At 37.9% G+C, this 72,089-nt stretch overlaps 1 protein-coding gene across 1 annotated transcript; it reads left to right on the top strand.

Moving 5' to 3' along the window:
* Positions 1-22,106: 22,106 nt before the first annotated feature.
* Positions 22,107-70,129, top strand: LOC127834538 (ribosome biogenesis protein bop1-B-like). The gene is made up of 18 exons (XM_052360443.1): positions 22,107-22,250; positions 24,046-24,201; positions 28,653-28,817; positions 29,154-29,305; positions 30,358-30,478; positions 35,964-36,065; positions 38,460-38,585; positions 39,150-39,260; positions 42,653-42,814; positions 43,620-43,700; positions 44,443-44,645; positions 52,254-52,357; positions 52,729-52,811; positions 53,434-53,619; positions 54,878-54,980; positions 62,191-62,275; positions 65,486-65,593; positions 68,750-70,129. The coding sequence occupies exons 1-18, from the start codon at positions 22,188-22,190 to the stop codon at positions 68,901-68,903; spliced, it is 2,265 nt and encodes a 754-aa protein (XP_052216403.1). The 5' UTR covers positions 22,107-22,187; the 3' UTR covers positions 68,904-70,129.
* Positions 70,130-72,089: the final 1,960 nt, after the last annotated feature.

Below are 72,089 nucleotides of genomic sequence, written 5' to 3'. Positions count from 1 at the left end.
ATTTGAAGTCAATTCGTGAATATTAATGAAGAAGTTATGTTAAAACAAATTTTGGATAGGCGTAGTTTTCCTTTATCTCCTACAGTATAAGCACTAGAACCTTGAAACTTACACTCATGGTAGCTATGAGCATATGTGCAACGGTGCACTATTTGGAATTTGATCTGACCCCTGGGTCGAAAGTTATTATCATGAGTCGCATGTTGTTAGTAAAATGAGTGAAATGGCCTCATTTTACCCCCATAACTTTTGACCCAGTGGTGAGATCAAAATTCCAAATAGTGCACCGCCGCACATATGCCCATGTGTTTAAAAGCGTGAGGATAAAAATGTGTCTATTCGACGTATGAACAAATGTACAAAAATAGTTGGGATTTTCTTATGGTGTCCATCGTTTATGATATACGAGGAGAACGTTTTCTGTTTACGTATGTTAGGTATTTTAAACTAATACGAAAGTTTCAGTGAACAGGGGTTTGATTTTTCGGAGGATTTCCGCGGATCGTGTTGTCCTGGTGACATTTCCGCGATTCGCGTAAATTTGTAAAACAAGAAACCGTCGGAGACGGGTGATGCTCCCCAAAGTTTTTTGTCACAATATTGCACTATATATTCAGGTAAAAGGAAACGTTTTGAGGGGCAAAGCTTTGGACAAATTAAAACGATGGATGGTTTAGCAACTTAAAAATTTCAAAGGGCCATAACTCTAAATAAATCATCAAACCAGAACCCACAAATAGCATGCGCATCTCCTCAAGGTAGTTAAGCTTCCAATAAAGCTTCATTGAATTCCAGTCAGTAGTTGGGGAGAAATAGCCCGGACAAGAATTGCACTATATGTACAGTTTGTAGAAAATTTCAAAGGGCATAACTCTGTGAAAAATCACCCGACCATAGCCGGCTGATAATATGTACATCTCCTGTTGGTAGTGAAGCTTCCCATAAAGTTTCATTGAATTCCCGTAATAAGTTGCTGAGAAATAGCTCGGACAAGAATTGCACTATATGTACAATGGAAAATTTCAAAGGGCCATAACTATGTGAAAAATTATCCAACGAGAACCGGCTTATAATATGCACATCTCCTCTTGGTATTGAAGCTTCCCATAAAGTTTCATTGATTTCCGGTCATTAGTTGCTGAGAAATAGCCCGGACAAGAATTGCACTATATGTACAGTTAATGGAAAATTTCAATGGGCCATTACTCTGTGAAAAAATCATCCGACCAGAACCGGCTGATAATATGCACATCTCCTTTTGCTAGTGAAGCTTCCCATAATGTTTCATTGAATTCCGGTGATTAGTTGCTGCGAAATAGCATGGACAAGAATTGCACTATATGAACAGTAAATGGAAAATTTCAAAGGGCCATTATCTGTGAAAAATAATCCGACCAGAACCGGCTGATAATATGCACATGTCCTCTTGGTAGTGAAGCTTCTCATAAAGTTTCATTGAATTCCGTTCATTAGTTGCTCAGAAATAGCCCGGACAAGAATTGCACTATATGTATAGTTAATGGAAAATTTCAAAGGGCCATAACTCTGTGAAAAATCATCCAACCAGAACCGGCTGATAATATGCACATCTCCTTATGTTAGTGAAGCTTCCCATAAAGTTTCACTGAATTCCGGTCATTAGTTGCTGAGAAATAGCCCAGACAAAAATTGCACTATATGTACAGTTAATGGAAAATTTCAAAGGGCCATTACTTTGTGAAAAATCATCCGACCAGAACCGGCTGATAATATGCACATGTCTTCTTGGTAGTGAAGCTTCCCATAAAATTTCATTGAATTCCGGTCATTAGTTGCTGAGAAATAGCCCGGACAAGTATTGCATTATATGTACAGTTAATGGAAAAATTCAAAGGGCCATAACTCTGTGAAAAATCATCCGACCAGAACCCGCTGATAATATGCACATCTCTTGGTAGTGAAGCTTCCCATAAAATTTCATTAAATTCCGGTCATTAGTTGCTGAGAAATAGCCCGGACAAAAATTGTATACGGACAAACAGACAAACGCACACACACACACACGCACGGACAGACGAAGCGGCGACTATATGCCCCCCCCCCCCAAAAAAAAAAAAAAAAAAAAATTAATAATTTGGGGGCAGCATAAAAATGGGGAATGGGTACAACCGATTCCGCTATTATATCTTTCCCGCTACTGAAATTCACTTTTTGATACCCATTTATATACAAGAATGACATTTATCATACCCATTTTGATACTGAAACTTTCAAATCTATATGCATTTATATACAAGCAAATTTCTGATTTCAATACCCATATCTATACTTAGATGCTCAAAACCATACCCATATCTATAATTTTAGTCGAAAAACACATCCCATAAAATCGGCACACCCCTATATACACATAGGAAGTTATCCCCCCCCCCCCCCCTTATCTTAAATATTGCAAAAATTATCGCAAAACTTTAACTAAGGTTAAAGTTTTGGGACAGAATGACAGACAGACAGGCCAAAAACAATATGCCCCGATCATTCGATCCGGGGGCATACAAATGACAAGTGAACATAAACTAGTACCTGTGGAATGCATTTGCTAATAATAGGATCACAATAATGTAAAATATATAAAAGTATCCATAAAAATTATAACATAAACCAGTACATCTGGAATAAATTTGCTAAAGAAATGGAAAACAATACTAGATATCAAGTTACTTTCTTGGTAAATAACATAGTATGATAACATGTTACAACAAGAGCACCGCATAACGCGTGCCACGCTCGGCTGCAAAAGCTTGTCAGAAATATTTTTTTTAGAGTTCACAGTGACCTTGACCTTTGACCTAGTGACCCAAAATGGGTGTGGCGTGTATAACTCATCAAGGTGCATCTACATATGAAGTTTCAAAGTTGTACGTGGAAGCACTTTGATTTTAGAGCCAATGTAAAGGTTTTAGCACGACGCCGGCGGACGGGGAACGACGAGCAGGCTATGACAATACATCGGGGTTTCTCCGAAAACAGCCTCACTAATAATAGGATCACAATAATGTAAAATTAATGTAATAAAAGAATCCAAAAAATATAACATAAACCAGTACCTCTGGGATAAAAAATGGTAAAAAAATGTAAAACAATACTAGATATCAAGTTAAATTTTTGGTTAATAACATATTATGAAAATATTTAACAATAATAGGTGTTGATAGATATATGTTATATTGGAATGTAACCGAATGTAACCGGTAGCAAGTCTATTATATGTTATACAAGATTTATGTCCCTTTTGTAGTCTTCGTAATAAGGTAATCAACAATAGGATTACAATAATGTAAAAATATACAAAAGTATCCGCTTCAGCCTCTTTGCCAATGACTGTGCAGAGCACCCGTGGTTTTTAGGACCCATCCGTGAATACTTGACAATTATCTGAAATGCAAATCACAGCATAAATACACATTAAAAATAGGATAAATATTTATGCCCCCTTCGAAGAAGAGGGGGTGTATAATATTGTTTTGCACATGTTGGTCGGTCGGTCCGTCCACCAGATGGTTTCCGGATGATAACTCAAGAACGCCTGGGCCTAGGATCATGAAACTTCAAAGGTATATTGATCATGACTGGCAGATGACTCTTATTGATTTTCAGGTCACTACGTCAAAGGTCAAGATCACAGTGTCTCGAAATAGTAAAATGGTTTCCGGATGATAACTCAAGAATGCGTAGGCCTAGGATCATGAAACTTCATAGGTACATTGATCATGACTGGCAGATGACCCTAATGATTTTCAGGTCACTAGGTCAAAGGTCAAGGTCACAGTGACTCAAAATAGTAAAATGGTTTCCAGATGATAACTCAAGAATGCTTACGCCTAGGATCATGAAACTTCATAGGTACATTGATAATGACTGGCAGATGACCCCTATTGATTTTCAGGTCAAAGGTCAAGGTCACAGTGACTCGAAATAATAAAATGGTTTCCGGATGATTACTCAAGAATGCTTACGCCTAGGATCATGAAACTTCATAGGTACATTGGTCATGACTGGCAAATTAACCCTATAAATTTTCAGGTCACTAGGTCAAAGGTCAAGGTCACAGTGACTCGAAACAGTAAAATTGTTTCCTGGTGATTACTCAAGAAAAATTAGGCCTAGGATCATGAAACTTCATAAGTACGTTGATCATGACTGGCGGATGACCCCTATTGATTTTCAGGTCACTAGGTCAAAGGTCAAGGTCACAGTGACAAAAAACGTATTCAAACAATGGCTTTCACTACAAATGACAGACCATATGGGGGGCATGCATTTTTTACAAACAGCACTTGTTACATCTTATATGAACGAAAATGAACAAATTATTTATTTATTTTGTTGTTTTTTTTCGGCGCCAATTCGGGAGACACGGTCGGGAGACCCGAAACGGAGCTCCTTTTTTGCCCAAGTGTATCGACGAATTTCAGTAGTTGAATGTATCTCCTTCAGCCAATCAAATAGCGCAGTTTATCACTTACAGTCAATGAAGAATGCAGTTTAGCTGGGGAAGGTTAGATTGTCTGTACACATGCCTGGGGGTTTATCACACAAATCGACAGCTGTTTATCATAGGCGCTCGATGGCAATGTTTTATTTATTTTTTGTTTTAGTTACCCGTTGTTTATTATAATGCATACATATACGTAATCAATAAAAATCTTCCGACAAAACGTCTTCTTAAAAAAAGACGGGATTTTTTAAGGGGGGTGGTGGGAGGGTACTAGAATCAAAGGCTACTAAGGATTAAAATAAGAAATACATGTATAAATATGCTTTGTTTGCTTGATATTATATCTTATATGAACAAAAATGAACGAATTTTTATTGGCATATAACACATGCATGTTTTTGTATTTGTTCACTTCCGAAATGTGTATGTATTCATTAAGAGGGCCGAAACTACTTATAGACATGCTCATACAGATGGCTTTGCATAATAATATTAAACTACTATAAATACTATGTTAAATGTGAATGTTAAAGGTTTTCATTCATACATCTTGTTAATAAGTTAAAGATTGTGATTATTTGAATATCTGTTTTAAGGTTTGTCATTGCGTTATGCACGCAATTCGCGTGTAAGTCAAAAATATTCTTCAAAATTTTCCTCCCCTCAGACTTCACCTCAATTACACCCCAGGCACTGATTCATTCGCCCCTACTGGCATGAAATTTATGCAATATTTAATTGCCGACAAAGGTAAATTCAGGTAAAGAACTGGGTAAGACAGCTGTGCCTGAGACATATAAGGAATGCAATACACTTTTGTATTGATTTTACATAATTAATTTGTCCTTTGAATAAAGTGCACAAGTTTGAACTTGAAGTTGTTGTTCAAGCCGATTGTCTTTTAAATTGTATCTATACAAAAATGTGGTGATTCATGAATAACTACTGATACATGTACTTGATGGGTAGTTTGCTTTCCATTGGGGTCTTAAAACTCAAAGCTGTTTTGAAAAAATGCTTTGAAAGTAATTTTAGTGATCATGAGTCACAACGTAACCAAGACAAGAGTGTTCAAAACGCTATAGCTTCATTAATAATCGTTTCAAAAGCTATATTTGTTAGTTTATTAGTTATTTTTTTATTTCAGGAAGGACGTCATCAGATACATTAGATATAACCAATGCGGAGATCTGCAGGTCTAACCTCTGGGACAACAGACAGCCGAAAGATGTGGACAAGTTCACTTAAAATCTGGGGCTCTTTACTTGCACAAACAAGGAGCTCTCTCATACTCTTTCCATACAACCAACTCCACAGCGATTCAAATCTGGGCTGTCCAGTCACAGTACCACTGTTGAAAAACCTAAAAGGGGCACCATACGTCCCTCTCAGAAAGTAAGGACGTCTGAAATAGAAAGATGTCCGTATGTCAGACATGAACAGGACAAAGACAGTTCCTACAAGAAAGTAAGGACGCATGGAAAGGAAAGGGATATGGCACGTCCTTCACACAAAATACAGATGTCTGAAAGTGACAGAATGCGTCCTTACAAAAAGGCAAGTATGCCAAAATCGAGGACGTCAGAAAGAGACCGAATACGTCCCTACGCAAAGCAAAGTATGCCTGAACCAAGATATGCAGAAAGAGACAGAAAACGTTCCTACTCAGAGGTATTTAAGACCAGAACGGATAAGAAACGTCCCACTGACAGAGCCCGGATACAAGAAAAGGAAAGGGCATGCCCCTATGTCAAGGTCAGGACACAAAGAAGGGACAGGAAGCCTTCATAAGCCAGAGATACGACGAAAGATATGGACATAGAAAGTCCCTCCAAAATTTAAAGCAGCTGAATAGGACCTAGAACGTCCCTTTCAAATAAATGTTGATGCTGCTGCAAGGGACATAGAGAGTCCCTATCAAAAACCCGTTAAAGCAGCTGAATGGGACAAAGCACGTCCCTATGAAAAACTAGATTAAGAAGCTGAAAGGGACAAAGCAGATCCCTATCATAGATCAGTTGAAGCAGATGCAAGGGACATAACATATTACAATTCAATACCAGTTGAAGCAGCTGAAAGGTACATAGCAGGTCCCTATCATAGATCAGTTGAAGCAGGTTCAAGGGACATAACATATTATAATCCAATACCAGTTTAAGCAGCTGCAAAGGACATTACACGTCCTTATCAAAGATCTGTTGAAGCTGCTGCAAGGGACATAGCATGGCCTTATCAAAGACCAGTTGAAGCAGCTGAATGGGACAATGGACATCCCTATCAAAGACCAATTGAAGCAGCTGAATGGGACAATGGACATCCCTATCAAAGACCAGTTGAAACAGATGCAAGAGACATAACACATCCCAATCAAAGACCAGTTGAAGCAGCTGAAAAGGACATAGCACGCCCCTATCAAAGGCCAGTTGAAGCAGCTGAAAAGGACATAGCACGTCACTATCAAAGACCAGTTGAAGCAGCTGAAAGAGATATGGTGTCTCCCTATCAAAGACTAGTTGATAAAGCTCAATGGGACATCCCTATCAAAGACCTGTTAATGAAAATGCACGAGACATAGCTCGTCCCTATCAAAGATCAGATGAAGCAGCTGAAAGGGACAAAGCAGGTTCCTATCATAGATCAGTTGAAACAGGTGCAAGGGACATAGCAAATCCCTATCAAAGACAAGTTGAAGCAGCTGAATGTGACATGGCTAATCCCCATCAAAGACTAGTTGAAGTAGCTGAATGGAACATAGCTCATCCCTATCAAAGACCAGTTGAAACAGATGCAAGAGACATTACACATCCCAATCCAAGACCAGTTGAAGCAGCTAAAAGAGACATGGTACCTCCCTATCAAAGACTAGCTGAAGCAGCTGAACGGGATGTAGCACGTCCCTATCAAAGACCATTTGAAGAAAATGCAAGGGACATTCCTATCGAAGATATGTTGAAGCTGCTGTAAAGGATATAACCCATCCCTATCAAAGACCAGTTGAAGCAGATGCAAGAAACATAAAACATCCCAATCAAAGACCAGTTGAAGCAGCTGCAAAGGACATATCACGTCCCTATCAAAGATCTGTTGAAGCTGCTGTAAAGGAGATAGCACGTCCCTATCAAAGCCCTGTTGTAGCAGCTGAAAGAGACATGGCACCTCCCTATCAAAGACTAATTGAAGCAGCTGAATGGGACGTAGCACGTCCCTATCAAGGACCAGTTGAAGAAAATGCAAGGGACATAACACATTACAATCAAAGACAGTTGAAGCAGCTGCAAAGGACATAGCATGGCCCTATCAAAGATCTGTTGAAGCAGCTAAATGGGGAATAGCTCATCCCTATCAAAGACCAGTTGAAACAGATGCAAGAGACATAACACATCCCAATCAAAGACCAGTTAAAGCTGCTGCAAGGGTCATAACACGTCACTATCAAAGACCAGTTGAAGCAGCTGAAAGAGACATGGTACCTCCCTGTCAAAGACTAGTTGATGAAGTTGAATGGGACATAGCACGTCCCTATCAAAGACCAGTTAAAGAAAATGCAAGAGACATAGCACGTCCCAATCAAAGACCATATGAAGCAGCTGAAAGGGAAATAGCAGGGCCCTTACATAGATCAGTTGAAGCAGGTGCAAGGGACATAACACACAACAATCCAATACAAGTTGAAGCAGCTGCAAAAAACATAACACGTCCTTATCAAAGATCTGTTGAAGCTGCTGCAATGGACGTAGCACGTCCCTATCAAAGAACAGTTGAAGCAGTTGAATGTGACATTGCACCTCCCTATCAAAGACTATTTGAAGTAGCTGAATGGAACCTAGCTCATACCTCTAAAAGACTTTTTGAAACAGTTGCAAGAGACATAACATATCCCAATCAAAGGCCAGTTGAAGCAGCTGAAAGAGACATGGTACCTCCCTATCAAAGACTAGTTGAAGCAGCTGAATGGGACGTAGCACGTCCTTATCGAAGACCAGTTGAAGAAATTGCAAGGGACATACCACGTCACTATCAAAGACCAGTAGAAGCAGCTGAAAGAAACATGGTACCTCCCTATCACAGACTAGTGGAGGCTGCTGAAAACTACATAGAACGTCCCTACCAAAGATCTGTTGGAGCTGCTGTAAGGGAGATAGCACGTCCTTATCAAAGACCAGTTGAAGCAGCTGAATGTAACATGGTACCTCCCTATCAAAGACCAGTTGAACAGTGATTTTTTTACCTCTGCCTCCTGCTTCCTAGACGCAAAACAATTGCCGTAGACGCAAAGTTTAAGAATAGGTGCATCCAAAGGATGCATGCTTTTTTCAAGTAACGAGTCCGTCCGAAATCGTTTTTGTTATTATTGCACTTTCCGTTCGGGGTAAAATGTAGGTAAACACGGTGTTCCGTCAAAATTGCACCGCTCGTAATAATCGGATAATCAGCTGCTTTGAACCAATGAAATTTGTCGTTAGTTAACTGTCTAGGGGTAAGCGGTGTAGTAGTAAAAATTTACATTGTAAGTGACGTAGCGAATATCGTCTGCAAAAATGGGTCCAAAGCGAAAACACAATAGCGAAGGCCAGCGGATTTTATTCCTTTTTTTTCAAAGCGATTCAAACGCATCTACAACGACAACAGTACGACCGTTTCCAGCGAAGACCACATAATGAAAATCGTTCTAAAAAAGCTAGAAAATAACAGACGGAATGGTAAAAACTGTTAAGCTGGCTTGCCTTTGACGAGTGCACAAATATTTATGTATTGTAAATCATGCACTGATGCTAAAAAGTTAAATGGCATGACAAAAAGTGCACCATGCACAAATTTTCAGCAATCAACTCTAACAAGACATGCTTCTTTACCCGAGCACAAAATGTTTATCGAAGCACCCGTCTTGCAAAAAGACCTAAGTGTATGTTTAAATGCCTTGTGCGTGATAACTAGTCAGCATATTTGTAATTGCCAACATTACATGTATGTGTTATGCTCTTCCTTAGCTAATAGACCATTTAAAACCTGGTTACTGCTTCTCATTTGTTATGTTTGTGTTTTTTGTTGCTAAATTCATCAATGGACAATACTTGGGACTCACACTTTCAGTTTGGGACTCACACATTTTTAGTCCAGCGAGTCCCAGGACATATATTAAATTGTAAAAAGATCACTGGTTGAAGCAGCTGATTGGGACAGAGCACGTCTCTATAATAGACAAGTTGAACCAGCTGCAAGGGCCATGGTGAGTCCCTATCACAGACCAGTTGAAGCAGCTGAAAGGGACATAGAACTCCCTTATCAAATACCAGTTGAAGCAGCAGAAATGGACATAGCACTTCCCTATCAAAGACCAGTTGAAGCAGCTGAAATGGACATAGCACGTCCCTATCAAAGACCAGTTAAAGCAGCTCGAAGGGACATAGCGCGTCGCTATCAAACACCAGTTGAAGCAGCTGCTATGAAATAGCACGTATCTATAAAAGACCCGTTGGTGTGCATGGAAGGGACAGAATACGTCGCTCAGATAAAGCAAAATCTCCTGAAAAAGACACTATACGTCCTGCCACGACTCCTAGAATGGCTACTGAGGTCAGGGATATTAAAGTAAGGCCAAACACTAGTGCCACTGGCAGAAAGTTGCCGCCTCTTAAGACGACTGTGAGTGCGTCAAAGTGGCAACCAACTCGCAAGTCCAGAAGATTGACACTCATTTGCTAACTAGGAATCAAAGGAGAAAAGTTGTTAAATGTATCGTTCCTGGATGTCCTGTGGAACACAAGTATGCCAAACTACATGCATATCGGAATCATATTCCTGAAATATTCAGCGAAAATCTTCCAGAAGATGATTAAGTGATAATCCAAACCCGCATCAAGGCGTTGGAACAGGTGATCGCATGGTTTAAGGGGTGTCCCGGTACTTTGGATGATTTGCTGGAGTTTGTGAAAACGCAAAATTGTCTTGGAAACACTGAAGTATCGCCAAGGCTGTCAGTGGTGATGAACAAGTTCCGTGGCTGTACGTACTGCTCCACTGGAGAGTGTTATACGGCCTGTGCGCTCGCCTTAACGAAAGTGAGCGGGAGTTTTGGAAAGGGTTTTAGTCTAATTCTCCAAAAAGAACACCAGAGTCCGAAAAACAGTGTTAACGCACTACAACTTTCAATTTGTATGTGAGTTATTATCCGTGAAATATTACTTCCCTCCTACGACCAAACCGGAGAGCTGCGCGAGATGGGGTAGGCAGACAATTATCACGAAACGAAGAGGAAATATCTGAATTCTACCTGTATTTAACGAGATTAAACAGTGTTTTTGTAATTGACAAAGGACTTAAGTTGTTCTCTCATAAGAAATACTTTATTTTAGTTTAGTACAATACGGTCACTTCCTAGGCGTAGGGCTTGCTCTTTTGCGACGCGGTTTGAGCGTCTGGTTACCACTTGGGAAACCGTAGTTCAATCCCCCTTTGGAGCTCAAGATTTTTCACTTAATATATATATATATATAATGAAACATTGTTTACATTCTTAAAGTAACATTTTATTTTGATATTGACATTGAAAAAATAGTTCCGGTGTGTTGGAAAAAAAGACCGCAATTGGGCGGGGAAATTTTCCTTTAATAGCTTTAGTAAAACCTTGTTAACACTCTAGAAGTTACATTAATTGTTCAATCTTCATAAAATTTGGCCAGAACATTTCTTCAAACTGTATCTGAGCTTAGTTTGTAAATGGTTCTGTTCTGGTAAAAAAAACATGTCCGCCGGGTTATTTGGCAGATTCACTTTTTTCATAAGCAACAGCTTTTTCGGCGTAGCTGTCTAAGCCAGCTTTTCACCTTACCTGACCTTTGTAAGTGTCCAATAAAATTTTCCGCGGCTAGATACGAATGAATACACTTCATTTATATCATTGGCTGATATGAGCATAATCCCCCACCATTGGAAACATGACCGCGTCTTTTCAATAAAGCGTGTAACAATGTTTTACTGCGTGTTCAGCATGAACAGTTTTATCTAATGAAAAGGCTTGATGGATAGAACGGTTTTACACTCAACTCTTGACATCATTACAGTATTGTGTGCCCCTTTATATTCAGAGGATTGTCAGCGCAAGAGAGTTCTTACTTAAAGGCTATGTTCTCATATTGAGTAATTACTACCATATTGCTGCCTGTGTGCTAGTATATTTTAGTTCATTAAAGTATCGTTTTTCTTATCCTGATATTCGTTTTGGCCTAACCATTTGTAATTATTTTCGAAACTTAACATAATACATGTAAAAGTATAACGTTTGAAACAAGCCGTCGTTCCAGCAGTGGAATCTTGACCTCACTTTAATGCATTGCATTCCAACCCGCAAGGTATTAGGGTCAGTTCGCGGCCAGTAAACTAGTCGTTATATAATATAGGCGCCTAGGTGAACTGTATTTAGACCAGAAATATGTTAAATTAAGATATTCGACGACATAAGTTACCTATGATAGGTCAATCATAGATTCATAATGTGTTTTAAAGAATTGTAAGCATGAGCGCGATGATTCACGATACTGTTAATAATCAAATCACATAGCAATACCCGACACACCACTAAAACAAGTTTGTTCGAAGAACGCGCATAGGAATATTTAAAATATGTACGGATACTTTTCCTGTAGCCGGTTGACATGTATGTTTTAATTTCGCATCCATTATTTTGTTTTTCTGTTTTGTATCTATATAGATATATGATAAGCAATATATAATAATGTAAAATAAGCCGCAAAATCTCAGCATAACATCCCGTTCTCCGTGTGATGCAGCTAAAAACTGCATGGAAAAAGACATTCGCTCTTTGATCTCATTTATTAAACTCTTTCACCAAGTCCAACCACAATCAACGCCGTATATCTTTTTAGCTCACCTGATTGCTCAGGTGAGCTTTTGAGACCGGTCTTTGTCCGTCGTCCGTCCGTCCGTTAACATTTGTTCGTAAACACTCTAGAGGGCACATTTCTTTTCCGATCTTCATGAAACTTGGTCAGAAGCTTTGTCCCAATGATATCTCGGTCGAAACTGGGTCATGCCGGGTTAAAAACTAGGTCACTTGGTCATAAAAAAGAAAAAAAAAACTTGTAAACACTGTAACATTTCATGCCCAATCTTCATGAATCTTTGTCAAAATGTTTGTCTTAATGATATGTTGGTCGAGTTCAAAAGTGGTTCTGGTCCGTTGAAAAACATGGCCGCCAGTGGGCGGGGCAGTTTTCCTTATTTGACTATAGAGAAACCTTGTAAACACACTAGAAGTCACAAATTTTGCCCAATCATCATGAAATGTGGTCAAAACATTGGTTTTATTGATATCTCGGACGAGTTCGAAAATGGTCCAGATCGGTGAAAAAACATGGCCGCCAGTGGGCGGGGCATTTTTCTCTAAATGTATATAATGAAAACATGTGAACACTCTAGAAGTCACATTTTTGGCCCAATTTTCATGAAATTTTGTCAGCACATTTGTTTCTTTGATACGAGAGTTGAGTTCAAAGTTTTGCAAAATCATGAAACTTGGTGAAAAGATTGGTTATATATATATTTATATCTTAGATGAGTTCGCAAATGGTCCCGATCGGTAAAAAAAACATGGCCGCCAGGGGGGTGGGGCAGTTTTCCTTATGTTACTAGAGAGAAATCTGGAGATGGAACACTATAGTATTCACATGTTTGCCTAATCATCGTGAAACTTAGTAAATACATTGGTTTTATTGATTTCTCGGACAAGTTGGAAAATGGCTCAGATCGGTGAAACACTTTTTAGGTCACCTTATTGCTCAGGTGAGGTTTTAGGATTGGTCTTTGTCCGCCGTCCGCCCGTCCACATTTGGTTTGTAAACACTCTAGCATTCACAATTCTCAAGCATTCTTTATGAAAGTTGCTGAAAGATCTCAGTCAAGTTTGATAATGAGCAAAATCACATAATTAATGCCATAATGATTGCCCTTAGATTGTCCAAATTTTCATTGTATTATACAAAATTCTTGTAAACATTCTAGAGGTCACACTTTTGTTTCAGATTTTATTAATCTTGGTCAAAATATTTATTTTTGTAAGCAAAGTTTGGTGTTTGATAAGGGGGTCAACTCATAATTTAGGTCACCAGGTCAAATCTTACAAAAACAAAAACACTCCATACGCCAGAGTTTTGGTTCAATAATGATGAAACTTGACCAGGATGTTTGTCTGGACAATATCTAGGTCAAGTTTGACGTTAGGTAAAGATTGAATGAACCAACTCCTCTCAGGTGAGCGAAATAGGGCCATCTTGGCCCTTTTGTTTAAAGATATTTCTTGTTAACACTAAAAGTCACACTTTTAGTCCTTCTTCTTGACACTTGGTCAGAACCTTGTTTTTATGATATTTGGGCTGAGTTTCGAAATCGTTCCTGGATAATGGGCAGTGTTCCTTACATGGCCAAAGTGAAACCTTGTTAACACTAGAATTCACATTTACTCCAATCCTCATGGATGTTGTTAAGTAATTTGTTCAAATGAAATCGATGCCGAGTTTGAAACTGGGTCATTTGGAAAAAAATATCATATGGGCAATTAAAGAAAAAGCTTGTTTAATCTAGAAGTCATATTTTTAGTCATGAAAGATTATTATCTTTGTTTCTCGTGTGAACTACTTGGGCCCTCTTGTTAAATTAGTGTTTTGACATGAATTTCGTTTTCTGTCAGAACAATACCTTTCTTATCTTCTTTTGTTTCGAAGAGGTAAACCTTGATTTATACAATATGATATTGAAAATCCCAGTCTCATTCAAATTTGACTTTTAATACAAATTTGATAATTGTAAGTAGTGTTTCTTATTTTACTAAAGAAATATTGTTAAGTGGCATCAACCGAAATTTCCAAATCAAAACTTATGCCATTTCAGCACGGATTGGATTATTTGTGTTGGACATGGAATACCTGTCTAAGGCATATCCGCCATGTAATGTTTGCCCATTACATTACTTAGAATTCTATTCAGTACTTTCTTTCACTTGACTAAGTATTAAACTAAGCCTGTAACGCAACAAAACAGTCAGCTTCTACAAAATATTTCTTAAGAACTGTCGCAGTAGATTTTAGTCTAATACATACAGTATTTATATGTAATGATACGGTATATAATTACTTAAAGGAAGAAAGATCTTTTACAAAAGATATTCAGCGCATATAAGGAAATTTACGTTTCTTAATATTATATTTAAAACAACTGCCTACTTGGTGTTGTAGATTGTATCACTTGTTAGTGTTATATCCACACCGTGAAATGTTTGTTATGAAGTGCACACAATAGTGTTCGCCCTTACCGAAAAATAGGCCTCCTGCAAACTGTTCTTTCTAATTTGCAGCAAAGTTGCCGAAAAAAATGCTTTCTTGCAAACTTTTACCATGCAAATGAGTTTGCGGCAACTTTATATGGTAAAAGTTTGCTGCAAATTTGCCGCAAAGTTCTTGCCATGTTCCTGCAAACTTCATTTGAATATGGGAGTTTGCGGTAACTTTGCTGCAAAGCTCTTGCAGAGTTGCCTCAAAGTTCTTGAAAACTTCATTTGCATACGAGACTTTGCGGTAACCTTGCCGCAAAGTTCTTGCAAAGTTGCTGCAAAGTTCTTGCAAAGTTGCCGCAAAGTTCTTGCAAAGTTGTCACATGGTGAAATTATATGTTCTGTAAATAGAATTTCAAGGATACAAATACATAGCTTTGTTTTGTAAATGTTAGAAATGTCATATGAATGCTTCACCAAACATAAAACATAAACAGAAAAGTTTTATGGTTGATTGACTATTATATAATTTTGATTAAGTTACAAACTATATTATATAAAGTTTTTGCTTCACACATTTAAACGATAGCAATAGCTTTCTTATACATGTCAGTGAAAAAAAGGTTTAATATTTCGTGGCAGAGTAGTTATTCATAGATAAATCTAAGTATTGGTTACGATGCCATTTCATTTGATCACTGATTGAGCAATTGATTGTTACAACTATGTTGGTTTTGTAAGATAGAGATACGTTTGACTGACTTTATATGTCTTTTATGTGACTTTTGGGCAATCGGTCACTTGCCTTAAATAAAGGACCAACTAATTGTTTTTAATGAAAATTCAATACTGCTCCAGCAGCTGGAGTTTCACTTCTTTATATTACTGCAAAGATAAATTGTTTCATCATTTATTTATTATTTTAAATGTAAATCACCCACCAAAACAGGTATTTAAAACTGTTAAACAATATCATTATATTAAACTTAACATTATAAGAAAAATAATATAAACCTGTTTAATAGTTCAAAGCTTTTTCAAAAGGGCCACTTCATAACTCACTGAATTCCTCCTTAACACTTGTTGACACACAAAATGTTGATTTCCACATTCTACCTAATTGTGTAAGAATGTTCATCAAAGTCGATCAGTATTTTAGGATATTGTTAAAACTTTAACTTTAAAAAGTCCAAACTTTGCTATCAAACTACATTTCAACCTAGTAACAGGCCCTGTGTGGGTCTATTCATGTTTACACATCCAAATTTGGCTCACAATCTGCAATGAACCTCAGAAGAGATCCCTTCCAGAAACGGAATGTTTGCTGCAACTTTGCGGCAAACTTTTTTTGCGGGAAGGTTTGCAAGAAAAAAAGTGCAGCTATTGTCTTCAATCTGCCATCTGAGTCGGCGTGAATTGTTAAGATTCTTGACTAAAGAGGAAACTTTAAAATCTGGGATAACGATAGAAAATTGTAGTATTATATACTAGTATATTATTTACTGTTACAAGTTGAAATATACAGTGACACGTGTGAGGTCAAAATTTAGATGAATTATTTTTTTAAGTCAATTTTGTATTAAAAACTATTCTAGAAATCCACTTCAAACTTGGACCCAGGACATCTGTCCACTTCATATTGGCAAGGCTGGCAACCCTATGACCTGTATTCATAAAGTAATCTACCCTTGTTTTGACGTAGTACTTAACTATAATGGCCATTTTCAACTAAAATGGATTCTCAAAAACTATCAAATCTTTCAACTAGAAACTTTCTGCACATTATAATTCGATGATCTATACTTCTATTGACTTGAGACGACAACTCAATACATACGGAATATTACGCTAGTCAATTGTTCCAAGACTTTGTATCACTCGAGTGGCTTGTGTGATGACGTATCACACGAGAGGCGAAGCCTCGAGTGTGATGCGAAATAGCACAAGCCACGAGAGTGATACAAACTCTTGGAACAATTGACAAGCGTAATATTCCTTTTATTTTATACAACAACCAACGAAAACAGTTAACAAATGTATTTTTTACTTTAACAAAACTGACAAAACAATTACTAAAACGGTACGCCATAGTTTATTTAAGACGCGTATGAATACAGTTTATGTAAATTAACGTGTAAACATTCGAACCGGGAAAACACAGGTTTCCGACACGCTTACCTTAATGCCATCGTTAATCCAATTTCTATAACAATTAAGTTGACAACTTTAATGCGATGTTTATAACAAAAACGATTAAACGATATGCACTTCCACTTCTATCTTCCATGTCTTTATCGAAACTTAGTGTAAACTACACTATTTTATTGTATTCCTATCGAAATATACATTTATCCATGATGAACACACACTCCAAAATACGGTTTTTTACACATAGTTTACTGTTAAAAAACACCACGTCCGACATGTCCTTACAGAGTTTAGATAAAACTATTGTGTTTTGTCACAGAAATTACGTCACACGATGTACTACGTAATATATTTCGCAATATAAAATATTTCTATTTTCGGTGCGTGTAATGTGACGTCATTAAATGGGTCTAAGTAGTCCGGCTAGTATGGTAATACGAAATTGGAAACAGCGAGTAGCGTAATACGGGAATTTTTATTTCAACGATTGATACAACCTGTATTTTGTTAAAAGCATTAAACAGGTATATTATAAATTCATGTATGGTGAGGAACGAACGACAACTCTGCTAGGAGAATGTTTTTAAATGTGAGCAAATTTTACAAAATAAACGATCATGTTCGGGTAATTCTTTAAATAAATCAGGAATAAACCAATATATACGTTAAATGTATTTATTTTGAATGTTTCATCAAATTTGATAGAGAAATCACGCTTTGAGTAATGACGATAAATTCGGACGTTCACGTTTGTTTACAACGTACACGTTGCGATTTCGGATATTTTCTAAATGATGACTTGTGTTTGTTTTATGTAACAAACTGGATACTGGTAAATTACTTGTGCTGCTTTATGCTTTAAAAAATATTTTGCCATTTTTAATCATGTTTTTCGAAAAATCATCCATTTATATTAACATTTAATCCAAAATAAATCTTTAATTATGATGCTTTTATTTAAAAAAAAAACTCTAGGAGGTTGTTGTACTGATTTGCAGTGATAGAAAATGTCAGTTGCATATAAAAACAAATGCATTGTTTGCGAACATTAAATGAGTGACGTTACAGGGGCGGATCCAGGATTTTTAAAATTTGAATCCTGCACACTTTTTTGGTACCCGATTAGTTATTCAAATATTAGTTGAACTAATCTGACAAACATAGTTTGTTTTTATATTTTGACATTTCAAACTGTATTGGGATGGCGGCTTATGTAAGAATCGTAAAGCATCCGTCCCAGCGACGGCAAGTTTATTGAAATAAACATGATCTTAAAGTGATATTATGGGCATTTTTCACCGTTGAATTGAGCTGAAAAGTATGGCGCACCAAAGGGGTCGAAACTTTAACTTCTGCTCGAGCAGTAATTTGTTGGTCGAGCAGCATTTAAATGCTGGTCGAGCAGCATTTTTTTCTGCTGCAGCAGAAGTATTGACCCCTTTGGTGCGCCACAGAAAAGAATTAACAGGTCAAAAGAGTAAGTTAAAATGTGGTTACTGGCCAATTATCTGAAACTAATCTTGCTACCAGTTGTTAATAAAAAAAAATATTTTATATTCGATATTTTACGTGACTCACCCAGTCCTGTAAGCCGAAATGATCCGTAAAACATAATTGTGTCTTTGTGTCTTATAAACGAATCTGCACTAAAACTAAATTTAGGTTCACATTGTACATGCATGATCAGTTGTCAAACGAAAGTACGGTTGATATTCAAATGCATTATTTTTCTCTTTCCGGAATTGTTTTAGTATGTTGATGCTGCATTAACAAATATAATTGTATATGTATTGAAAACACTAAAAATAAACAACGGTTGCGATATACACCTATAAACTGTTAGATGCACCTTAACATTGCTCGGGTTAATGTATTATTAAGCAACAAGGTGAGCAAGATTTATCCACACTGGTTTTTGCCGAGTCAACTTTGATTGTTGAGGAATTATGGGGGCATATGCAACTTCAGCCCCCTCAGGATCTGCGCTTGATGTAATGCTTATTCACTTTGAGTACGTCCAAAATCTAGCCACAATGAGTTGGATAAAATCCAATGATACCTCTGCCTAAGAGCAGATAATACTCCATGCTTTATTAATATTTATATGGACCTGATAATGTTGCTATCCAAAATAATAAAGAACATGGAGGAGGACTAGAAATCCTGGACATGTTTTGGAAAAAAATTATTATCAAGAATTGTGAAATCATTAATTAATGTTTGTTGTGGTATAATTAGCCGCACCAAGCTAGATTGAGCTAAAGCCTTTGAGACCAGTTATTTCAAATGATTTGGTTTAGGTAGCATGCCAATATCAAATAAGTAGGGTATATGTCGGCTATCAGGTCTTCTTATTTTATTTTTATATTGAAATATACTTATAATAGACATCCTCCTTTAAGTCCTTACAATTTACAATTTGTTTCCATTAAGTATTAAGTAGGTCAGGTTACCCAAACCATACCATTTATGTTTAGGCCTAACAAATGGCTGTTTTATTTTTATTTTTTAGGACACAAAATATTCGCAAGCTTTGCTAAATTACAATCAAACACACAATACTGAAATTCTTACTCTTAAACCTCTGCATGAAAAGGCTTAAGATGTGTTGCTATCTGGAAAGGACTGTTTATGCTCTCTTCCAACAGGATATGGGAAATCCTTGATATTTGAGCTTCTTCCTTTTATTGATCCAAACTGTTAGGTAGTGATATAAATTGAACCATTGAATGTTATCATGGCACAGGAAGCACAAAAGCTTGGTACTTAATCAATGTGTCTTACAAGTAAGAGTGACCTGACTGGTATTAAAAAGGATCAGTTAAGTACATTTTCTGCCATCCAGAAGACATTTTAGATAACAAAAAAATCATGGAAATGTTTAGGAATGAGGACTTTAAAAATGAAACAGATATTCCTAGTTGTAGATGAAGCCCATTCCATTTAAGAGAGGGGAGATGACTTCAGACGAGACTTTAAAAGGCTTGGTAATTTAAGATCTGTCTTCTGTTGTCGGGTGTTAGCTTTAACTGCCACAGTTACTTGTGTAGGCCAAAAGGAAATCATGAAAAATTTACTCATGAAAAACTGGGCAACTGTTTGTGCTGCTCCAACTATGCCAAATATTGTTCTCGCTGTCTTGAAAAGGCCCAGTGCAACATCCAAAGGGAACACTTCTACCTCACCCTATGACTTAATATTTGAAAAAAATATTGAATGAATTGAAAAATAAAGGGAAGGATTTCCCCCTCACGATCGTCTACTGTAAATCAATACAATGGATTGGCTACGGATATGAACTGGCCAGAGAGATACTGGGGGACCAGTTTTATGAAGGCGAGCAGCAATCAGAGCATGCCAGGGTGGTTATGTTCCACTCTTCTAAGGAAGACAGTAAGGGAAAGGTTAGTATCTCTTCAGCACATATACAAAAGATAATGCTTTAGGTGTGGGTAAATTACCAGGCAAGCCACATAAATTGTTTTAGTTGATTTAAAATCCTCCATTCTTTTTTAAAGTATTTTAAAATGCTTTAATTAAAAAGAAAACATTTTAGTTTGTAACGAATTGCAAAAATGTCTAATTTGTTCAAACAAGACAACCTTCATTTCTAGAACATTTCCAAACCTTGTTTGAGTTGTGTCATGCAAAAACCAACCTTTTGACCAGTGTAGGCCAAGATCAGCATGCATGCAAATGTGTGGGCTTACCAGGGCCTACAATGTTAAGGCAAGGCACTAAAAGACCTGATCAGTATGCATGGTTGCGGCAGGATGATCTGGGTTACACTGGTTTCAAAAGACACGTGGCAGGTTTTTGAAACAAATAGCTCTATTTGTGAAATTTTCAGCTCAAAGCCATGATCCTTGCTGATCTCCAGAGGCCACCTAGTGAATGTTGCATAAGGCTTGTATTTGCATCTGTGGCACAAGGTATGGGGGGAGATTTAAGACATGTCAAGCGTGTGATACATGCAGGGCCACCTTCAACACTAGAGAGTAAGATTTTCAATCATTTACACTGTTACAGTGAAAACACAAGTTTTTGCCATAAAAACAATCTTTACTCTGTTTAATATAAAGGTAAAAAGTCTTGACAGCATAAAAGTACCATGCAATCACTTATGACTATTACCGCAAAAATTGAAGTCTGTATAAATCTTCTTAATGAATTAATGAGAAAAACATACAATCTTTAGGTTCAAAATTATGTATTGTTTGTATTTTTGTAATACATGTAAATACATATCCAGGCAAGATATTTTATAGAAGCACACGACTGACAATATCATATGACAATATGTCAAGTGTTTAATTAACCCAGTTTTTGATGGCAAGTGACCAATATCTAAACTTGATCTAGATATTTTAAAGAGAAGTACTCTGACAAGGAGCAAAAATGTATACTGTTTTGCGTACACAAGATACTCTTACTATTTTGTCCAAAATAAATGATCCAATAGTTTACAGACGACAGACAACTCTTAACAATGGAAATCCAGTCGCTTGCCATCCAAATAATGATAACGAGTATTATGCAAAAAATAAATGTGGTTTGGGTAACCCTACCTAGCCATTTTTTTCCTGCCTAGATCTACCCACGGACTCTAGATGAGATGGTCAATATACGCTCCGTGATCTACCTTACTTAACTGTTTACGTTGTGAAAGGGGAAGGAACTCCAGACAAAATTAGGGCAAGAATTAGTCGTTTAAAGGTTACGCATGCGCAATTAATTTCCTTCTATATTACATATAAAATAGTTGAAGTTCGATATCAATTTTTACCATGATCAAGCAATGACCCACTACATCATCATACATCATTGGAAAGATAAATGCATAATCTTTTGAAAAAATGGATGTCATTAAATTCTATACATTGTAACTCAAAATATTCACCTTAGAATATGCAAACCGGTTTTGACAGCTGTGCAGGCGACCATTTTGGGCTCAAATAATACGACCTACTTTCAAAGCCGGGAACCATCAACAGAAAAAGTAGAGCACAAAAATGGCTTTTTTTCTTATTGCTTACAAATATAACTTCAAATTGATACCAAAACATTCCATTTGCAATGTATTTTACAAATCCTATGCAGCATGCACTGAACAATGTGTGCTAAGTATCAAACCGATGTAACCCTAAAAACAGGAGTTCCGGTTTGGGGTTATGTGACCTCAATAAAACAGGTGCTTTCTAACCGTTGTGAATACTCTTCAATCTTCCCTTAGCACAATAACACGTTTTTACTTTTAAAAGCATATTATTTGTTAATGCAATGATTTCTTCAAAGAGGAAACTTGATGCAGTGAACAAAAATAATGACATACTTAATAGCGGCGTAAGGTTTTAGTTTATATTTCTGAAAACAGTAATGATTGTATTGACTTATTTTATATTGTCACAAGTTTTCGTGTTTCATCAATCGTGTCGTTTTTCTGTAAATTGTAATACACATAAATAAATATCTGTCTTCCAGTAATTGTATTTAACATGTTCGTTAATTTGCCAGTCATCACGTATATTGTCTTTATATATATGCACATTAATGTAAGATGCATACATGCCAGAATTGTTCAGGTCCAAATCAGGACATTGTCATTTCTTAAAATGTGGAGACATTTGACGAAAAAGCATGACACCTAAAACAAATAATCATGCCTCCTTTACTGTCGTCAGAAATCAGTATACTTCTTCTAGAACCTCAAAATGTCTGGCCAATGTTGACAATAAATGTGTCCAATAATTTTATGACCACAGCGTTCTCCATTTTCCGGAAGACACAGGCACTATGCAGATGTTTCCATAACATGAAATGTGGGGCATACCTCTATTTGACATCCATTTAGGACAGAGGCACTTGTAAATGGTGTTACATGATGTATGCCCTTCGAGCACTGTTTTTATTCAACCAGTTGTCAAATAAGTCTCAATTTAGATTGATGCATTATGTAGTCAATATAAATTGCCGCCTAAGAGTCTTTTGATGATTTTTGCTTTGGCAGACTCTTGGCGTCAATAGTCCACTCTATCTTTTCAATAGCGAGAGTTTTCCTTCTTTGTCTATATTGATGCGCAAGGAATTTGGTGCGCAACATTCAAGCCCCGATATCAGACAGTTAATATCAACGGATTGCAATAATATTTACATACCTGTGTAGATAATTCATTTCTCAATAATGTTCCGTAAGAATTATGTATTGACTCTTTCAATTTTGCACGCCTGACCAATTTAAATCAACACACTACTCATATTTTCAATTCCAATCGCTGTGCCCGCTGTATACGGCAGGTAGATTTTAATCGATAACGCAGCCTATTACACCGTAATGCCTTCTTCTGATTGGTTGATATTTAAATATTTCATAACATGGCGAGAGGTCAGTGATTGTATTTCGATTTAAGCAGAAGTTTAACTGAAACAAATTATGCCTTTTAACATCAAATTGACGCTATTTGAGGTAAAAATGGACTAATTAACTAAAACTTTATGAGTTGGTAATGTTATTTTGCAATTTTAAGCATATTGATATAATAGTATTGTATTTATTTTTCGTTATGGTTCTTGCAGACCGGAGTTTCAGCGTTCAGATTTATTCTGAACGCGAATTATTTCAGCTAATGCATTATGTACAATCTATTTTCTATAAATCAGTTGACTGAAAATAGTGTCTTTGGACTTGATATAAACCATTAAATACAATAGCAGTCTGCTTTTTATTCACTACAATGCATCTATTGCTAGCAATTAGCAACTATTTCATAAAAACACCATGGTGTGAATGCCCGATTAAATCAATAATTTGCCCATAGCTTTCTGATATAGTGTCAAAAACAACACTTGTGCACTCGACAAGTATGATAATGTATGGTTTGTTAAAAGGGTGCAATAAAGGGATTTGCCATGGTAATTTTAAGCAAGACAGAGCTTGAATAGTGAATTTTATTGTGACCTTATAGAATTTAGGTCATTTTTTACGAATGTTGGGACAAATTATGTCTCATAGGGACACCTGGAAAAACACCTCAAAAGCATGACTGTCCTGCCAAGATCGGGATGTCTGGCATGTATGTAAAGTTGGCATTATTGGTCATTACTTGACAATGAACTACTCTCAATTTTTATCAAAATAAAGGTGGACCTGTTTGTAAATGAGCCACCTGATGAGGAAGATGTATCAGATCAAGATGAAGACTCCAGTTCTTCTGACGATGACAATGTAAATGATGATGGAGATTCAGACTCAAGCCAGTACTCTGGGTTGGAAGAGGAGGTGGCATCGTCTTCCTTGGTAGGCTATTATATGAGTCGCGTTCTGAGAAAACTGGGTATAATACAAGTGCGTAAAGTTTCGTCCCTGTGCGGACTGCACAGGCTAATCAGGGATGACACTTTCCGCTTTTATAACATTTTTTCGTTTAAATGAAGTCAATTCTTGGCAAAAATCCAATTTAGTCAGAAAGTGTTGTCCCTGATTAGCCTGTGCTGACTGCACAGGCTAATCTGGGAAGACACTTTACGCACATGTATTATGCCCATTTTTCTCAGAACACAACACATATTATCTGTTTTTGTGGCATCTTTTATGATGGGGCACCATGGCGGAGGGCTAACAAATCTGTTGTTAAGTTCACTTAAAAGTAAAAGGCAGCTTTACAGGGTTTTCATTAGGAGGCGGCCGGCGGCCGATTTGACCGCCTCAAATGTTATTCAGGCCGGCTCAAATTCGGAAAGAAAATTTATAAAAAAAACATCGGCAAATTTTCACGACGATGACGAGATATGTATTTAGTATTTGTTAATATACTGTCTGAAACGGAAGTAAACAACCTTAACCGATATATGTTAACTGCTTTCTAATTGGTTGTATCGATATAATTGTCCAATTGCGGAGCGGGTAACGAGACTGTACGACTTTGAGGTCACAAACTGTGAAAAAGTCAACAATTGGATATGTCAAAAAAAAAGAAACGACTTTTTCGTTTGTGTTTCGAGTAAGAACGATAGTTCGCTGTTGAAGTTATCTTGTTCCAGTTTTCTTAACGTTTATCATTTACCGGCACCTCCGGATAAATGCACTTTCCTGCTACACTTTCATTTCGTTTTTTATTCGATTTTCGACAGATTTCGTTGATGTTTGGTTTCTCCGTGGAGGTTTGATCCTCCGAGCGGTAAGTGGATTTATTTGTTACCACATTTTACAGGAGGGTGAGTCTTTCATTAGGATAAATGAAACTCTCGAGCCCCAAACTTTCCTGATTTTTTCATGATTAAGGTCGGACTCGGTTGCCTTAAATGCTAAATATATTGAATTGGCACTGCAATGTAAAGCTATGTCCAAATTTGTATTTGAAAAAAATGGCCCAAAGAAGCTTCCTCAGCAAAATATTTAAATCCTATGATTGCATCAGCTGGGGCAACCTATGCCCGATTTTTTTTCCAAAAAAATGCCTAAGTTAATCAAATAAAAACAATTATTCTCATGTCAACAGGCACACAATCTTTATAAACTGAATAATCAATTATTTCAGAAAAAGACACTCATTGTGTACTCTTAACACAGTATTACTTATAAATGTTCAGGTATTTGCTCATAAAATGCTTCAGTATTATTGTTTTAATTATTGTGATGTTTATCAGACTTTATTTTTCTTAAGGTAACTTACTCCTTTGGTAATATTATTTGAATTGCTGGTCACATACTCTTCGTAAAATGGGATCGTGTTAAGTAGAGGTTAATTATATTGAATGTTATTGTTTGACAGGTGATAAAGATGTTTACAGTTTGTACTGTTTCTTCTTATTTGCAATATGAATAACTACTTGTGGACTAGTCATTTAAATTGCTTTAGTTATATATTTTGAAATGTCATTGTCATTATTGGAAGTTACAACTTATTAAAATGTTAAAATTTCCAGTGTTTGTTTAATTCAGATTTTCATTAATACTGTAAAGAATACATGTTATGTACTGCACAGAAATTATACATTAAGCTAGGGCCCGGGCCCTTCGCCCCCGACGGGGACATTCCACCTCAGACCCATGCATCTACATGAAAATTTAAAGAAATAGATTGTGATATTTGCTAGCCAAACTTTTTGTTTTTTCTGTTTTGAATCTGTTAAAAATACAGGTGTCTTAAAGCTCAGGAGAAGCGATTTCTTTGTTTCAAAGAAGCTAAATTGCAGGTGCTTCCGGGGGCCCTGAACTCGCCGTGGGCCCTATCGGCACCCAGATTTTATTTTCAGGATTTCAAATTCTGGACAATTGACACCCCTGAGAGTTGATGTAACCTGAGGACTTAACAATTCACATTTATATCCTCTATTTTAACTGAGGAAAATCATGTAAAATATGTGCCCAAAATCGCTCAGAAGCAACGATTTGGCATATTGGGGGGGGGCATGCCCCCGGACCCCCCCCCCCCCCCCCCCAGCAGGTTGGCCTCCTCGAATAACTAAAATGCCTGCTACAAAGAATCCTAATGAAAACCCTGGCTTTATTTTGACTGTGATTTTAATGTGAAAGATGCATCAAATAAAAACTATTTGGACCATTTTTGGAATGTACATGTAATACATGTTCAATATCTAGAATATAAGACCTGGCAAAATGTTTTAAAGGAAAGTGTGTGGGAGAGGCCTTTACTTTTTGTTTGATAGAACGCAAACATCAGGTCCCAATTTCGTCAATGATGCTAGTTTTAAGCAAGTATAGCATTTTCCATCAATGTGTCTGTATTTATTCTCTTCTTAACATTAAGAGACCGAATCATCAGCAGTGCTATCCACAATTTAATTTTTAGTTCAGACACCTTAGTGTTGTTCCCAGGCCGTTTTAGCATTGCGCGTCTCCATGCTCTTTTTTGTAGCGCCACCCTGCCTCCTTTCAAAGCCATTTAGCGCCACGCTGCCCTTTCCAAAGGCTGCCACTCTGCCCTTTCATGAGCAACCGCTGTTTTCCGCCCTTATTGATAACATCTTAATTGCCCCTTGACCAATTTTCTACGCCGACTAGTATCAGATTATAGCCCCAAGGCAGCGAAGATTCGTGCAGTTGTGAATTAGTTATGCGTGAATAACGCGGTGTCAATATCAATCAATAATGTCAGAGGCTATGTTATACCAAGCTCACTAATCAGTCATTGATGTGTACTCCTCCACGATTAAATCGTGGACTGTTACTTCGGAGACTTTTGATGAAAATCTGGATTTTATCCTCGTGGAAATTGTGCATTTCATGTGCATAATTCAATTATATCAAAACATATTTTTACGCATATTTACATTTAAAAACACAAACAAATTAATTCTTTATCATTATCGTCTTTAAGATAATTAATTATTGAAATAATTACTGAGACATATAATTAAACAAAATGCGAATTGCGTATTAGGTGGACGTATTATACGATTTTACGTTGCTATGCGCACCTGTCGCTAAATCATTTTATCAAGATGGAGGACATACAGAATAAAATTGTGACTCTGCAAAAATGGCAAATAACGTCGCAAACAATCAAATTTACGATGAAGATCATACATTTAGAAGGAATTAATGAAATGTCTGTGGTAATCAACAATGCATAAAAATGTTTTAGATAGCAACAACATATTTATTTGTAATTACTCAGTGGATGAATGTCACGGAAACGAGTGTTTGCGTATTGTTAACTTAGCGATCAATTTACTTGCAATGTTAAACATCTGACAAGAGTATCGTTAGAAAATGGGATAAGACAAACATGGTTTCATTTATATGTTAGTGCATCTGTGTATAATCAGATTCATATGCATATATTGCTTAATTATATTTGTCGTGCTGTACTGTGTATTGAAACAGCATGGTACTTAAATGTACATTGCAAGGTTAATATATTAATATAAATCAAAGTAAGTTTAATACATCAATTACCATTAAATGTGCTTGTTTATATTTTGTTTTTTTCCACCACTGCCTCTGATGTGATTACATGTTTCTTCCTAATTCAGGTATTCACGGAACATTTATGCTCTTTTTTGCCTAAACTGCGCGCTAAAATGCCCTTTTTGAAAGTAATGCGCCATGCCCTTTTGCCCTCCTGGGAAAAACACTACACCAAGGGACTATTGCAGGTGTGTTTGGGAGGGGTGCGCCCTCCATACTTAGATCGTTTTTTCACTTATCATGTCAAATGATGTTATTAGGTGTATTATTTCTCTTAAAGAAAAACAGCTATAAAGTGATTCATTGATAGCAATCAATTTTTACTTTGAGCTCTTTCCTGCATAGATATGTGAAATGGCAACTGGATTGATTTCTCAATACATCTGTTAAAACTTGATTCAATCTTTTATTGCATACTTATGAATACACCCTTCTCTGTCCTTTGCCCTAATAAAAATGCTAAAGAATTTCATTAACACAAATGTTTGCTGTTTTTCTTATATTTTCTTAAATATAAAGTGATTTTTGGCATATCATTATGTAAATACTAAAAGACTTAATGGATATATGTCAAACTTTTCATATAGGCCAGAATGGCTAGCTGCAGTTCCTGAAAAAGTACACTTACCCATACTGGAACATTTCTAGAGCTATGGGGACTGACACTCAAAATTCAAGGGCACCTGGGAGGGACTTTATGATGGCCTGTGGAAAGCAAGGTTGAGGTGTCAGGCTGCACAATTCTAGTACTTAAAAATTGCATGGCATGCTGCTTATTTATTTTAAAAAAACGTTTTTAAATGCCTTGTTTTTAGGATGACAGTTCTGACGAGGAAGAACAGGGGAGTGATAGTGATGATGATGATGATGATGGCGAGGACTTAATGCTGAGTGATTCAGTTGACAATATTGCTATAGGTACTAATGCAAAAGAACCAGCTGTTGTGGACGAATATGAACAGGATTCTTCAGATGAAGAGGTATTCAATGTGAATGCATTGATTCTATGAAACAATTGTCATGTTTTTAATCAGAATGCATATGAAAAATAGCTAGTTTTTTAATATACCCCATCAAAGTTTTAAGTGTAAAATTCCCTCGATAGAAGGGCATTTGCCCTCTTCCCCAAGGAGTGAGAATATTCCCTGATTTAAAGAACATGGTCAGACTTACATTCTCCATGCATTGCTCAAGCAACACATGTATAAACAATTGAACTGTTAAACTACTTTGCTTCAAAAGAGAGGTGATACATGTTAAATAAACAACTCTTGTTAAAAATACAATCTTTCTTACTTTTTTATCTTTGTGTGTAGGACATTCGCAACACAGTAGGCAACATCCCAATGGAGTGGTACAAGAACTACAAACACATCGGCTATGACATAGAGGGGAGGAAACTCATCAAACCCGAGCATGGAGACAATCTTGATGACTTCCTAAACAAGGCAGATGATCCTAACTACTGGTAGGAATTATTGGGTATTGGTTATGCAAAGGTTCAAATAAAACAAATCCCATAAACCATACACTGGTCTACAGAACTTTTGGATTTTGCTCATATTCTCAGTTTGCTTTGGTTATGAACGTTCAGGTCTGTTTGGTAAAAGCGCCATGTCTATGTTTGCTTATTATTGGTTAAGCCAAGGTTGACCTTAGCACAAGCCCAATAAATGTCAAACTTACATGAAAAAGGCAATAATAATTGAAGCTTTAAAAAAATACTTAATTTATTTAAAGTGGAATAAACCCTTTTGAATTTCTCTGATTTCAAATGCTGATTATCAATAAATGAACATATATTTGTAACATCAGGTCAGTAGAGGTATTTTGCCTCATTGAAAATAATTTTAACATTTTTATGCCCCTGAAGGAGGGCATATAGTGATCGCACTGTCCATCCGTCTGTCTGTCTGTCACACTTTGCATTTAGGTTTCAAAAAATGCTCATAACTTCTATTTCGCTTCGGATGTAACCTTCATATTTGGTGTGCATGTGTATATAGACAAGACCTTTGCATACGCACACAAATTTTGACCACTTTGACCTTGATCTTAAACCCCTATAGGATCCGCGATAATGTTTCAAAATCTGCGTTTAGGTTTAGAAAAAAGCTCATAACTTCTATGTCGCTTCAGATGTAACCTTCATATTTGGTATGCATGTGTATATGGACAAGGCCTTTCAATACGCATACAAATTTTGACCCCTTTGACCTTGAACTAAGGGTACGCATTTTCCCAATCTGTGTTTAGGTTTCTAAAACTGAACATAACTTCTATCAAAGCATTTTGGAGGGCATATGTCATCCTATGGAGACAGCTCTTGTTTGTAAATGTATGACAAATCCTTTTTAATTGTCATTTTGCCAAACTGTTAACGGCATATGTGAGCAAAAAGTTGACTGGACAGAACATATGGCTAAATGGGATTTTCATTCAATACAGAATTGGTACTCTTTTTAAACTACCAAATAGATTGCTGCAAGTTGTAATTTTTGGTGCCTTGTCCCATGTCAGGCGTACAGTGCACAACAGGCTGACAGGACAGAACATTGTGCTGAGTGAGGAGGATGTACAGCTGGTACAGAACCTGCTGGGTAAGACCCACCCCACCCAGTCCACCGAGGAACAGTATGCGGTATGTGGTCTCACAGGACTCTTTATTTTAATTCTTTAGTGCTGGAACCGAATTGTGAAGGCCTTTGCAAACAGTTTGGATCCAGATGAGACGCCACAAAACGTGGCATCTCATCAGTATTCAAACTGTTGCTATTCTTATAGTATTCTTTGAAAAAAAATATTTAAAAATGCTAATTTTAGAAATTCAGCAGACGCCATTTTAGGAGACAAAAAATGTCCCAGCATGCAAAGGGTTAACATCAGCCTTGCAGTAACAAGGCTCTCATCTTTGAACATTACGGTATTTTACAAACGTCCTTCAGACATCTTCAATTGTATATGAGTGCTTCATGTCCAGAAATACAGATATCACAATTTTTTAAAAATTTGAACTTATTTATTTATAATACTAAATATATGTGCAAACCTTGCCCCAGAATTATGCTTTGGCACAGGACGTCAGCCAGCACTTGAGCAGGGAACTTGGTAGATTGATCATCCTGCCTTGTTTTAAGCTCACCTGAGCACAACGTGCTCATGGTGAGCTTTTGTGATCGCCTTTTGTCTGTCGTGCTTCGTCAACATTTTGCCTTGTGAACACTCTAGAGGCCACATTTATTGTCTGATCTTCATTAAATTTGGTCAGAACATTTGTCCCATTGATACCTTAACTGAGTTCGAAACTGGGTCCATACTAGGTCACTAGGTCAAAAAAAAGAAAAACCTTGTGAACAATGTAGAAGTTACATTTGATGCCCAATCTTCATGTAACTTTGTCAAAATGTTTGTCTAAATTATATGTTTGTTGAGTTCAAAAATGGTCTGGTCCGTTGAAAAACATGGCCGCCAGGGGGCGGGGCAGTATTCCTTATATGGCTATAAAGAAACCTTTTGAACACTCTAGAAGTCACAATTTTTGCCCAATCATCATGAAACTTGGTCAAAACATTGGTTGTATTGATATCTTCGACGAGTTCGAAAATGGTCCAGATCGGGGAAAAAACATGGCCACCAGGGAGCGGGGCAGTTTTCCTTATATGGCTATAGTAAAAACTTGTTAACACTCTAGAGGCCACATTGAGTGTCCAATCTTCATGAAATTTGGTCAGAAGATTGGTCTCAATGATATCTTGGATGAGTTCAAAAATGGTTACGTTTGCTTGAAAAACATGGCTGCCAAGGGGCGGGGCATTTTTCTATATATGGCTATAGTAAAACCTTGTGAACACTCTAAAGGCCACATTTATTGTCTAATCTTCATGAAATTTGTTGAGAAGATTGGTCTCAATGATATCTTGGATGAGTTCAAAAATGGTAACGTTTGCTTGAAAAACATGTCTGCCAAGGGGCGGGGCATTTTTTGTTATATGGCTATATATGGCTAGAGTAAAATCTTGAGTCCACATTTATTTTCCGATCTTCATGAAACTTGGCAGAAGATTCATCCCAATAATATCTTGGACAAGTTAAAAAAATGATGCCCGTTGGTTGAAAAACATGGCCGCCAGGGGGCGTGGCATTTTTCCTTATATGGCTATAGTAAAACCTTGTTAACACTCTAGAGGCCACATTTATTTTCCGATCTTCATGAAACTTGGTCAGAAGATTTGTCCTAATGATATCTTGGATGAGTTCGAAAATGGTTTGTTGCTTAAAAAACATGGCCACCAGGGGGCGGGGCATTTTTCCTAAAATGGCTATATAATGCTTTGTAAAACCTTGTTAACAATCTAGAGGCCACATTTATTGTCCGATCATCATGAAACTTGGTCAGATGATTTGTCCCAATGATATCTTGGATGAGTTCGAAAATGGTTCCGGTTGGTGGAAAAACATGGCGGCCAAGGGGGCGTGGCATTTTCCCTTATATAGCTATAGTTAAACCTTGTTAACACTCTAGAAGCCGTATTTATTGTACATTCATCATGAAACTTAGTCAGAAGATTTGTCCCAATGATATTTTGGACAAGTTCGAAAATGGTTTCAGTTGCTTGAAAAACATGGCCACCAGTGGGCGGGGCATTTTTCCTTATATGGACTTATGAATCTTCATGAAACTTTGTCAGTATATTTGTTTAAATGATATCTTGGATGTGTATGAAAATGGTTCTGGTCTGTTGAAAAAGGTGGCTGCCAGGGTGTTCACTAGTCATGAAAGTTGGTAAGAACATTTTGTTCTAATGACATATTGGGCTGCACAGAACAGGTCAGTTCCTTTGAATCTCAGGTGAGCAACTTTGGGCCTTTCAGGCCCTCTTGTAATTTGTTATTGATAAATGCATTTTTATGCCACTGGTAGGGTGGCATATAGCAGTTAGACTGTCTGTCGTGCATTCCAATTCCCGGACTGTTTTTCAAAATGCTTCAAGATATTGACAAGATAGTAAGTGTGACTTGACCTACATGACTTACAGATGAATTGTGAGTTTTGTTCTGGTCTATTGATTTTTGGCGTAGTTATGGGCTTTGGACTTTACCTACATGACCTATAGATGAAGTGTGAGTTGCTTTCTGGTCCATTGAATTTTGGCAAAGTTAGGCCACGGCTTTTATATTTCTTGGTTTACAAAACCGCCGACCCTAATTTTTGGAAAAAGGGAAAAAAAATAAAATCGGAAAATCGTCTTTTTTTTAAATATTTTATTCCCGACCGCACTGCAAAACGAGCGAAACGAGAAAAAAAAACGATTCGGTTTGAGTACGGTTGCGAATAAAATCAAGTAAGTACAATCAACGATTGGTTCACATATATTGCAGAGATCGGGATATTTTTCAATGTGACACATTATGTACCAGTCCTTTTATGGGCACTTCTCAAAATTTATTTCGGGTAAAAATTACAGACAATAAGAAAATCAGCGTCAGTAAAATGTCGACCCCATCAAAATTTATTTCCGAGTCTGTGACGCAACTATATTGTTTAACATGTTAATTATATTAAACAAACCCGATATTATAGTAGATAAAAAAGTATTTGATAATTAGTATAAATAATCCAATAAAACACTGCCATTATTTACGATATATGTGTTTAGGAATTTTGTAAACACGTCCGCCATAGTTTATAGGAACTGTACAGAAAGTTTGGAAATCGGAACAAATCGGTATATCTCGGAAAATCATTGATAAATGTATTTGTCGTTTCAATGCTTAGGGCCGAGTAATTTCGGCAAATCGGAACTCAACTTGCGTAAAACACTAGCTCAATTAACCATTAAACTCCGCCTCCGTTCTCGGCAAAAGATTCGAAGGCGGAGCTATGCACGTGCTTTTATTAAATTGGAGGATTGCAATTGAGAAACAAACACACGATTGGTTCGGCATGTTGATTGCTAGACAAAGGAAGCCAATTTTTTCGGCGCGAAATTTGTCGCTTTATTGCTTCCGACAGAAAGCGGCTTTCCTTTGATGACGTCAAACTGTCAATTCACACAGACTGCACATTTTCGGAAGACTTTAACTGACTCCTTGTTTACAATTCCGGTAAAAAAAACACTTGCTAACATTAAACTTTGGATTAAATTATCAAAATAAAGCAAAAGCGAAGTTGACAAATATGATTAAATTAATTCGCATCAGTTCAAATAAGACGTTTTGCGTTGTAAATCAACGAGTTTTCATGACAACAATAACTTTGACAAACATTACCGCGACGACGCATGGATCGATCTACCTCGATTTTTTTTCATGTACGATCTCATAAGTCGAGTAAGAGCAAACACATACCGGGTAATTTGTGTATGAGTAGTTTATCTTATATAAGATTTATGCAACGGGCATTGCATTGCGTAATGAAGCGCATCGAATTATGGAAATGAAGGGCAGTTTTTCGTTTTAATAGGAGAAGAACGCATGTCATGTAATGGAGTGTTTAAAATTGCCTGATGTTACAAAAGGTGCTTTTATGACTCATTTCATTTGAAGATATAGATGTGTTTCATTGCATAATTTGATTTTTTGTCTCTGTGTTAAGGTTATAAAAGATATGTTGTCTTTGTTCTGATGTTATTAGTATTAACTTTTTTTTCCGATGTTTTTTTTTTTTTTTCGACCGCCCGATGGACCATTTTCAAAATAATTTTTGTAAACCAATAAAAAAAAAGTCGTGGCCTTATGGGTGTTGTACTTAGAATGTTGTACTTAGAAGTTTTCTCAATAGTAAGTGTTTTAAGGAGTTTTTTACGCAAGGCTTTCAGATATAGCGCTGATTTTCGGTATGTGAGTCTTCCTACGTGACATATGGAGCATGACTTTTGCTCTGGTCAACTGACCTTTGGCGAAGTTGGACAAAACAATTTTTTCTAGAAAAGTTGCTGTGCAACTTCAAAGCTCAGCAGGGGGCATGTATTTAACAAACGCAGGACTTGTTATTTTTTTCTCTTATGCTTACTGTTATTATTGATATATAAAATTCACACATTTTAACTCTTATGAAAAACTTATAACGAAAAAAGTTGTAATAACAAAATAGAAACTTGTAATAACATATATGCACATCTTGGTGATTGTTGAGCTCTACAACTTATCTGGAAAATCACAACAGGTCTGAACACATTGACTGTCAAGTTTTCACAATGAATGACTGTACATAGGCTCTATGCTTACAATAAATCACAGATACATGACATGTGGCTTTACAGGTTTGAGACAAAAGTGTTGTGTAATGATCATCATTATCTCTGTCCCATTGAAGTTAGTCCAAATAGTTCCTTTCTTTATTATTTTTTAAGAAGATTTTGATATTCAAGCACATGGTTACACCAGATTTGGATGTTCACCCACATGGTTACACCAGATTTGGATATTCAAGCACATGGTTACACCAGATTTTGATATGCATGCACATTGTTACACCAGATTTGGATATTCAAGCATGTGGTTACACCAGATTTGGATATTCAAGCACATGGTTTCACCAGATTTGGATATTCAAGCAAATTGTTGCACCAGATTTAAATATTCAAGCACATGGTTACACTAGATTTGGATATTCAAGCACAAGGTTTACACCGGCTTTGGATATTCAGGCTTAGTGGCACACCTGGTTTGGAAATTAAGGCACTTTAGAAGGACTGTGCCAAAAGGGCCTGGGGAAAATTCTGAAGACTGTTTGCTCCTTGTAAACACAAAGGTCTTGCTGTGAAAATTATTGGGTATTTTTACAGCCTCATAGATTGTGTTGGTGGGCTGGTTCACAAATGATCAGGTATTTATCATGAGCTATTATACAGTTTGTGTGTTCCCATAGGCATTAAGCACATGCCATTTAACACTGTGTTCCCATTATGCTTTTATCAAATGCCAGTTGTCACAGTCTGTGTTTTTTGCCTTTATGCTTTTATCAAATGCCATTTTACCCAGTGTTTTCCCATTATGCGTTTATCAAATGCCATTTTACACAGTGTTTTCCCATTATGCGTTTATCAAATGCCATTTTACCCAGTGTTTTCCCTTTATGCGTTTATCAAATGCCATTTTACCCAGTCTGTGTTTTCCCATTACAGCCGTGGGTGGACTGGTTCTCCAGCGAGGTGATGATCCACCCACTGTCCAACCGACCTGAACACAAGAGGAGCTTCATTCCCTCCAAGTGGGAGAAGCTTAAGGTCAGTAAACCACATGTTTCCAGCATAATAATGACTAACAAGTTTTTTTCATAATTATAATAACGAAGTAAAGGGGGCTATAGTGGAATCCCCTGTCTGTCTGTTGACACCAACCTGTCAGAAGAAGGTCTCTGTCACTTTGTACTACATGAATTACATCCTTCCATAGGTGCCATTTATATCATCGTAGATTAAAGTTAAAAAATGTATTCCCAGCTTCAACTTAGACATTCCATACCATCATGTTGCTTAAACTTTTCTGACTCAGAAGCAAAGTGGAAATGGCTACAATGTATGTGCAAACAGCATTAAACCAGAACAGCCTGCGAGTACAGGTTTTTTTTCCTTCTTTGTGACCCGCTGAAAAACGGCCCTTTCCCCTCAGCAGGTAAATTTACCCCTAGATTTCATTTCGCCAAAATTTTTTTTTTTTACTTTTAATACATAAGTTAACCTGATCTTTGTGACCCACTGAAAAACGGCACTTTCCCCTCAGATTTTTTTTCCCCTCAGCAGGTAAATTTTCCCCCAGATTTTATTTCGCCATTTTTTTTTTTTTTAACTTTTAATACATAAGTTAACCTGATCTAGTGTAGAAAATAGAACATATTGCATAATTAAATTATCTGTTGCCTTGAATTTGTTTTAAAAAAGAGTAAAATATGTTAAATTGATTATTTAAGACTTTCCTTATTTTCCCCCAAATCTGGCATTTTGCGTGATTTCTCCCTCAAAATCCGGCATTTTGCGAGATTTTTTTCCCCTCTAAAAAGGCCAAGCCTTTTCCCCAATATCAGATAAAAAAACCTGTGAGTATCTCGCAGTCTGTTCAGGTTTAATGCTGTTTGCTACTCATCAGTATCTTAGGGTTGGAAATGAAGCCTTTCAAACTTGAATATATTAAGAAAGAACATGAATTTAATTTGATTTCCTAAAGGACTTCAAATTGGTCAAAGTGGGTTTCTGAACAATAAAGGGATATCACAACATGCAGCACAGAATTCATTTATTATACCCCCACAAACGAAGTTTAAGGGGGTATAAAGGAGTGAGCTTGTCGGTCTGTCGGTTGGTCCGTATTAAGTGTCCGCTCTCTAGTTCAAGTAGTTTTCATCCGATCTTCACCAAACTTGGTCAGATGTATCTAGATGATGTCTAGCTCAAGTTCGAATATGGGTCATGCCGGGTTAAAAACTAGGTCATGGGGTCACTTAGTGCGTTTTAAACATTGAGCATGGTGTCCGCTCTCTAATTCAAGTAGTCTTCATCCGATCTTCTCCACACTTGGTCAAAAGTTGTGTCTAGATGATGTGTAGGTCAAGTTCAAACATGGGCCATGCCGGGTGAAAAACTACATGGGGTCATTTAGTGCGTTTTAAACATTGAGCATGGTGTCCGCTGATTTTTGTGAAGACAACATGCAAAATATTATGTGTCAATGCGGCATGTGGGGGTATTCGTCACGTCTGTGACAAAGCTCTAGTTGGCCATTGTTGTGACAAATTCTGGTAATATAGTGCGATATTTTTGTTCAGAACACATAATTAAACTAGAAATGGCGCGGCAGAGGCCGACGCGTATCCCCACGCCGCATGTTTGACCCAGGGGCGCCCCAGGGTTGGTAATGGGGCCATGCATAGTTGAGATTGACCATATTGTCATAAGAGAAGTTCAGTATCAATAAAAAGTGAATCTGTGTAGAAATGAAGAAATTATAGTAAAAGGGAATTTTGGGTGGGCGTGGCCTATGTGGGCGGGGCGCCCCAGGGTTGGTAATGGGGCCATGCATAGCTGAGATTGACCATATTGTCATAAAAGAAGTTCAGTATCAATTTGAAGTGAATAGGTGTAGAAATTATAGTAAAATGCAATTTTGGGTGGGACTGGCCTATGTGGGCGGGGCGCCCCAGGGTTGGTAATGGGGCCATGCATAGTTGAGATTGACCGTATTGTCATAAGAGAGGTTCAGTATCAATTTGAAGACAATCGGTGTAGAAATGAAGAAATTATAGTAAAATAACCTAAAAAAATGAGTAAAATCTCTGGCCCGGCCCCACCCCAACCCCCATAACTTTTGACCCAGGGGTCAGATCAAAATTCCAAATAGTGCAGGGTCGCTCATATGCTCATAGCTACCATGTGTGTAAGTTTCAAGGGTCTAGTGCTTATAGTGTAGGAGGAGATAGTGGCCAGGACGGACGGACAGACAGACAGACGGACAACCGGACAGACGGCGGAGATAACCACAATATCGCCACGCTTTTCAAAAATCGTGGAGATAACAATTTCATAACGTTTCCAACTTTTCTCAAGAACAAAATAACCTGAACATTTGCTGTCTTACTTAACAATTTATTTTGTCTTGATATTCAAACCTGCTGTCTGTGTCTAAAGGTGGGTCAGATGGTTCACGCACTGAAGATGGGATGGATGAAGCCATCGAAGACACAGGAAGAGCAGGAGAAAGAAGAAGAGGAGCAGGATGACAAGTTCTACATGATCTGGAACGAGGATGAGGAAGTGAGTACCGAATTTTACCTGTGTTTTCTGATTCCCTCAGTAGTTGGCCTTTTGGATAACGTCTTGATAGGCTTAAATATTTGTTGTGTATGTTTTTGGTGGCTTATTTGGTATTGTCACCTTACATTAAAGTGAATTGATGAAAATGCTAATTTTCTATCGCACAATGTCTGCTTTGCTACAAGGATATTGCAATTGATTATGAAACAAAAGCAAACTTTTCTCAAGTATCTGAACTTTTTAGATCAGTTTTAAGATATCCTTTTAAATGACTCACATGCTAGTTCAGACTTCTATGTGGAGATAAAGATGGTAAAGAACATATGTTTGTTGCGGCTATTATATCAAAATACCTGTTTATTCAGTACATAGTATCCCTGCCAGAAAGTACTGACCTTAAACAAATACATTCCCTTTAACTATTCCTTGTCACATCCTGTATTCAGACATGCCATTTATATCCCACATTGTACACTGAGTATTAATCCGTCATATCTGCTTAAACTTTCTGTATGAGATGCAACAGTGTCGCACTTAAACCTTTAAATGTAACCAACTTTTCAGACAGAGATCAGCAAACGGTACCGGCAGCACATACCTGCCCCCAAGACTAGTCTACCTGGCCACGCTGAGAGCTACAATCCTCCACCGGAGTATCTCTTCACAAAGGAGGAGGTAAGCTTTCAACTCCTGAGTACTCTTCACATAGGATGAGGTTAGCTTTCAACTCCTTAGTACTCTTCACATAGGATGAGGTAAGCTTTCAACTCCTTAGTACTCTTCACATAGGATGAGGTTAGCTTTCAACTCCTTAGTACTCTTCACATAGGATGAGGTTAGCTTTCAACTCCTTAGTACTCTTCACAAAAGAGGAGGTAAGCTTTCAACTCCAATACTCTTCACAAAGGAGGAGGTAAGCTTTCAATTCCTAAGTACTCTTCACAAAGGAGGAGGTAAGCTTTCAACTCCTAAGTACTCTTCATACAAGGAGGAGGTGAGGAGAAAGCTTTCAACTCCTAAGTAATCTTCATAAAGGAGGATGTAAGCTTTCAACTCCTGAGTACTCTTCGCAAAGGAGGGAGTAAGCTTACAACTCTTTAGTTATGCTCCCCCAAAATTGTTTGGGGGGAGCATATAGTCTCCGCTTCGTCTGTCTGTCCATGTGTCCGTCCATCCGTGCACAATTTTTTTCCGGGCTATTTCTCAGCAACTAATGACCGGAATTCAATTAAACTTTATGGGAAGCTTCACCAAGAGGAGATGTGCATATTATCAGCCGGTTCTTGTCGGATGATTTTTATGTCCCCCACTATAGAAGTGGGGGACATATTGTTTTTGCCCTGTCTGTTGGTTGGTCTGTTGGTTGGTTGGTTGGTTTGCGCCAACTTAAACATTTGCAATAACTTTTACAATATTGAAGATAGCAACTTGATATTTGGCATGTATATATATCTCATGGAGCTGCACATTTTGAGTGGTGAAAGGTCAAGGTCATCCTTTAAGGTCAAAGGTCAAATATATGGGTCAAAATCGCTCATTTAATGTACACTTTTGCAGTATTTCAATTTCAAGATAGCAACTTGATATTTGGCATGCATGTGTATCTCATGGAGCTGCACATTTTGAGTGGTGAAAGGTCAAGGTCATCCTTCAAGGTCAGAGGTCAAAATTATGTGGACAAAATCGCTCATTTTATGAGTCCTTTTGCAATATTGAATATAGCAACTTGATATTTGGCATGCATGTGTATCTCATGGAGCTGCACATTTTGAGTGGTGAAAGGTCAAGGTCAAGGTCATCCTTTAAGGTCAGAGGTCAAATATATGTGGCCCAAATCGCTTATTTTATGAATAATTTTGCAATATTGAAGATAGCAACTTGATATTTGGCATGCATGTGTATCTCATGGAGCTGCACATTTTGAGTGGTGAAAGGTCAAGGTCATCCTTCAAGATCAAATATATGGGTCAAAATTGCTCATGTAATGTCACTTCTGCAATATTGAAGCTAGCAATTTTATATTTGAAATGCATGTGTATCTCATGGAGCTGCACATTTTGAGTGGTGAAGGGTTAAGTTCAAGGTCATCCTTCAAGGTCAAACGTCATATAGGGGGACATTGTGTTTCACAAACACATCTTGTTCACAGAGATATGGCCCTTTGAAATTTTCCATTAACTGTACATATAGTGCAATTCTTGTCCGGGCTATTTCTCAGCAACTATTGACCTGAATTCAATGAAACTTTATGGGAAACTTCACTTCCAAGAGGACATGTGCATATTATCAGCCGGTTCTTGTTGCATGATTTTTCACAGACTTATGGCCCTTTGAAATTTTCCATTAACTGTACATATAGTGCAATTCTTGTCCGGGCAATTTCTCAGCAACTAATGACTGGAATTCAATGAAACTTTATGGGAAGCTTCACTACCAAGAGGAGATTTGCATATTATCAGCGGGTTCTGGTCGGATGATTTTTCACAGAGTTATGGCCATTTGAAATTTTCCATTGTACATATAGTGCAATTCTTGTCCGAGCTATTGCTCAGCAACTTATTACAGGAATTCAATGAAACTTTATGGGAAGCTTCACTACCAACAGGAAATGTGCATATTATCAGCCGGTTATGGTCGGAGAGTTATGGCCCTTTGAAATTTTCTACAAGCTGTACATATAGTGCAATTCTTGTCCGGGCTATTTCTCCCCAACTACTGACTGGAATACAATGAAGCTTTATGGGAAGCTTAACTACCTTGAGGAGATGCAAATGTTATTTGTGGGTTCTGGTTAGATGATTTATTTAGAGAGTTATGGCCCTTTGAAATTTTTAAGTTGCTAAATCATCCATCGTATTATTTTGTCCAAAGTTATGCCCCTTTAGACGTTTCCTTTTATTTGAATATGACTTGACTTGACTTGATCCTGAGTTTATTTGTCATCTGCTGCCAGGATTAGTCCCAGTAGCTGGGGTAGGCAGCAGGCGGCCAGAGCGTCTAACCCCTGATTTCCACGCTCCTCTGTTCTGTGGGTCTGTGTTCCCCATGCCACAGGTGTGCAGGTCATCCCTGACACAGTCAGACCACGATTTTCTTGGTCTTCCTCTACCTCTAGCACCAGGAATGGCCATCTTCATGATAGGGTTGATGCAAGAAGTGGCACGTTCGACATGCCCATACCACCTCAGACGTCTGGCTCTAAGTGATGCAGTGACTTCTGGTATCCCTAGTTTACCATACAGCGTGTCAGTGTCGACTCCGTCGTCAGGTTTGACGCTGCAGATCCAGCGGGCCATTGCTCTGTCGTTTCTACAAAGTCGTTGTAGATCAGAAGCGGATGGTGCCCACGCTTCACTACCATGTAACATGGCAGACCGGACACAAGCATTGAACACTTTGCCACGGGTTTTAAGGAAAACATGCTTCGACGTCAGTATTGGTAGTAGCTTCTTAAACTTTCCCCAGGCAGTGCAGCATTTGGTGATGATGGCGCGTTCGCAGCCTCCCCCATAACATAGCGTGTCACCCAGATAGCAGAAGCTGACCTCAACATCCAGCAGTGAGCCGTCGACAACCACCTGGGTAACTGGTCTTCCATCAATTGGACGTGCCTGGTCCAGGCATCTCGGACATACATAGTCCGGGATGCTGGTGATCCTTCCCTTGATGCCACTGCACTTTTTGTGTACCCACAGTTTGCACTGGGTGCACTCAATGGAGTTCACTCCCACTCCACTCCTACATACCGCACAGGTATGAATATATCGCGCAATATTGTGACAAAAAAAAACTTTGGGGAGCATCACCTGTCTGAGATGGTTTCTTGTTTGTCTTTGTTGATTAAGGAAGAGGAAAGCTTTCCATTTGTATACAGATGAATGGGTGATAAAAAGGTTACATTGTCAATAAGCTTATATCAGTTATGATTGGTAAGCCAACGGCAATTAAATTTTTACGTTAAGACAAATGTAAGCTACTAGTTAAATATTCTTAGCTTACTTGTGAGGCTAGATTGAAACTGTCTTTTAATAAAATCAAGCAAGCCACATTTTGATTGTGTTGTGTAGGAGCAAAAATGGCGAGACCAGGAGCCGGAACAGCGAAGGATGAACTTCATGCCTCAGAAGTTTAGCAACCTGCGTACTGTGCCGGGCTACAGCAACTTCATTCGCGAAAGATTTGAACGCTGTCTTGACCTGTACCTGTGTCCACGACAGAGAAAGACAAGGGTAACTTCTTAGTTGTAGCATATTGGTTCTAGCTTGATCATGAAAAAAGATTATATAATAAAGATGTGTTGCTTAAAGCTGAATTAAAAATAACCAAAATACGTTTATTGGTACTTTGTAAGCCATACTGATTAGACAGGAGGTGAAACTAATATTAAGGATGTGATGGGCTTCCCCAATGCGTTCAAAACTTTTTGTAGTACAGAGTTCATACAAAGGTCAGTTTTCTCAGAAAGCATAGGGAGTCCACCACAAATTGAAGACAAAATAGGCAGTCAGGCTAATTGGAATGCTCATCCCAATTAGAGATAAATCTCTTAACCTCCTGATTTTAAGGTGGAAACCATGTCCATTTTACCATTTTGAACAATCTGCACATCATGTTGAGAAATAAAAAAGTTTCAATTCAGAAGTGTTATTTATAGACACGAAACGTCTCAACATGTCCATAAATTGTGACAGGTTTCCTGCATAATTATATTCATCGTTTGAAGCTGTATACATATATATTTTAACCCAATATTGAAGTCAAACTGATGCATGTTATTGTCATATTTATTTCTAGGGTGGGATACATTTATAGTCTCTTAGAAAGTTATATTTAATTAAAGACCTTTCTTACTATATTCATGTTTGTAAGGCTTTATCTCCAAACCTTAGATTCTGATGAGCATCAAACAGCATAAAACCTGAACTGACTGCGAGTTACTCACAGGCTGTTCTGGTTTTATGCTGTTTGCACATAAATATTTTCACTTGGCTTCTAAGTGGGAAAGACTTAAATCCCTATATTCTTCTGTTATAGATGAATGTGGACCCAGAGGATTTGATACCAAGGCTGCCCAAACCTAAAGATTTACAGCCATTCCCCACCACTCAGTCTCTGGTAGGAATCTGTCCCTCTCAGGGCCTGATAATTGCTTTTTAAATTGTGTTGAACAATCCATGTAACATCTGTAAAATGCCATGCATCAAAGAAACATTGTATGTTATGATTTTGAATCAGATGACATCTTCCTGAAAGTGTAAGATGAACAATTACATTACCAAAGCTTTGCTCAGACTCATCGAACCAAGACTGGTGGCATGTACCAAATTGTGAAATAAATAATCTTGCTTATGTTAATCTCTTGGGAGAAGGCAATGGTGTAAGTCTGTCTATTTAAAACTGATGATCTGAGCAAACCTGGTTCATTAGCTACCAGTGCATGACTGACCTTTACACAGATGTTCCAAATTTTAAACTGTTTGTTATATTACCATGGTTAAAGTTTGGGGACAACTTTCTCTTTCTTTACTTCCATTTAATCAGAGGTGAATGTTGAAATCTGCAGACTGGTGAATACTTTGCTGATATAAGACAGTGTGATTGTGGATTATAAATCAGTGTGTAATAATTTACCAGTGTAATCATTTACCTATGGTTATCTTTTAAGATTCTAAGCCCAGGTGCTTGTTTTTACGGTTTCAGTATCAGGGACTACCGAATCTCCTATTGGCACACTAAAAGGTTTTGGAAAGAGCTATTTGATACATAAAAGATATGATTCATTAATTTTTACTTTAAATGCTCTGTACACATAAAAACACTAATCCTGTTTGCATTAAGTTTCGATATCTGACTACAGGTCTACTTGGGCCACACAGACATGGTCCGCTGCATCTCTGTGGACCCGTCCGGTCAGTGGCTGGTCAGTGGGTCAGATGACTGCTCTGTCCGTGTGTGGGAAGTGTCCACTGGGCGCTGCATGAAGACACTCACAGTGAAGGAGAAGGTCAAGGGCATTGCATGGAACCCCAACCCAGCTGTGTGCCTGTTAGCAATAGTGTGGTGAGTAACCCAGCTGTGTGCCTGGTAGCAATAGTGTGGTGAGTCGCAACCCAGCTGTGTGCCTGGTAGCTATAGTGTGGTGAGTCGCAAAGCTGTGTGCCTGGTAGCAATAGTGTGGTGAGTCGCAACCCAGCTGTGTGCCTGGTAGCAATAGTGTGGTGAGTCGCAACCCAGCTGTGTGCCTGGTAGCAATAGTGTGGTGAGTCGCAACCCAGCTGTGTGCCTGGTAGCAATAGTGTGGTGAGTCAACCCAGCTGTGTGCCTGGTAGCAATAGTGTGGTGAGTCCCAACCCAGCTGATTGCCTGGTAGCAATAGTGTGTTGAGTCAACCCAGCTGTGTGCCTGGTAGCAATAGTGTGGGAGCTGTGTGCCTGGTAGCAATAGTGTGGTGAGTCAACCCAGCTGTGTGCCTGGTAGCAATAGTGTGGTGATTCAACCCAGCTGTGTGCCTGGTAGCAATAGTGTGGTGAGCCGCCTGGTAGCAATAGTGTGCCACAGTGGTGAGTCGCAAAGCTGTGTGCCTGGTAGCAATAGTGTGTTGAGTCAACCCAGCTGTGTGCCTGGTAGCAATAGTGTGGTGAGTCAACCCAGCTGTGTGCCTGGTAGCAATAGTGTGGTGAGTCGCAAAGCTGTGTGCCTGGTAGCAATAGTGTGGTGAGTCGCAAAGCTGTGTGCCTGGTAGCAATAGTGTGGTGAGTCAACCCAGCTGTGTGCCTGGTAGCAATAGTGTGGTGAGTCAACCCAGCTGTGTGCCTGGTAGCAATAGTGTGGTGAGTCGCAACCCAGCTGTGTGCCTGGTAGCAATAGTGTGGTGAGTCAACCCAGCTGTGTGCCTGGTAGCTATAGTTTGGTGAGTCGCAAACCCAGCTGTGTGCCTGGTAGCTATAGTGTGGTGAGTCGCAAAGCTGTGTGCCTGGTAGCTATAGTTTGGTGAGTCGCAAACCCAGCTGTGTGCCTGGTAGCAATAGTGTGGTGAGTCGCAAAGCTGTGTGCCTGGTAGCAATAGTGTGGTGAGTCCCAAAGCTGTGTGCCTGGTAGCAATAGTGTGGTGAGTCAACCCAGCTGTGTGCCTGGTAGCTATAGTGTGGTGAGTCGCAAACCCAGCTGTGTGCCTGGTAGCAATAGTGTGGTGAGTCGCAAAGCTGTGTGCCTGGTAGCAATAGTGTGGTGAGTCCCAAAGCTGTGTGCCTGGTAGTAATAGTGTGGTGAGTCAACCCAGCTGTGTGCCTGGTAGCAATAGTGTGGTGAGTTAACCCAGCTGTGTGCCTGGTAGCAATAGTGTGGTGAGTCCCAAAGTTGTGTGCCTGGTAGCAATAGTGTGGTGAGTCGCAAAGCTGTGTGCCTGGTAGCAATAGTGTGTTGAGTCAATCCAGCTGATTGCCTGGTAGCAATAGTGTGGTGAGTCCCAAAGCTGATTGGTACTTTGAATTTGTTGAAATGCAAATAACTTTAACCCTTTCCCTCTCAGAAGCAAAGTGACAATGGCTATGTGCAAACAGCATAAAACCAGATCAGCCTGCGAGTAACTCGCAGACTGTTCAGGTCTTATGCTGTTTGCTTCTCTTCAGTATCTAAGGGTTATATTTCAATGTTACTTTCTAAGGGCCCTTCCAGTTAAGCATATATCTCACCCCAGGACGGCAAAATAAAGAAATTCTGTTGGGGATGGGTTTCTTCATATTTTGCTTCTGAAGGGGGGTGTTATAACTTATATTTTACTTCTGTTGGGCGGCATCATGTCTATTTTGCTTCTAACCCTATTTGCCAACTTTAAATGGACTACATTACAGCTCACGCGAAACCAACAAAGTCAGCGGCTATCCCGCGGAGGAATACGGACAAAACCCCTCCCGGATAAAAACCCTCCCGTCATTTTCATAGGGGGCGGACGAAAACCCTCCCATGAATAAACATGGGCGGACAAAAACCCTCCCATGAAAAAAACGGGGGAGGACAAAAACCCTCCCATGAAAAAACGGGGGCAGACAAAAACCATCCCGTAAAAGAAATTTAACACTGACAAATGTAATTGTTTCACTTAGTGTTGCATTCATTAATCCAACAAAATTACCCATTGTGTGTTTTGTGTATTGTGTTTTCAGGGGTGTAAAATTGAAAGAAAATGTGTATCCATTAACTGTAAACATACCGCAATTGAATGCAATACGATTAAGTGCAACGTTTAATCGCGTCATAGCTCATTAATGCAAAAAAACGTGCTTTCCGGGAAGTTTCTGAAACCTTTGCGAAAATAAAAGTAAAAATCTGTTAACAACTAACAATTCGTTAGCATGTAAATAATTTGTCTTATTTACTTATTGAATTTATCTTTGACTGTAACGTTTTCAATTGCATTGTTGCAGACAATTTATAAAGCATACTGTTTTGTCAAATATGTCAATGATTCGGTTATTTAGGCCCACTAATCAGCTAATCATAACAATGAACTAGTTAATGGCATACAATAATATATATCAAAATAGCAAATCGTGAATCCGCATCTGCGGACAAAAACCCTCCCGTTAAAGCAATTAAACACCGACAAATGTAATTGCTTCACACATTGTTGCATTCATTAATCCGCAAAATTTACTCAAAATAGCAAACTGCGAATCTTCAACTACTTTTAGTTTTTAATAAGTTTAATCACAGAATCAATAAAAAGCAATTAAACGCCGACAAATGTATTTGCTTCACACATAATTGACGTCAAATGGGTGTAAAATAACAGCATTTCAATTCAGAATTAGTCAATATATAATGTTATGTTACCTACTGAAGTGAAGTCACTTTTACAAAAAATAAATATCTCGGAAAACCGACAACAAAATACAAATGTCGGAAACAACATTCGGAAATGACCGATTTCGGATTAAAAATTCATAAATAATCGTTGGTACTTGAATTCGTGGCTCAGATTTCACGGGATGGTTTTTGTCCGGTCCCGTATTTTCATAGGAGGGTTTTTGTCCTTCCCCGTTTTTTTCATGGGTGGGTTTTTGTCCGTCCCCGTTTATTCATGGGAGGGTTTTCGTCCGGTCCCTATAAAACTGACGGGAGGGTTTTTATCCGGGAGGGTTTTTGTCCGGCATTCTCCCGCGGACGGATTCTTTTGCTTTCGAAATTTCTCCGCATCCACAACGAGTATTCACTCCGCATCATGCCGAGGCACTCGGCAATTATTCGCGGAGTGACGCCACGTCTGTTTCTGCCTCGGCATCGATCCGCCGAATCACGCCGCGTTTTAACACGCGGCGATTCGCCGAGAAGAAATATTTACCAATATTGATTGTATACTATAACAAATGTTAAATAATTTTCAAATTAACCAATGCAAGAATTTCAAATTAACGAATATAAGAAACAGATACAGATGATACCCGATATTTTTATTTCTACGCGATTGTTTAACATTTCGTTGGCTTCTATGCATACTTCATACAATTACAATAGGATGTCATCTGTCAAAACAATGATTTTGTAGGTCAGTAACCATATTGAAGAAATTTACACAGTTTAATCTCGGAAACGAGACTTGCTTTAAACATGGAATAAATCGATATCTATTTGCATAAGAGTTGCTAAAATACACAGACGACACAAATATAAATAATGTTGACAATCTGAATAAAATCAAATGTTGGTTTATTTTTAAAATGATTACTTTCACTTCGTCCCGATTTCCAGAAAAAGACTTGTACATGTGCGTCTAAATGTAAATTTACACATGGCTTAAGGCGATGTATGCGTGTGCAGTGGGAATACCGCCGTCCCGATTGGGCTGCGATTTAATAAAATAGTAGCGTGTAAACTTGATTTGATGGAAAAAAGCAATCTTTTTTCTTTACAATTTCTTGAGCAATGTTGAACGGAATATGCTTTTGAAAATGGAAGCCGTGATCATTCGGAATTATCGTTATTTTAAATGTTTCAAACATAGTTTTTTACACTTGACATTAGGCGGTGATCTTTTGATTTTGGTGGCATTCTGTTTCATTTCGGACCCATGCAATTTTTATGCCCCCCTTCGAAGAAGATGGGGTATATTGCTTTGCTCATGTCGGTCGGTCTGTCGGTATGTCGGTCTGTCGGTCCGTCCACCAGGTGGTTGTCAGACGATAACTCAAGAACGCTTGGGCCTAGGATCATGAAACTCCATAGGTACATTGATCATGACTCGCAGATGACCCCTATTGATTTTGAGGTCACTAGGTCAAAGGTCAAGGTCACGGTGACCAGAAATAGTAAAATGGTTTTTGAATGATAACTCAAGAACGCATACGCCTAGGATCATGAAACTTCATGGGTAGATTGATCATGACTTGCAGATGACCCCTATTGATTTTGAGGTCACTAGGTCAAAGGTCAAGGTCAAGGTGACCCGAAATAGTAAAATGGTTTCGGGATGATAACTCAAGAACGCATACGCCTAGGATCATGAAACTTCATGGGTAGATTGATCATGACTCGCAGATGACCCCTATTGATTTTGAGGTCACTAGGTTAAAGGTCAAGGTCACGGTGACCCGAAGTAGTAAAATGGTTTTCGGATGATAACTCAAGAAGGCATACGCCTAGGATCATGAAACTTCATAGGTAGATTGATCATGACTTGCAGATGACCCCTATTGATTTTGAGGTCACAAGGTCAAAGGTCAAGGTCACGGTGACCCGAAATAGTAAAATGATTTTCGGATGATAACTCAAGAACGCTTTTGCCTAGGATCATGACACTTCATAGGTACATTGATCGTGACTCACAGATGACCCCTATTGATGTTCAGGTCACTAGGTCAAAGGTCAAGGTCACAGTGACAAAAATCGTATTTACACAATGGCTGCCACTACAACGGACAGCCCCTATGGGGGGCATGCATGTTTTACAAACAGCCCTTGTTCAGATCACAATCTCTGTGCTTTATTACTCGAACTTGTTAGTTACTGACCACACGTGCTACTGAATATAACCATCCGGACTGTGTATTATGGCCCATGCAAGTGGCTCCGACCCGTGTTCATGTTAGATAAGCACGTGCACTATTTAAGAAATAGAAAACCTCACTGAGGGCCCTATGGCAGAATAGTGACCAGCCAGGAAGCCCCAAATAGTAGAATAGTGACCAGCCAGGCTGCGCCAAATAGTATATGTACCGAAGGTTGTTCATTGGGCGTTGCAGAGGAATTTTAACTGTCTACGACATTTGTGTGCAGTCAGTATACAATACAACAAGACTATTGCCAAGCAATATATGTCCACTACCGGATCCACCATTGTCAGATATATTTTTTCTATATTTGCCATAGCAACCAGAATTGTTGACGTAGGAACAAAATGAAATGTCGTGCATAATGTCCATATTGCCATCTATCCATGTTTAAAGTTTCATGAAAAAATATAAAGAACTTTTAAAGTTATCGCAGGATCCAGAAAAGTGTGACAGACTCACAGACTGACGGACAGAGCGCAAACCATAAGTCTTAATTGTTTCAATAATGAAGGAACTGAAACAGCGAAACGGTAACGATACAGCGTGTTTGAATTATTTTTTATTAAGAGGAAATGTCAATGCCAAGTAATTCGCAAGATATCCCGGTAATTTAGTAACAACGAAACTTTTAATGGAAATTAAAATTAATGATCTCAATGTTGTACCCGCTATGAAATGTTTATTTACAAATAAATACACCCACGCTAATTTTCTCGCGCTTTTTATCAGGACAAAGAAATTCATTTAATCCACGTGCACTATGTATGTGTGGCTAGAATTTGTAACCGAAAATAGATGTACACGATGCGTGCAAACCGTGTCAGGTGATTTACGCATGTTGCAATACAACTGTCCTGATTGGGCGCTTATTTCATCAAATCTTTAAATGGAAACATATGCCGAAATTAATTTGATACTTTCAAAAATTGCGAACGTTTGTGTTTATAATATTCTTGAGCACTCTTATCGTCATTATTAACCAGAATTTGCTTTTAAAATGGAAATCGGGCATATGCGGGATTATCGAGTAATGTATAAAGACGGGAGAAGTTGCATGTATGCGATTGAGACAGTTGAAACGTATGTATCGGGGAATCGAGAGACTCGGGTAAAATACGATATTACAATCGGCTATGAGTTCTCCATGGCTTCTAACTGTTAATTGCATAATCAAACACGCAATTGTCACTCCTTCAGGTGCGGTATCCTACAGTTAGGTGCGAACACGGTTTTGTTTTATACGCGCCGTTTAAAAAGACAGACAAAACCTGTCACGGGCATGGGTGTGAAAAACATGTTGAAATTTGAAAACAACAATGCTAACAATCCCATATTGTTCTACAGACAAATTAATTTTATTTTTCGGGGAGGGGATTGGCTTTAATTGTTTATGTCCGAACGTGGTTAATATACAGTAAATAAACAATATGATTCGGAACTTGTAATCAGTTTCTATCCAAGGTAAATTATAGTTAATAAAATTGTTCGCCGAGTGACTCGGCGTCGTATCACCAACAATTTCCTCGGCGTTAATACTGCACTACAACTGCTTTTAAAATCAAAACGGAAGTGACATAAGCTTCAAAAACAACACCATTTTCCTAGATGTCATTGAAGTAGTTGGCATGTCGGACCGAAAGTGGTCAATTTTATTTGATAAAAAATTTATTTAATAAATATGCAATCTGCTAAAATACAACATGATTTTAAGAAGAGGACAGAATAATCAGAACCCCAACGAAAAATTTCTTTGCAAACTTTATATTTTGGGCTATTGAAATTCGCATTATTAAAAAAAACTTCCAAAGGGGGTCCAAATAGCAGAAAAAAATATTCTAAAGGGAGTTCTTTTTTTTGTAAAATTAACTTCTGAAGGGGTTTGTTCATTTTGAAAGTGCCTTCCTGGGGGTGGGACATATGTTTTACTGGAATAGCCCTAAGGGACTACAAATGCGTCAAAATAGGTATCTAAGTGGTAAAGGGTTAACTGGAAATTCTCAAGGTGTGTAAGTCAAAATCTCCAGCTTGGAGAATGTAATTTATTTGAAATCCCTAGCTGAATTGTCATTGGGTTGTAGTTTGTTTCAGATTAAATTCAAATTACCTGAATTGGAAATTCTCAATGTTGTTCAATCAAGAGGTTGTAGAATGGAATTAATTTAAATCTCAAGCTTAGATGTTGTTTGATATTTGAAATTCAAATAACCTGAAATAGAAATTCTCAAATTTTTTGGTTTAGTTCATATATGCAGTTTGTAGAATAGAATTCATTCTTTTAGCTCAGTAGCTTTCTGCATAATTGACACTTGTAAAAATATGCTATATCATAGAACCCCAGCCCTGTTTGCTTCATAGCCTTGGTGTGGTGGGTGGGGAAATCGGGTTCATCTTATCAGAGATCTAAAGACGGGTTTACCTATATTAAAAGAAACATGTTGGATGAGTATGTTCCTGAAATAAAGAATACTCAGGACATGATAGACTGACTAACAATAAGTAGTCTTAGATGGTGGTACCTATGCTTTGCAAAAACTGGGTGAGATGTTGATTGTCATGTTAATGAAATTTACTTGCAATCCTTTGTAAATCATTTTACATGAATTACTTAACTTTATTGCAGGGAGAAAACAGTGGTGTTGTTGAACCCTGGTGTGGGGGACAAACTTCAGCTCTCCAACACAGATAACATGCTGGCTTCACAGACACAGGCCGAGTCTTCTGCAGGTAGGACATTCTGGGATTTGGGGTAACTAGGCCATAGTATGGGCCACTGACCTTCGTGCACTGGTATGCTGATGTCTTGGAATGATGATTTTTGTATACGGATGTAAGGATATAACTTATAATTGTGATATATACTGATATGCAAGCAATATGTTAAATAAATTAAATTAATTATGATATACCAGTGAGCGCTGAGGTCATGTTTTCCAAAACGTATTGGATTTAGATAAGCTGTTCTTTGTTTTGTGCATCAAAAAGTAGTTTTTGTTCAGCAACAAAGAGATCAACCTTTTTACAAGCATCATAATTAGAGCTTATACTGTATACAAATATTTTGCTAATGAAGGTTTTACTCTCTATATGGTGATTAGATTCCAAGGTTGCTGTGTCGTGGAGTGTATGTGAGGGCAGTGAACACGACCAGGGGTACCGACTGAAGCTGACACATGCACATGTGAGATCATTTATCTGTCCTGTATGGATGCTCTATTGAGGAAATTCAAAAACTTCTTTAAAAAAATAAAAAATATATATGAAGTTATGCTGTCCTACACTTATACAGTTATACTTCAGTGAAAATATTAACATAATATATACAAGTATAATAATGAACATATGATAATTATTGCCAGAATCATGATAAAGGGATTGTATTTATCCTAAGTGTTGTACACTAACAATTAAAAACCATGTCAGAATCTAGTGAGTCTCTGTAACTATGTTAGAAATGCAGATTGGCACGTCAGACATGAAGGTGACAGGCAGAAAAAATATCTCATTATTTCCCCACAAAAGAATCATAAGAAGGGGTATGTTGGGGTTGCTCTAAATTTTGATTGGTCCATTCTGTCAGTTCACAAAACATGTTTGGAGTTTGTTGAGCAAAACTATTCAACCTTTCTTTTTGGATGTAATTGAAACTTAAACAAGATTCAGAAGTGTGAAACCCAGTGATCAAGAGTTATTTACCATTGAACATAGTCACCATGCTACTGCTGCTGTATTAGTCTTGTTTGTGACAAGTTGCTAGTTTTCCAGAGATTTCTTCAATCTGAATAATTCTCTTCCTCTAACAGGATGTATCCCAGTTCACGTGGCACTCAAAGGGTGACTACTTTGCCACGGTCATGCCCGACGGTCAGACGAGGTCTGTTCTGATTCACCAGCTGTCACGACGCAGGTCACAGAACCCGTTCTCCAAGTCCAAAGGAAGCGTGCAGTGTGTGCGCTTCCATCCGCTAAGACCTTTCTTGTTTGTGGCAGTAAGTACCACTAGGAGGGCGTGAATTGGGTTGCAGTGGACTCTTTTGGAAAAAAAATCTTTGAAGCATTAGTGTTTGATCGTTTGTAAATATTTCTGTGGATGTTAAAATTTTAATATGGCAGTTTTTAATAACTGATATGTGAGTTTTGTGCATGTAAACTGCTTATTATGCCTCCCTTCAAAGAAGAGGGGGTATATTGTTTTGCACATGTCGGTAGGTTGGTCCGTCCACCAGATGGTTTCCGGATGATAACTCAAGAACACTTAGGCCTAGGATCATGAAACTTCAGAGGTACATTGCTCATGACTGGCAGATGACCCCTATTGATTTTGAGGTCACTAGGTCAAAGGTCAAGGTCACAGTGACTCGAAATAGTAAATTGTTTCCGGATGATAACTTAAGAACGCTTACGCCTAGGATCATGAAACTTCATAGGTACATTGTACATCACTCGCAGATGACCCCTATTGATTTTCAGGTCACTAGGTCAAAGGTCAAGGTCACAGTGACGTGAAACAGAAAAATGGTTTCCAGATGATAACTCAAGAAGGCTTACGCCGAGGATCATGAAACTTCATAGGTACATTGATCATGACTCGCAGATGACCCCTATTGATATTCAGGTCACTAGGTCAAAGGTCAAGGTCACGGTGACTCGACACAGTAAAATGGTTTCCAGATGATTACACAAGAAAGCTTACGCCTAGGATCATGAATCTTCATAGGTACATTGATCATGACTGGCAGGTGACCCCTATTAATTCTCAGGTCACTAGGTCAAAGGTCAAGGTCACAGTGACTCGAAACAGTAAAATGGTTTCCTGATGATAACTCAAGAATACTTAGGCCTATGATAATGAAACTTCATAGGTACATTGATCATGACTGGCAGATCTATTTTCAAGTCACTAGGTCAAGTTCACAGTGACAAAAAACGTATTCACACAATGGCTGCCACTACAACTGACAGCCCATATGGGGGCATGCATGTTTTACAAACAGCCCTTGTATTTGTTATGCTTTCCTAGAAAAAAAGAATAAGGTTTACTATATGCTGTTAAATGAATGGAAATCCCGTGTACACAAGGAGAAACCAAGCAAAGAGCTTGTTTAAGTAAACAGATGATGTTATAGATGTTAAACGAAAGGTTCTGTTTGGATAAGCCGAAGAGCTTTAACCATATTCATAAAGTGAACACTGAAGTCGGTTTAATTTTCTAAAATATATGTGTTAATGTTGTTCTGTACATTTCAGACCCAGCGCTATGTGAGGGTCTACAACCTCTTAAAGCAGGAACTCAGTAAGAAGTTGCAGGCAAACTGTAAATGGGTGTCCAGTATGGCGGTGCATGCAGAAGGTAAGCCAGGGGTCACTAAGGGTCATTGTGGAATGGTATCTGCCTTCAGTTTATCCACGTGCTGTCTTTTAAAAGCATCATTATGTTTTGCTGTGTAAATGTTCCCATTCTATACATAGATGGTGATGTCACTATGTTATTGTCACCTCTATACTGAGGCGCATCAAATTCCCCTGGTTTGGGGAATCATCCTTCCGCCAAAGTAGTTAATAAAATTTCGGAGGAGCATATAGTTGCCAGTTTGTCCTTCAGTACTTCTGTGCGTCACACTTTTGTTACAGTTTCTCATAGCGCCTTCACTATTTTACCGATCTCTTACATATTTGGCATGTAGGTACCTTGCATGGACCTCTACCTTTTGATGAGGTTTGAGGTCACTGGGTCAAGGTCACCGAGGCTAATAATAGATATTCCGTCACACTTTTGTTACTGTTTCTTTTAGCGATTTCACTATTTTACCAATCTCTTACATATTTGGCATGTAGGTACCTTGCATGGACCTCTACCTTTTGATGAGGTTTGATGTCACTGGGTTCAAAGTCAAGGTCACCAAGGCTAATAAAAAAAAAAAATTCTGTCACACTTTTGTTACAGTTTCTCATAACGCCTTCAATACTTTACCGATCTCTTTCATATTTGGCATGTAGGTACCTTGCATGGACCTCTACCTTTTGATGACGTTTGAGGTCACTAGGTTAAGGTCACAAAGGCTAATAATAGATTTTCTGTCACACTTTTTTTACCGTTTCTCATAGCGCCTTCAATACTTTACCGATCTCTTTCATATTTCCTCTACCTTTTGATGAGGTTTGATGTCACTGGGTTCAAGGTCATGGTCACCGAGGCTGATAATAGATTTTCCGTCACACTTTTGTTACAGTTTCTCATAGCGCCTTCAATACTTTACCGATCTCTTTCATATTTGGCATGTAGGTTCCTTGCATGGACCTCTACCTTTTGATGACGTTTGAGGTCACTGGGGTCTAGGTCACCGAGGCTAATAATAGATTTTCTGTCACACTTTTTTTACAGTTTCTCATAAAGGGCTAGCACTGGCCCAAAATTTTTTGAGCCAACCAGATTTCGTTTTTCGGCGCGCGAAAAGTGGTTTGAAATAATAATATATCCTATCAACTTGATCATATTTCTTTTGATGACAACAAGGGCATATCACATATAATATAACATGCAGTTTTCAATATAGAAATAATTATTATGGTACTTTTCAAAGTACAAACATAAGTCAATTGTACATGTACACTTAACAGTGGAGTAAGTTGTCCCAAATTTGAAATCCTGAAAATTAGGCCGGGGGTCTTAGAACCAGGAACCCAACAGGAATAAGGGCAAAGCCCCCCACCCCACCCAGAGACTTACAAATTGTTCTTTGTTATAGTCTTTCAAATTGCAATTTCAAGTGAATACAATTCGAAATAATATAAACCACATCGTCTGTATTACCGCATATGTATTCGGCATTCTATTTCTTCTATAAAGAACTCCGGAAATAAATTTAAATCAGCGAAAAATAATGTATCCGAAAACGACAGTCCGAAAAATTGTACGCGTTCTGCACTTGAAATAAAATTTGCATATCGTTTGATTGCAGAAAATGAAAATTGGTAGCCTAGCAAATACGTAATAAATATACCATTTGGTTGACATTTTTCTTTACAATAGCATAGCTTGTGAGTAAAACAACTTAATTATCTCCTTTTATTTCAAACGATAACGTCGAAAGGTGTAACATCATCAACATAGAACTAATTATTTAATGATCATCCTTTAATTCAGATCGATAGTCCGTAGACAGGTCTGAAGTGATCGGCTGAGAAATTATTTATTGTTGCTCTTGTCATTCGTTTATCTTTAAATACGACGTTTGCCAGCGGCCGATAATTTGTTGGCAGACGACAATATCAACTGTGTATTCCAAGTGTCTACGCATGATTGACCCAATATTATGTGTGAGCGAACTCAATGTTGATTGGCCAGCTACGCTTCAATAACAATAAGGTCAAGCGATGTCTCCTGTTCTGGTGCAGAATGGTTTTTGTTTATTGTTCAATTTGCGAACACTTTTAATGAAACAAAGAGAAAACTATAGAAAACCAGTCTGGATTTAAATGGCGGATAATTTCAATGAAGATTTGCGAGATTTTAGCATTTTCGCAAATCAGAATTTTCTTGAGCCAATTTCTCAATATTTTCGCAAATGGCTCAAATGGCGAACAACAGCGCGAGCCCTGCTCATAGCGCCTTCAATACTTTACTGATCTCTTACATATTTGGCAAGTAGGTACCTTGCATAGACCTCTACATTTTGATGAGGTTTGAGGTCACTGGGTTCAAGGTCAAGGTCAAGGAGGCTAATAATAGATTTCCGTCACACTTTTGTTACAGTTTCTCATAGCGCCTTCAATACTTTACTGATCTCTTTCATATTTGGCATGTAGGTACCTTGCATGGACCTCTACCTTTTGATGAGATTTGATGTCACTGGGTTCAAGGTCAAGGTCACCGAGGCTAATAATAGATTTTCCGTCACAGTTTTGTTGCAGTTTCTCATAGCGCCTTCAATACTTTACTGATTTCTTTCATATTTGGCATGTAGGTACCTTGCATGGACCTCTACCTTTTGATGAGGTTTTGAGGTCACTGGGTTCAAGGTCAAGGTCACGGAGGCTAATAATAGATTTCCATCACACTTTTTTACAGATTCTCATAGCGCCTTCAATACTTACTGATCTCTTTCATATTTGGAATGTAGGTACCTTGCATAGACCTCTACCTTTTGATGAGGTTTGAGGTCACTGGGGTCAAGGTGAAGGTCACCGGGGCTAAAATTAGATTTTTTTTAGGTGGTAATTAACACATAGATTGACAAAACGCATCATCGGGGAGCATCCATCAGTTTCACTGATATTCTTGTTTTATTGCGTGTTTAAAATGAAATGTTGTTTTAAGAAATGTTATTTAATGATGTTTTAATGTGATTTTGAATCTCTATTAAGACTGAAAGCGATTATCAGAAGCATGATTACCTGACCTACTTTCGCTTTCACTTTTCACTCATAAAAGAAGTGCTACCCACAATTTCTTGGGCGTTAGTACACAGGTCAGTAAGACCAGTGTGTACACAATGATTTGTTCCAAGAATTGTATGTGAACAATTGATGACACCAGAGTTAAAATTTATTTTTAAAAGAATATATACTAGAAACAGATTTTTAATTACTGCTTATTGAAATCTGTTTATCCATAAGAATTGTGGCCATAACTTGTCCAGACTTTAACTTTGTCATTCATAGTGCAATTTGAAAATAACATAATTCAAATAAGTACCATGATTTGGCGACATACGGCATGTACCACCTGTATCTCTACCTGGAAGATTAAGGTCACACTTTTTGCAATAAACAGCTGTTTAGGGCTGGAACTTTGCCATTCATCGTGCATTTTTAGCTAACCTGTCACGAAGTGACATGGTGAGTTTATGTGACCGTGCGATGTCTGGCGTCCGTTGTGTGTGCGTGCGTCCGTCCGTCAACAATTTGTTTGTGTAGACAGTAGAGGTCACAGTTTTCATCCAATCTTTATGAAATTTGGTCAGAATGTTTATCTTCATGAAATTTGGGTTGGGATTGTATTTGGGTTATCTGGGATCAAAAACTAGTTCACTAGGTCAAAAACTAGGTCACATAATAGGTCAAATAATAGAAAAACCTTGTGTAGACAATAGAGGTCGCAGTTTTCATCCAATCTTTATGAAATTTGGTCAGAATGTTTATTTTGATGAAATCTGGGTTGGGATTGTATTTGGGTCATCTGGGGTCAAAAACTAGGTCACTATGCCAAATAATTGAAAAATCATCAACAATTTGTTTGTGTAGACAGTAGAGGTCACAATTTTCATCCAATGTTTATGAAATTTGGTCAGAATGTTTATCTTGATGAAATCTGGGTTGGGATTGTATTTGGGTCATCTGGGGTCAAAAACTAGGCCACTAGGTCAAAAAATTAGGTCACTAGGTCAAAAACTAGGTCACATAATAGGTCAAATAATAGAAAAACCTTGTGTAGACAATAGGGGTCACAGTTTTCATCCAATCTTTATGAAATTTGGTCAGAATGTTTATATTGATTAAATCTGGGTTGGGATTTTATTTGGGTCATCTGAGGTCAAAAACTAGTTCACAAGGTCAAAAACTAGGTCACATAATAGGTCAAATAATAGAAAAACCTTGTGTAGACAATAGAGGTCGCAGTTTTCATCCAATCTTTATGAAATTTGGTCAGAATGTTTATCTTGATGAAATCTGGGTTGGGATTGTATTTGGATCATCTGAGGACAAAAACTAGGTCACTAGGTCATATAATAGAAAAACTGTCAACAATTTGTTTGTGTAGACAGTAGAGGTCACAGTTTTCATCCAATCTTTATGAAATTTGGTCAGAATGTTTATTTTGATGAAATCTGGTTTGGGATTGTACTTTTGTCATCTGGGGTCAAAAACTAGGTCACTATGTCAAAAACTAGGTCACTAGGTGAAATGATAGAAAAAACTTGTATAGACAATAGAGGTCGCAGTTTTCATCCAATCTTTATGAAATTTGGTCAGAATGTTTATCTTGATGAAATCTGGGCTGGGATTGTATTTGGGTCATATTGGGTCAAAAACTAGGTCACTAGGTCAAATAATAGAAAAACCGTGTGTAGACAATAGAGGTCACAGTTTTCATTAAATCTTCATGAAATTTGGTCAGAATGTTTGTCTTGATGAAATCTGGGTTGGGATTGTATTTGGGTCACCTGGGGTCAAAAACTAGGTCAATAGGTCAAATATTAGATAAACCTTGTTTAGATAATAGAGGTCACAGTTTTCATCCAATCTTTATGAAATTTGGTCAGAATGTTTATCTTGATGAAATCTGGGTTGGGATTGTATTTGGTTAGTCAGGTGAGCGATTCAGGACCATCATGGCCCTCTTGTTTAAATAACGCACCACAAATTACCATCATGCGTACACCACACTTTGCGTTTAACATTGGTTCAGTTACATTAAGATCTCACTTAGAGGTCAAATGTTAAATTTTAGGCCATGAAACTGATTGTCTGGACTGTATTTTTATGTCCCCCACTATAGTAGTGGGGGACATATTGTTTTTGCCCTGTCTGTTGGTTGGTTGGTCTGTCTGTCTGTCTGTCTGTCTGTTTGCGCCAACTTTAACATATTGCAATAACTTTTGCTATATTGAAGATAGCAACTTCATATTTGGCATGCATGTGTATCTCATGAAGCTGCACATTTTGAGTGGTGAAAGGTCAAGGTCATCCTTTAAGGTCAGAGGTCAAATATATGTGGCCAAAATCGCTCATTTTATGAATACTTTTGCAATATTGAAGATAGCAACTTGATATTTGGCATGCATGTGTATCTCATGGAGCTGCACATTTTGAGTGGTGAAAGGTCAAGGTCATCTTTCAAGGTCAGAGGTCAAATATATGTGGCCCAAATCGCTTATTTTATGAATACTTTTGCGATATTGAAGATAGCAACTTGATATTTGGCATGCATGTGTATCTCATGGAGCTGCACATTTTGAGTGGTGAAAGGTCAAGGTCATTCTTCAAGGTCAGAGGTCAAATATATGTGGCCCAAATCGCTTATTTTATGAATACTTTTGCGATATTGAAGATAGCAACTTGATATTTGGCATACATGTGTATCTCATGGAGCTGCACATTTTGAGTGGTGAAAGGTCAAGGTCATCCTTCAAGGTCAAATATATGGGTCAAAATTGCGCATGTAATGTCACTTCTGCAATATTGAAGCTAGCAATTTTATATTTGAAATGCATGTGTATCTCAAGGAGCTGCACATTTCGAGTGGTGAAGGGTCAAGGTCATCCTACAAGGTCAAACATCATATAGGGGGACATTGTGTTTCACAAACACATCTTGTTGTCATTTATAATGCAGTTTAAAAATCACTTACCACACGTGACTGCCATGAGTAGGCAACATGTCCTGGGTAACAACGGTCTTGCTCAAAAGTCACACTTATATTAAATTTGGCCTCAAATCAGTTTGTCAGGACTGTGACTTTGTCATTCATCATATAATTTTTAAGTAACAAATCACAAATAACAAATTCTGACAAAAACAACTTGTTTGTACTGTAACTTCCTTCTTCATTGTGCAACTTTAAAACTATTTACCACCAATTTTTAGCGAGGCTGTTTTCGGAAAAAACCAGAGCTATTGTCATAGCCAGCTCGTCGTGTTGTGTCGTCCGCCGGCGTCATGCTAAAACCTTAACATTGCCTCTAAAATCAAAGTGCTTCCACCTACAACTTTGAAACTTCATATGTAGATGCACCTTGATAAGTTCTACATGCCACACCCTTTTTGGGTCAAAGGTCAAGGTCTCTGTGACCTCTAAAAAAAAAATCTGACAAGCTTTTGCAGCCGAGCGTGGCACCCATTATGAGGTGCTCTTGTTACCATGTTGCGACTGTGTGTCATGTGAAACAACCGTCTGCCTACATGAGAAGTTGAGGTCAGACACACAAGTCAAGGTTAGAGTTGGGAGGCTGTAAAACAGCTTGCCAAGAATATCACTTCATCTTGCTATTTTGAAATATTGAACCATTGTGTTTCACTTGTCACACATTATGCTTGACATCATGCCTACAGGCATCTAGTATTATATTTTGTTACTTTGTTGTGCATTGGTTTCTGTGTGGAGCCCTTGATTAAATATATCTATGATATCAAATAATATTTGTGTAGTCCTGTAAGATATTGTATTTTATGCCCCCGGATCGAAAGATCGGGGGCATATTATTTTTGGTCTGTCATTCATTCATTCATTGTGTGTGTCCCAAAACTTTAACCTTGGTTAAAGTTTTGCAATAACTTTTGCATTATTAAAGATAGCAACTTGATATTTGGCATGCATGTGTCTCTCATCGAGCTGCACATTTTGAGTGGTGAAAGGTCAAGGTCATTCTTCAAGGTCAAATATATGGCTTCAAAGCGGCGCAATAGGGGGCATTGTGTTTCTGACAAACACATCTCTTGTTTACTTAGATCTTTTCAAATGAACGATTTTAACAAATGCTAATGTTTCTGAAAATTTACATGTGAACTATTGACTGTATAATATGACTAGTTAACTGACACTTCTTGTTGTCACTGTACAGGAGACAACGTGATACTGGGCAGCTATGACAGCAAGATGAGCTGGTTTGACCTGGACCTGTCTACAAAACCATATCAAACCATGAAGTATGTATTGAGTTTAGTTTTAACATTTTTATTTTAGATTGATTGATCAGATTGAAAGCCAGAGTAGGGGATAACCTTCCAAGTTCATTCCTGGGTAGAGCCAAGTACTGAGAGCTAATAGGGGGACATGTTGAGAATTCTCCCAATTGGAACAGGATCCATATCAGGGACCTCCCACTTGCAAGGTTGACACCATATCCACTGCATCAGTGCGTTCGTGTATTGTGGGTGTTAAGATCTGTGATATTTGCCTAAATACATACACTGGAGTGATTCTAAGTGGGAAGTAGAAAAGAGGCGTTTGCAAGTATTTGTAAAGAGTGGTTGATAAAAACAGATTTTCCACAATATACCATGTGGCCCTTTTGAAACTGCACTGAAAAAACTGAGAGTGATTTGCATTTATATATATACACCAAGCATTGTTTGCTTTGAGTATACTGGAATCAACCTGTCAGTTGATTGTTTGGTCATTTTGTCTGTCCCACTGCACATGCGTACTTTGTATCGTGAACTTATATCTCAATTTTTCGCTGTCAACATGAAATTGTATAGATATGTTGAAGTGTCAGGAGTTATTAGCTCATCTATTTTTTGAAAAAAAATTATGAGCTATTGTCATCACCTTGGCGTCGGCGTCGGCGTCGGCGTCGGCGTCGGCGTTGGCGTTGGCGTTGGCGTCGGCGTCCGGTTAAGTTTTGCGTTTAGGTCCACTTTTCTCAGAAAGTATCAATGCTATTGCATTCAAACTTGGTACACTTACTTACTATCATGAGGGGACTGGGCAGGCAAAGTTAGATAACTCTGGCATGCATTTTGACAGAATTATGTGCCCTTTTTATACTTAAAAAATTGAAAATTTTGGTTAAGTTTTGCGTTTAGTTCCACTTTTCTCAGTAAGTATCAATGCTATTGCATTCAAACTTGGTACACTTACTTACTATCATGAGGGGACTGGGCAGGCAAAGTTAGATAACTCTGGCATGCATTTTGACAGAATTATGTGCCCTTTTTATACTTAGAAAATTGACAATTTTGGTTAAGTTTTGTGTTTAGGTCCATTTTTAGCTCATCTATTTTTTGAAAAAAAATTATGAGCTATTGTCATCACCTTGGCGTCGGCGTCGGCGTCGGCGTTGGCGTTGGCGTCGGCGTCCGGTTAAGTTTTGCGTTTAGGTCCACTTTTCTCAGAAAGTATCAATGCTATTGCATTCAAACTTGGTACACTTACTAACTATCATGAGGGGACTGGGCAGGCAAAGTTAGATAACTCTGGCGTGCATTTTGACAGAATTATGTGCCCTTTTTATACTTAAAAAATTGAAAATTTTGGTTAAGTTTTGCGTTTAGTTCCACTTTTCTCAGTAAGTATCAATGCTATTGCATTCAAACTTGGTACACTTACTTACTATCATAAGGGGACTGGGCAGGCAAAGTTAGATAACTCTGGCATGCATTTTGACAGAATTATGTGCCCTTTTTATACTTAGAAAATTGACAATTTTGGTTAAGTTTTGTGTTTAGGTTCATTTTATTCCTTAAGCATCAAAGCTATTGCTTTCATACTTGCAACACTTACTAACTATCATAAGGGGACTGTGCAGGCAAAGTAATGTAACTCTGACTGGCATTTTGACAGAATTATGTGCCCTTTTTATACTTAGAAAATTGAAAATTTGATTAAGTTTTGTGTTTAGGTCCACTTTATTCCTACAGTATCAAAGCTATTGCTTTCATACTTGCAAGATTTATGAACTATCATAAGGGGACCGTGCAGGCAAAGTTATGTAACTCTGACTGGCATTTGGACGGAATTATGGGCCCTTTATACTTAGAAAATTGAAAATTTGGTTAAGATTTATGTTTTGGTCCACTTTACCCCTAAAGTATCATAGATATTGCTTTCATACTTGGAACACTCACAAACTATCATAAGGGTACAGTAAAAGGACAAGTTGCATAACTCTGGTTGTCATTGTTACGGAATTATGGCCCTTTTTTGACTTAGTAACTTTTAATATATGGTTAAATTTTGTGTTTCGATCCACTTTACTTCTTAAGTATCAAGGCTATTGCTTTCAAACTTCAAATACTTACATGCTATCATGAGGTTACTGTACCTGGCAACTTGAATTTTACTTTGACCTTTGAATGACCTTGACTCTCAAGGTCAAATTATTAAATTTTGCTAAAATTGCCATAACTTCTTTATTTATGATTAGATTTGATTGATACTTTGATGAAACTACTCTTACCTGACATACCACAATAGACTCCACCCAAACCATCCCCCGTGCCCTCCCCCCCTCCCCCCCCCCCTATTTTTTTTTATTTTTTTTTTATTTTTAAGATCATCTCACAAATGACCACCACACCCTCACACTATACCCCCCCCCCACCCCCCCACCCCCCCCCCAATGTTTTTTTTGATTTTTTTTTTATTTTTTTTTTTAAGATCATCTCACAAATTACCACCACACCCTCACACTATACCACCCCCCCCCCCCCCCATTTTTTTTTTTAAAACGGTTATGTTTGAAATACCGTCCAACCATCGCACCCAAACCCCCCCCCCCCCCCCCCCTCTCCCCCCCCGATTTTTTTTTTTTTTTCGCTTTTTTGGAAGATAATGTAATAAATGTCCACAACCCCACACTATGCACCCCTCTTCACTCCACTCCTCCCTCCTTTGTGATTGAAAATGAGAGTCCCTTCACCTTTAAAAAGAAAATAGATGAGCGGTCTGCACCCGCAAGGCGGTGCTCTTGTTTTTGTTTATGTTGCGATATTCTTTTGAGACTAATGTATATACATTTTACAAATACTCCCCAAGTTTTGAACCTGCTGGATATGCGGGGTATCTGTCATCTTAAATGACTGTTCTAGTTTAAAAAGTTATATTTTGAAATACATGATAAAGTGAAAATATCAATATACCAAATGTCGCTGTAATTTATGAAGTGCTTTTGGCATTGATCATTTTAACAGTTCATTTTGGGGGGAAACAAAGCTCAAACCTCATTTTCAAACTTTACAAAAACATTGGATAAATCCTATATTTCTGTACTGACATGACATTATTTCATATTGAAAATATTATTTCACCAAATTATGTCATGTGAATGTTCAGTCAGATAATATATAACCAGTTCAATCTCTCAAAATATATTCCTAAATATATGTAAAGCATGGTCTGAAATGCATTTCCAGGCACCACAAGAAGGCCATCCGACAAGTGTGTTACCACAAGAAGTACCCTCTCTTTGCCTCAGCCAGTGATGACTGCTCTCTCATCGTCTGCCACGGACGAGTTTACAAGTAGGTGCTTAGCAACCATGCAGTGAGCTGTGTCAACCTTTGTAACCTTTTATGTATGTTTCAGGTTTTCAAATTCTTTTTAGCTTACCTGATTGCTCAGGTGAGATTGTGTGACCGGTCTTTGTCCGTCGTCCGTCCGTTAACATTTGTTTGTGAACACTCTAGAGGGCACATTTCTTTTCCGATCTTCATGAAACTTGGTCAGAAGCTTTGTCCCAATGATATCTCAGTCGAGTTGGAAACTGGGTCATGTCGGGTCAAAAACTAGGTCACTAGGTCAAAAAAAAGAAAAACCTTGTAAACACTGTAGAAGTCACATTTCATGCCCAATCTTCATAAAACTTTGTCAAAATGTTTGTCTTAAGGATATGTTGGTTGAGTTCAAAAGTGGTTCTGGTCCCTTGGAAAACACGGCCGCCAGTGGGCGGGGCAGTTTTCCTTATTTGGCTATAGAGATACCTTGTAAACACTCAAGAGGCCAAATTTTGTGTCCCATCTTCATGAAACTTGGTCAGAACATTTGTCCCAATGATATCCCGATCGAGTTCGAAATTGGGTCATGCTGGGTCAAAAACTAGGTCACTAGGTCAAAAACTAGGTCACTAGGTCAAAAAAAGTAAAACCTTGTAAACACTGTAGAAGTCACATTTCATGCCCAATCTTCATGTAACTTTGTCAAAATGTTTGTCTTAATGATATGTTGGTTGAGTTCAAAAGTGGTTCTGGTCTGTTGAAAAACATGGCCGCCAGTGGGCGGCGCAGTTTTCCTTATTTGGCTATAGAGAAACCTTGTAAACACACCAGAAGTCACAATTTTTGCCCAATCATCTTGAAAGTTGGTCAAAAGATTGGTTTTATTTATATCTCGGAAGAGTTTGAAAATGGTCAAGATTGGTGAAAAAACATGGCCGCCTGTGGGAGGGGCATTTTTCTCTATATGTATAAAGTGAAAACATGTTAACACTCTAGAAGTCACATTTTTGGCCCAATTTTCATGAAAGTTGGTCAGAACATGTGTTTCCTTGATACGAGAGTTGAGTTAAAAAATGGTTCCGGTCAGTTGAATAACATGGCTGTGAGGGTGGGGAATTTCTTATATTTATATAGTAAAAAAAGCTTGTGAACACTCTAGAAGTCACATTTTTTGCCCAATCATCTTGCCACTTGGTGAAAAGATTCGTTTTATATATATCTCAGATAAGTTTGCAAATGGTCCCGATCGGTAAAAAAACATGGCCGCCAGGGGGGGGGGCAGTTTTCCTTATGTGACTAGAGAGAAACCTTGTGATTGAACACTATAGAATTTACATTTTTTGCCTAATCATCGTGAAACTTAGTCAATACATTGGTTTTATTGATTTCTCGGACAAGTTGGTAAATGGCTCAGATCGGTGAAACACACTTTTTAGCTCACCTGATTGCTCAGGTGAGGTTTTAGAATTGGTCTTTGTCCGTCCGCCCACATTTTGTTTGTAAACACTAGCATTCACACTTCAAAAGCATTCTATATGAAAGTTGCTGAAAAATCTCAGTCAAGTTTGATAATGAGCAAAATCACATAATTAATGCCATAATTATTGCCCTTAGATTGTCCAAATTTTCATTATATTATACGAAATCCTTATAAACACTCTAGAGGTCACAATTTTGTCTCAGATTTTATGAATCTTGGTCAAAATATTTATTTTTGTAAGCAAAGTTTGATGTTTGGTAAGGGGGGTCAACTCAAAATATAGGTAACCAGGTCAAATGTTACAAAAACAAAAACACTCCATATGCCAGAGTTTTGGTTCAATAATGATGAAACTTGACCAGGATGTTTGTCTGGGCAATATCTAGGTAAAGTTTGACATTAGGTAAAGATTGAATGAACGGATTCCTCTCAGGTGAGCCAACTAGGGCCATCTTGGCCCTCTTGTTTAGTTAGTTGTTCAGGATATTTTGAAGGATATCTACCACTTACAAATTTATTTTTTACTGTGTTATCAAATTGACTTTGTACTGTGCTGGTTGATTGAAGCCAGTTCAGTTGATTTTGTGAAGTAATATTAACAACTTTTTTTCTGCTGATCAATGAAAGTGATCATTTTGAAAGCTGAAATTGGAAGTAGAGTCCAACCTGACTTAGAGGCAACCTGGAATAAGCAGTTATTGTAGATTCTACCCAACGAAAAACAGTCTTTATTTCAACTTAGTTTTATGGTCACCTGATGTTAACTGCCAGCAGCCAGGATATTTAACCCTTTGCCACTTATGTACATATTTTCATGCATTTATAGTCCCTTGCAAAGTTAGATTTAATTAAAGACCTTTCTTAATGTATGCAAGTTTTAAAGGCTTCATTGCCAAACCTTAGATACTGATGAGCAGCAAACTGTATACAACCTGAACAGACTGCGGATACTGGCAGGCTGTTCTGGTTTTATGCTGCTTGCACATAGCCATTTTGACTTTGCATCTGAGTGGGAAAGCGTTAACACAAAAAGCCATTTGTATGCTGTGTTAAGGGATCACGAGGGGGTCATTTTGAGATGCAAAAGTATACACTCCATTCAATTGTTGCTGTCGCTCACCTCTGATGTTATAGTGTCTATTGGGCTGTAAAAGAATCTGATAGTAGTACGTTAACTGCCTTTGATATTAAAAATGCAGCCAGCTGTGAGTAAATATGATAAGTTTAGATGAGTTTGTGTTTGTTTTAATGAAAATGATTAACAACTATCTTAAAATTGACTAAAGCAGCCACCTGTCTACAGCAGCCACTTGGACCACTTCCCTTGTCTGGCTTCCGTACTAATGTTGGACTGTATTAAACCTTATACTGTAATTGAAGTTGCTCAACGCTTGTCAACAAGTTTGTAAACAATGTTTAAATTGTTAATGATGTTTAAAGTTATATTGGTTTACTGGGAAGGGGTTAGATTGCGTTGAGGCAGAAACAAGCAATCGGTGGTTTCCGGTCAATATTTTATCCTAGAAATGATCAATCTTGATTGAACTTTGCATACAGCAAGCTTGCATGTAGACCGTGCTTATGTATGTATTTGGGGCTCGTCAGGTAAAGGTCAAGGTCACTGTAAATGGCATAGAAGGGAATATCTGATACCCATTGTTTTGTCAGTTATAGCAATGGAGTTTTGTGTGTGTGTGTTTCAGTGACATGCTGCAGAACCCTCTGATTGTTCCTGTCAAGGTCCTGAGGGGCCACAAGGCGGAGAAAGGGGTGGGCATCCTAGACTGCGTCTTCCACCCTTCACAGCCCTGGATATTCTCCGCAGGGGCTGACACCACTATACGACTTTACACTTGATGATGGGGTCTATGTTGCAGGGACTGATGCCACTATTCGACTTTATACTTGATGATGGTCTCTATGTTGCAGGGGATGACGCCATTATACAACTGTACACTTGATAGTCTCTTTGCAGGGGCTGATGCCACTATATGACTTTACACTTGAAAATGGTTTCTTTGTTGCAATTGAAACAGTCTTAGATAGTAGTTATTTGTTGACATTACGTTGTTATTGCTTCTACTCTGTTGACATTACGTTGTTATGGCTTCTACTCTGTTGACATTACGTTGTGATGGCCTCTACTGTGTTGACATTACGTTGTGATGGCCTCTACTCTGTTGACATTACGTTGTTATGGCTTCTACTCTGTTGACATTACCTTGTTATGGCTTCTGCTCTGTATGACTTGCCGGTATTATCCTGACACAGACCTGTCAGTGTGTTTGGATCAATATGAGCCGCGCTCTGTGAAAAGGGGGTTTAATGAATGTGTGCAAATTGTCGCCCCTGATCAGACTGTGCAGTCCACACAGGCTTATCATGGACGACACTTTCCGCCTAAACTGGATTTTTGCTAAGAATAGTCAATCTGTAAACAAAAAATATAAAAGCGAAAAGTGTTGTCCTTGATTAGCCTGTGTGGACACTTTAACGCACATTCATTAAACCCCCTTTCACAGAGCACAGCCCAATATGTATTCATAAACAGTTATGATCAATGCATTATTTTCCATACATATTGACATAAATTAATTAAAGCTTATGGCTCTGAATGTACTGATATAGCATCAACTTGTTAAATACATGTTCAAGTGAAATGAAGTGCAAATATAGAACACACTTTAATCGCTTATTTACGGTAACTTAAGTAGAGCATTTGGTAAATTTTGGCAATATTCACTTGTTGAATTATGCTGACACAACGTTGATATGATAATTCAATTACTTCATTCTGTTTGTTGGTTAAATAGTTTTTACAAGATAGACAATTATACACTTATAGTTACTAGGAAGAAAAATGCACCTGGTTGTTACAATTCGAGATTTTAGTCATGAATAATAATGGTTAGCAAACCTTTATATGTGCTTTATGTGTGTGTCACTATGAATACTCAATCTTTGAAATGTAACACATTTTCAGCTTTAAAGGAGTTTTGCAATGAACAGAAGTCGTTCATTGTTCATATGTAAAGTAAAGATATCAATGTATAAAAAAAGTATCCAATAAATGTGAAGTGAAAGTTGTTTCTCATTGTCTTTTGTTGTTACCAAGGAATATGTCTGTCATTAGCCGTGTTTGGGAGGTTGAAATAACCCCTTGTTTAAATATTCGCAACTTTAGTAGAACGTAGGTATGAACAAATCTAAGGCCCCACTGGGTGTGTATTCCAAAGTTTATGGTCTTTCTGGTAGAACGTAGGTATGAACAAATCTAAGGCCCCACTGGGTGTGTATTTCAAAGTTTATGGTCTTTCTGTAGGTATGAACAAATCTAAGGCCCCACTGGGTGTGTATTTCAAAGTTTATGGTCTTTCTGTAGGTATGAACAAATCTAAGGCCCCACTGGGTGTGTATTTCAAAGTTTATGGTCTTTCTGTAGGTATGAACAAATCTAAGGCCCCACTGGGTGTGTATTTCAAAGTTTATGGTCTTTCTGTAGGTATGAACAAATCTAAGGCCCCACTGGGTGTGTATTTCAAAGTTTATGGTCTTTCTGTAGGTATGAACAAATCTAAGGCCCCACTGGGTGTGTATTTCAAAGTTTATGGTCTTTCTGTAGGTATGAACAAATCTAAGGCCCCACTGGGTGTGTATTTCAAAGTTTATGGTCTTTCTGTAGGTATGAACAAATCTAAGGCCCCACTGGGTGTGTATTTCAAAGTTTATGGTCTTTCTGGGCCTGAGGCTGCATTATGTGAGGACCTGGAATGTACCCCAGCATTTCTACATACCGGTAGTTTGCCTACAAGACTCACGAAAGTGGGTTACGAATATCGACTTATAGCTGCAATCTCCAGTTATTTAGTTGTTACGTTTTATTATGTGGGGAAACCCCACCTGTCGGTTATGGTGACAACAAACTCGCATGCTTCGGAAACGGGTATTGAACCTGGGTCGCTTAGGTGAGAACCGCACTGAAAAATATGCTACACAATTGTAAGGCCTCAATGAATAATGATGTGCTACACAATATGACATATTGTTAGTGAACGCACAGCAGATAAAAATTGTTAATTTTTAGCACCTGTGCTTTTGCCATTTATCAACGACTCCGTAAACGCACTAGAACCAAAAATATTGCTTAATCGTCATGAAACTTTTCGGATTAAAATTTTGGTCATTATATCAAATTAAGAAATAAGCTTATGAATTTTCTCCTTGTCACACCATGGTTAAGATTTTAACTTCATGTGACATCACATATGTAGCTGCGCTTACGTATTTAGATTGTGATATTTTTTATTCCGGTTAGCGACCTAGGGGCCATCAATTATATCGTGTCTTTATGAAGAAGTATATAGCTTTAAGGGTCAGACGTGTACGATTTCATAAACGCAATAGTTATACTGTGCGACATGCCTTCAACGGTTTATGGGAAAATATAGGTGATTTATAGGCGATTAAAAAAGTTAAATGACGTCATTCGTTGGACAGTACATGATTTTTCCACTTTTTTCTAATTCCTTTCCATATGTCCATAAACAACGTTAAAAAACAACAAAATGTTTGCTAAAGATTATAATGATCGAATTTTTACCTGAAGAAGTTCCCAATCAAATTTATTGTGATCCGTCTATACATAGCATCCATCATTGTTGTTCATGTCATCACTCACAGATTTGTATTTTTCTAGATGTCACGTTTGTTCGCTCAATTTTGTTCAGAATGTTGCTATACTCTAGCAGTCCACGTATGACTCGATCTTGATTACACATGGTCAATCGCTGTCAGAAACTATCAGCAGTTCAAATCCAATATAAAAGTTACTTAAATCAGTGCAAGCAATTTAAGTTCAAAATGAAAGCTTGATGAAACATGGTCAACATATTTATCCGGCAATATTATGGTGAAGTTTTTTTCATGAATTTTGGCCTGTATTATCAATCCAATTCTTAGACTTTAGGCTTAGAATATTGAATATTTTCATAATTTAACGCTTTAAAAATTGTTAATTGAATTTGTTAAGTCTATTCTGCATAT

Source organism: Dreissena polymorpha, chromosome 6 (genome assembly GCF_020536995.1).
Source record: "Dreissena polymorpha isolate Duluth1 chromosome 6, UMN_Dpol_1.0, whole genome shotgun sequence".
In the NCBI taxonomy this organism is placed as follows: Eukaryota; Metazoa; Mollusca; class Bivalvia; order Myida; family Dreissenidae; genus Dreissena; species Dreissena polymorpha.
This window is presented reverse-complemented; position numbering and strand designations above follow the sequence as displayed.

Excerpts from the sequence above, each read along its gene's own strand:
- LOC127834538 (XM_052360443.1), top strand. The coding sequence starts at position 22,188 with ATGATTTCTTCAAAGAGGAAACTTGATGCAGTGAACAAAAATAATGAC. Across the intron at positions 30,479-35,963 it reads CCACCGAGGAACAGTATGCG|CCGTGGGTGGACTGGTTCTC; the intron begins GTATGTGGTCTC and ends TTCCCATTACAG. Across the intron at positions 65,594-68,749 it reads TGCCACGGACGAGTTTACAA|TGACATGCTGCAGAACCCTC; the intron begins GTAGGTGCTTAG and ends TGTGTGTTTCAG.